This window comes from Chenopodium album, chromosome 15, assembly GCF_948465745.1.
Source record: "Chenopodium album chromosome 15, dcCheAlbu1.1, whole genome shotgun sequence".
NCBI lineage: Eukaryota > Viridiplantae > Streptophyta > Magnoliopsida > Caryophyllales > Amaranthaceae > Chenopodium > Chenopodium album.
Window position 1 is genome coordinate 36,419,467 of NC_137848.1, and position 55,796 is coordinate 36,475,262.

A 55,796-nucleotide genomic window follows, 5' to 3' on the forward strand; every position below is an offset into this window, starting at 1 on the left:
TTTGAGCACGGCCATGCATTTTCTGAATTTTTCCTCTTCAAGGGGGCAAGACACATTCCTAATTAAATAGGTAGACTCAATCTAGTCTTGTGAAACCAAATCTCCCACCCAACTCTTGAAGTAACCAAGAAACACCCTTTATAATCTCCGGTTAGGGGAAGATGTTTGAATGTACCACAGTTAAATCAATCATTGAATGGAATTCATGTTCCACTCATGTCAAAGGAATCCACTAATATATTCGGAAGCTCTATACTTGAACTTCAAAGTAGGTCTATAGTTCGATCATGCATCATTCATGCATATCCATGTGATTAACCGAGCATCACTATGCCCCTATAGCCCATGAAACTGTGCTATCCAATCAATCTTACATGCTAGTCCTTAGTTGAAATAATTTATGTCCACTTTAATGATTTCGAACTAGGAAATTAAATAATATATGGATTTTGTTCACCTATGGGGTTTAATTCACCAGGTCATCAACCTGATGAGCCCATCAATCCATAATTATTTTGGACATTTTATTTAACATTAAAACCATAATTAAATAAGAGAAATAATAATTTCTGATTAAACATAATTGTACAAATGAATGTATTTCTTATGTAATAAGTTTTCTCAAAACATACAACTTAAATTACATCATTAGCCTCAATCCAGTTGTACTAGTATGAGTCTCATGCTTAGGCAGTGGAAGGGGTTTAGTAAGCGGATCAACGATGTTCTCGTCCGTATGAACTTTGCACATCTTGACATCTCCTCTGCCAACGATCTCTCGAATGAGGTGATATTTCCTCTTAACATGTTTGGATTTGAAGTGTGACCTTGACTCCTTTGATTGAGCAATGGTGCCATTGTTGTCACAATACAACTCAATTCCTTTCTAAGCACTTGGTACAATGTCTAACGCTGTGAGGAATTTCTTAATCCAAACTTCCTCCTTAGCTGCTTCAACGGCAGCCAAATACTCTGATTCTGTCATAGAGTTTGCAACAGTGCTTTGCTTCGAACTTTTCCAGCTCACTGCTCCTCCATTCAGACAGAAAATGTACCTTGATTGGGATTTGAAGTGATCTCTGTCAGTTTGAAAACTCGCATCTGTATAGTCCTTAACAACCAACTAATCTTCGCCACCATATACTAGAAACATTCCTCTAGTCCTTCTAAAGTACATAAGGATGTTCTCGGCAGCTGTTCAGTGTGCTTCACCTAGATTTGCCTGAAATCTACTACACATGCTAAGAGCATATTAAACATCCAACCTTGTACAAATTATGGCATACATAATTGTAGACACCCAAATGTGTCTCCCCAAAACCAAACCCGGTGATGAATACCTTTTGCGACAAATGATAATCGAATAAGGTGAAAGCGTGAAAGGTCAGGTGTTGCGGTTAGTTTTTATTAAAAAATCTTTCCTTTTGTTTTCAAAAAACAACTCTATTTTATGAAAACAGCCAATCCAGTTTAGTTTGGTCCACGACAAGGGTCCAATAATAGTGTAGTTGGATGGGGCTTGCAAAGAGCTTTCCAACGATATATTATAAGCCCAATTCCGATGAGTAATGAGGAAGTTATGGCCAAAATACTAAACTGGGCCCAGTTTGATCCTTACATGCGGCCCAATGATCTAGGGGAGGGCCCAATGTTAATTATTATTCCTAAAGATATTAGAATTGATTATTGTCTTCTAGAATTCTTTAGAAGTTTCTCTTTAATCCTAATAGAATTAGAATTAATAATTAGATTTTGATAAGTTTTATTTGGAATAAAATATTATTTTATGAAAAATACGATTTCGGTTTTCATACGGACTTTACAAATCGATTTTGATTCATAAGTGGACTCCGTGTTTGAAAGCACGTAGGAATCTAGGCTGTCGCCAAACGACAGGCCTGTCGCCACGCGACAGACCCTGTCGCTTGGCGACAAGGTTGGTTTTGCAACGACAGCGTGGAGTTTTATTCTTTATAAAATTCTACCTATTTCCGGACTGTTTTCTTATAAATAGGGTCCTAAACCTCCGTTTTTATTCATCAACAATCATCATCTCTCTCTAAAGCTAGAAGCTTTCTCTCTTTATTCTTTTTCTAAACCTTCCCTCTTACAAAATTCCGCATTCACGAGATCTAGATACACCTAGCCGAGTTCGAAGTTGCCTTCGCATTAGACGTGAAAGGTTATAATTTCTGAGGGTTTGGTCCCTAATCTCTATTTCAATTATTTGATTTTATATTTTCCTTGAAATTACTAACGCGTGTATTTTGTTATTAGAAAGAGGCACGAGGCATCAAAGTATGTAATCTTATTGCTCTACTCTTGTAGAAAGCATGTTTAAATTTGTTTAATTCCTAGTATCATGTTAGGATGTCTTTATTGCTTTCTAGTATCATGTTTAGGGTGCCTTTTGCTCTTTTCTAATATCATGTTAGTATCATGTTAGGGCTAAAGCTTTGATTTTTATTGCTTAGTGACATGCTAGGATTTGTTATTAATCTTGTTAATATCATGCCTAGGATCTTGCTATTATATTTAAGCTTTATTATTAACATGATTATAATTGTTATGATTATTGTGATTGTTATCATGTTGCTTGATGCTTATTTATTGTTATTGCTTGATCACACCTTTTATGTATGTTTAAAGGGAATTTGTACTTGTAATCACGCTTAATAAGATAATTAATAATCTTGTTTAAGGCTAATTTGATTATTATTCAAGTGATCGCCAATAATAGTTTTATTTGTGCATTAAATTCAACAAACATAGATAAACAGGTTTAGGGTTAATCTATTGATTGCATGTTAGTCAGAAAGCGCACATGAATACGAGAAGAATAAAGTAGAGGCCTTTTTAGGGCAGGTTCAATCTCTTTTAGGTTGGATTTGTACCTTCATCCCCGAACCCTATTTAGTTCAAGACCTTTTGGAGTTGACGATCTCATGGATCGTTAAGGGGTGTAATCTTCACCTTGTGAACGGTTTACAAGTTCCTAAAACTTGTTGGCGACTCTTTTGCTCTAGCTTCCTTCCCTTTGGACGCCACCATGCTTAAGTGTATGATCACAGTGGAGTTCAATCTTGGGGTTAATGGCTTGAAATATTCCCTACAATAATAGACCCTACTGCGAAAGCAGAAGGTATACTAGCCATACGTCTCATCTCATCTGGCGTTTTGAAGGCACTGAGATTTACTGAGCGTAATGCCATGGGATATGGGGAGAAATCCTCTCTTAGAGTCTTTCATCTCAAACCTGTCAAGAACCTTATCAATATAAGTCTCTTGACTTAGTCCAATCATCCTTCGAGATCTATCTCGATGGATTTTGATTCTCAAAATGTACTCGGCGTCACCCAAGTCTTTCATGGAGAAACAACTCTTTAACCATTCCTTGACTGACTCAAGCATTGGTATGTCATTTCCCATGAGTAGTATGTCATCTACATACAAGACTAAGAAAACCACGCTGATGCCACTAGATTTCTTGTATACACAAGGTTCCTCTTCGCTCTGAGAAAATCAAACTGTTTGACTACCTCATCAAAATGAAGATTCTAACTCCTTGATGCTTGCTTCAATCCATAAATGGATTTCTAAAGCTTGCACACTTTTCTAGGATTTTCTAGATCTTCAAAACCCCCAGTTTGTGTCATATACACTTCCTCCGTCAAGAACCCATTCAAGAAGGCGGTTTTGACATCCATCTGCCAAATTTTATAATTGAAAAATGCAACAATCATTAGAAGGATCCGAATGGACTTAAGCATAGCTACTGGGGAAAAGATTTCATCATAGTTAATACCATGAATCTGTCTGTATCCTTTTGCAACCAGTCTTGCTTTGTGGATGTAGGCATTTCCATCCTTGTCTGTTTTAATCTTATAGACCCACTTGCAACCAATAGGTTTTACCCCATCAAGCAAGTATACCAGGGTCCTCAAAACATTTTCAAACATCGATTCCATTTCGGACTTCATGGCCTCGAGTCATTTATTTGAGTTAGGGCTCGCCAAAGCTTTCTTGTAGGTTGTAGGTTCTTCATTCTCTAATAGGAAGATTTCAGAATCCTCAGTTAACAGAACCTCAACAAACTGTTTGTTTCTGATTCTGGCAGACCTACGTGGGGTAGGAGCAACAACAGAAATGTTCTCTTCAACTCCTTGAAGAATTTCGCAAGAATTAGATTCAAGTGAGACGATAGGAGTCTCGCTAGTTGAATTAGCTTGCTCCGGCACATGATTTGTCGAATTAGTTGAACTATGCGCCCTCGCCTCTGATGTGGTTGATATCCACATCCATTTGTTGTTTGTCTCGAATTTCTTCGAGAACCACTTTACTCCACTTGACTTTGTAGTAACAAATTCTCTTTCTAGAAAGACACCATCGCAAGAAACAAACACTTTGTTATCTGCGCGATTATAGAAGTAATACCCTCTTGTTTCTTTGGGATAACCCATGAAAAAACATTTGTCTGATTTAGGGCCTAGTTTGTCGCCTTGTAAACGTTTTACATAGACTTCACAACCCCAAATCTTGAGATAAGACAACTTTAGAACTTTTCCAGTCCATAATCATATGGTGTCTTCTCAACTGCTTCGGACGGGCTTCTATTCAATATGTTTGCAGCTGTTTCTAATGCATATCCCCATAATGATTGTGCAAATCAGTAAAGCTCATCATGGAGCGAACCATGTCAGGCAAAGTTCAATTCCTCCTTTCTGACACATCATTTAATTGTGGTGTTCCTAGAAGAATTAACTGTGAAAGTATTCCACAATTAATCAGATGATCATCAAACTCTTGAGTTAAATATTCACCACCACGATCAAATCACAGTGCTTTAATTGTCTTCCCAAGCTGGTTTTGTACCTCATTCTGGAATTCCTTGAACTTTTCAAAGGATTCCGACTTATGCTTCATTAAACAGATATAGCCATACCTACTTAAATCATTAGTAAAAGTAATGAAGTAGTTAAAACCACCTCTAGCTTCTGAACTCATTGGTCCACACACATCCGTATGCATGAGGCCCAAAAGGTCACTAGCTCTTTCACCCTTTCCACTAAAAAGTGATCTGGTTATTTTACCTAACAAGCATGACTCACAATTTTCAAATGATTCATAATCAAATGAATTTAGGAGTCCATCCTCTTATATTTTCTGGATGCGTGATTGGTTTATATGACCTAACCTACAATGCCATAGATAGGTTTGCTTTGATTCATCTATTTTGCGCTTTTTCTGATCGATGTTGTACACATGGGTTGCATAATCTAAGACATACAAACCATTTATCAATTTTGCGTTAGCATATAACATATTTTCTTTGGAAATAAAACAACTCTTGTATCTTATTTCAAAAGAAAAACCTTCAGTATCTAAAACAGGAACTGAAATAATGTTCTTGGTAATTCTTTGGAAATAATAACAGTTATTAAGCACCAAAATAAGACCAGACGGAAGCCTCAAGTGATAGTTTCCAATAACAAGTTGTAGACACCCAAATGTGTCTCCCCAAAACCAAACCTAGTGATGAATACTTTTCACGTCATTTGATTATCGAACAAAGTGAAAGTGTGAAAAGTCTAGTGACAGGCTAAAGTCGTATTACCTAATCAAAAGTAATTCCTAAAACCGCTAACTAATAATAGATAGGGAAGTAGGGTCGAATCCACAGGGAAACAAGTTTTTCTATTCCTAATTAATTATTGTAATCTAAATTATTAAATAACCAAAAGTTGTTATTTAAAGGAACTATACTACGAAGAATATGAGGAGGGAGAAATCAAATGATAAAAGACCTAGGGCATAGGTTCACCAATAAATAATATTCCAGGGTAAAACATAACAATCAATCATCAATGCATCAATTAATCAGATCATAAAGGGCTTTCGCTACGTATTACAATCACAGAGTTAATTTACCGTTATTAAATCTCATCTCTCGAATCTCGACCTAACCATTTATAAATTAGTCTGCCTATTGAAACTAAGCCTAAACATCAATTCTCATCTCTCGAATCTCGAATCAATATTGCTAAACTCATACGAATTAAATCTGGCCAAATCTAACCGCAATAATCCCAGGAAAAAGCTCCAAAGATGCAATTTCCTACAAAACTCAACCAAAACTACGAAAACAATAGAAAACACCAATTAGTAATAAAAGTGGCTCTAAAGAGCCAAAAACACTACTAATTACGACCAAGGGACGGGGGTAAAACACTATACATAATAGACATATCAAACTCCCCCAAGCCAAACCTTTGCTTGTCCCTAAGCAAAGAGCTCATCAATGACTACATAAAACATGCCTCACCCCAAATAATCAAAATCAAGAACCAACAATTCAAGGCAAATCTAATAAACATGCTTCACCATCAACCAATCTCATTCATCCAATCACTCATCCTCCCTAACAATTGTGAAGTAGAGCTAACCACAAGAGCATATAGAATTCAAGACTAGTGCTCAGACACTCAACTCTTATTTATGTGGCGAGTAAAAGATATACTCGACCGCTCTCCATCCCAACCCCTTTATGTGAACAATGCCCTTCCAACTCACACTCTCGTGTGTTTAAAAAGACAAGCACTCAACCTAGTAGTCGACTCGGAATATGTCAAATCATTCTTTGCATTGACAAACAACTAATTTCACATCTACACAACTCTACGCACAAGGTCGGAAGGTCTTTAAAGCTTGTAATGTAAGGCTAGGGAAAAAGGGTAGGATATATTTGGGAAAAAGTGAGAGAAAAGCTATGCTTAAGGGAGCCAAATTCCTAGTAAAACCAAGGTCAAAAATAAATAATGACCATAAACCTCCAACACAACTCAACTCTACAACAGTTCACTAAACAACCAATCTAATATTTCATAAATTCTCCAACACTTAACCCAAAAAATATGATATTATAGAACTTGAATGAATAAACAAACTTTAAACTAATTTCTTTTTTTTTCCTTTCTTTTCTTTTAAATAACCCTCACATAGAACACTTGATCATTGAAACATTTTTTTTTTCTCTTTTGCTCTTTTTTTTCTGTTTATCTCACATTGGAATTTAACTTTGAAACACAAATTCTTATTTTTTCCAATCACAAAACCAAAGAACAAATTACTCATCTTATATTCCCACATTGTGCAAATTATATGCACACTACAACTCCCTCACCTCACTAACTAAAAACTCCCCCAAGCCAAGCTTGGGATTAGTAACCAATGGGGCTAAAAAGGCTTGTAATGTGGCTAATAAACAACAAAAAGGCACAAGCAACAACATGGGTAGCAAGAAGGGAACAAATGTATCTAATATCGTCTGAAGGCTACCTAAAAGAATGAACGCCTTTGTCCTCCACATGTGCATAATAATAAGCCATATAAACATTACTCATAGTCACAAGTCAATACTCAGTTTCATTGACATACCAGGAACTATCACACATTCCTAACCAAATCAACTAGTCAAGCACTATATTCACAAGTAGTTGGACAAAATTGACGCATGTTAAGATATCTAAGCAATCAAAATTCAAATCATGATCAACAAATCCACAATGCTCATCGTCATATACCAAGAATCAAAACAATTTTTTCAAGTATGGGGCACAGGGAAGCATGATTCATAATTTATTGGAATGTATTTTTGGATTTTTTTGATTTTTCAATTTTTTTTTTTTGTATTTTTCATATAGGAAAGCAATAAAACTATACTAGAAGGCAATAAAAGAAGGAAACCATACCTCAATCCGAAAACTCCCCCTGGCCAGAATCAAATAATGTCCTCATTGGCTCAGGAATTAGCCTAGCATGGCTAAACGTCATCTTGTTTTAAGAAAGAGACAAGGCAAAGAGGGAAAAGACAAAGAGAAAAAGGAAAGAAAAAGGAAAAAGAAAGATAAATCGGGAAAGGGGGGGTATGGCGCGCTCGGTCCGGCGGCCGTTCGCCGGGTCGGGTGAAAATAAGGACATAAACTCGTTTACCTCGCGCCTGATCGGGCGATTTTGAGTCCTCGGTAAAGTTCTTTCACGCGCCCGGTCGGGCACCATCTCGCCCGATCGGGCGAGATTTGTCGTATACAGACCTCTTCTCCCGCCCGATCGGGCGAAATTAAGGCCACAATCTTTCTTCTTCTCACGCCCAATCGGGCGGGACTTCGCCCGATCGGGCGGATCTTCCGTAGCTTGTACTGGGGGTTCTTTATCATTAATTGCAAGGGGCACCTTCTTAGGCTCAAATTACCTTGGTTCCCCACTCGACTGAGCCACTACTACTCGATCAGGTGGGACTCTCATTAAGGGCTCAATTATCGCAACCTGATCACCTTGCTCCTCGTCCTCATCATCAAAACCAAGCCCTTCACCATATAGAGCTTGTTCTATTGCATCCACTTCTTCCTTCCATGTCTTAGTTTTACCTGTAGAAGATGCAACACAAGATACCGCCACCAAGGGATCTTTAACAAGAGCTTGGGGCTCATTAGAACAATTATTTTCAACCACATCAATGCTTAAACACTTCTCCTCAATCATGGGGCTTTTAGGGGCATTATTTAAATTAAAAAACAATATTGTCATCCCCTACTGATAGTGTCAATTTGCCACCTTGTACATCTATAATTGCTCCCGCGGTATTAAGGAATGGTCTATCCAAAATGATTGGAGTTTGCAAATCCTCGGCCATATCAAGAAAAAAAAGTCAACAGGTATAAAAAAATTGAACGGTCGGCCATTTGCAGAGTAATATTAGTAGATTTTAATTTACCCCTATTTAGCTTTGAACACACAGACAATGGAATGACACTAACACTAGCACCTAGATCACATAATGCATTATCAATCTTCAGATTTCCAATATGACAAGGAATAGAAAAACTACCTGGGTCTTTTAGTTTAGGTGGAGATTTATTTTGTAGTACGGCCCTACATTCTGCGGTAAAAGCGACTGTCTCTACCTCACTAATATATCTTTTTCTAGTCAATATTTCCTTCATGAATTTCGCATATGTAGGAATTTGTGTAATTAATTCTGTGAAAGGAACTGTTACCTGCAAATCTTTCACCATCTCCAGGAACTTACCAAACTGCTTATCCACTTTAGTTTTCAAATGTCGATTGGGGAATGGTAGTTTGATAGTTGGCTTTTGAACATCATTACTCTTATCTTGAATTGCAACCTTCCCTGGAGATTTACCCTGCAATGTAACATCAGAAATATTAGTACAACCTTTTAGCCCTACAGGGCTATTAGCAACATTGTTAGGTTTAATGGAATCAAGATTAGCATTATTCATTAAAACAGGTTCATCATCTCTGGGCATAGGGGGCCCTTCATAGTGTGAACCACTCCTTAGAGTAATTGCGAAAGCTTGATCCATAGACCTGGTTGGCTGTGCTGGCAGGGGTCCCTGTTGACGGGCTTGTAGAGTAGAAGAAATCTGCGCAATTTGATTATCTACTATTTTGTTATGTGTTATGATCGAATAAATTTGAGCATCTCTACTCTCCATGTGCTTTTGCATACTAGCCAGCATCGCTCTAATTTCTGCCAAAGCAAGGTCGGAAGGTAAGGAGGGTTCTTATGGTTGGTTCTTCTGGCTAGCATTGGGGTGGTAGTATTTCTGTTGTGGTTGTGGTTGTGCTTGTTGTGTTTGTTGTTGAGGTGAAGGGTTTTGTATATTGGTGCTCCGGTAGAAAAGGTATGGATGATTCCGGAACCCAGGATTGTAGGTGTTGGAATATGGGTCATTCTGCCTATAAGCTTGAAAGACATTGACTTGCTCCACGGAACTCCTGCAATCTTGCTCCCAATGACCTACAATTCCACAGTCTTCACAGAAAGCCTCATTAGCATTATTATTAATTGCAGAAACATTAGCTATATTTGCAGTACTAAGATTATCTAATTTTTGACAAATAGAGGTTAATTGAGCTTGTAAAAAGGATATAGAGTCGACACTATGTTTCCCTTTGTTAGCAAAGCCTCTAGGATTCCCATATTGGGAGTTGTGGATTGCCATATCTTCGATAACTTGACCTGCATCATCAACATTAAGGTTCATAAACCTCCCACTAGCTGCAGAATCCAATATTGTTCTAGATGAATTTCCAATCCCATTATAAAAGGCTTGGATTAGCTGCCACTATGCCAAATTATGGTGGGGACACTCCCTCTGCAGATCTTTAAATCTTTCCCAAGCCTCATACAAAGTTTCATCTGGCTCTTGGGAAAAGTTTTGAATTGCGCTTCTTAGCAAAGATGTCCTCTCTGATTCTGAATCTGAAGGTACTTCTGAATCACTAAAATCAGTTGGAGAGTCTCGGCGATTATTGTTATCCCCAGAACCCGCCAGTATTTGCCTGTAAAGATTTTTTTTGTCTATGAAAAGAGCGTTCGATCTCAGGGTCGAATGGGATATAACCCGATCTGGAACACCTGGGCATACAAAAAGAACTAGACGACAAATATGAGAACTGTCCCAAAGAACTTACGTTTTCTAGGACGAAAGAAAATAATCTAGACTATAAAAACAATCAGAAATAAAAATAAAACCGTTTCCCCGACAACGGCGCCAAATTTTGACAGGCTAAAGTCGTATCACCTAATCAAAAATAATTCTTAAAACCGCTAACTAATAATAGATAGGGAAGTAGGGTCGAATCCACAGGGAAACAAGTCTTTCTATTCATAATTAGTTATTATAATCTAAATTGTTAAATAACCAAAAGTTGTTATTTAAAGGAACTATACTACGAAGAATATGAGTAGGGAGAAATCAAATGATAAAAGACCTAGGGCATAGGTTCACCAATAAATAATATTCCAGGGTAAAACATAACAATCAATCATCAATGCATCAATTAATCAGATCATAAAGGGCTTTCGCTACGTATTACAATCACAGAGTTAATTTACCGGTATTAAATCTCATCTCTCGAATCTCAACCTAACCATTTATAAATTAGTCTGCCTATTGAAACTAAGCCTAAACATCAATTCTCATCTCTCGAATCTCGAATCAATATTGCTAAACTCATACGAATTAAATCTGGCCAAACATAACCGCAATAATCCCGGGAAAAAGCTTCAAAGATGCAATTTCCTACAAAACTCAACCAAAACTACGAAAACACTAGAAAACACCAATTAGTAATAAAAGTGGCTCTAAAGAGCCAAAAACACTACTAATTACGACCAGGGGACGGGGGTAAAACACTATACATAATAGACATATTATCTAGTGATGTGGATGTTTTTATTAAAATATCTCTCTTTCTGTTTTCGAAAATATTCCTTTTCTTACACTCTGTTTATGAAAATAGCCATTCCAATTTTGTTTGGTCCATGATAAGGGTCCAATAATAGTGTAGTTGGATTGGGCTCGTAAAGAGCTTTCTAACGATATATTATAAGCCCAATTCCGATGAATAATGAGAAAGTTATGGATTAAATTAAATTGGGCCCAAAATGAATTTTATATGCGGCCCAATGATCTAGAGGATGGCCTATTAATTATTATTCCTAAAGTTATTAGGATTGATTTTAATCTTCTAGAATATTTAGAAGGTTCCTTTTAATTCTAATGATATTAGGATTAATAATTATATTTTAAAGAGTTTTATTTAGAATAAAATAGGTGTTTTATGATAAACCTGATTTTAATTTGATAAACACGGAATTTGCTGCTTAATCATATTAAGAAGAGGATTCCGTACAAAAGTGCGTCTTATCTTTTTTAGCGCCAAAGGACAAAGTCTATCGCCTGGCGCTAACATCTGTCGCCTGGCGCTGATGTCTGTCGCCTGGCGACAAATTCCAGTTTTATTCCGTATAGAACTTCAGGTATTTTCTATCGTTTTCGGACTGTTTTCTTATAAATAGGGGTCGTATCTCCTCCGTTTCATCATCAACAATCAAGAATCAACCATCATCTCTTTCTATTTTCTCTCTAAAAGTTAGAAGCTTTCTCTCTCTCTATTCTTTTTCTAAACCTTATTTCTCTCAAAATTCCTCATACATTAGTTCTAGACACACCTAGCCAAGTTCGAAGTTGCCTTCGCCCTATACGTGAAAGGTTTAGTATTTCTGAGGGTTCGGTCCCAAATCTCTATTTTAATTATTTAATTTAATTGTTTTATTTATTATTTTCCTTGAAGTTACTAACACGTGTATTTTGTTATTAGAAAGAGATACGAGGCACCGAAGTAAGTAATTGCTTTAATTGTTATTTTGATATAGAAAGCATGCTTTGATTATTTTGATTCCTAGTATCATGTTTAGGGTAATAACTAATATTTCTAATATCATGCATGTTTCTATGATGCTTCCTATTCTTTCCTAATATCATGTTAATGTCATGTTAGGGATAAAGCCTTGATCTTTAATGTTTAGTGACATGCTAGGGTTTGTTATTTATCTTGTTAGTATCACGCCAGGATCTTGCTAATATTATTATGCTTTGAGATTGAGATTATTATTATGATTGATGATGATTGTTGTTATTGTTGCTTGATATATTATTGTTGTTATTGCTTGATCACGCCCTCTCTTGCAGGTTTAAAGGGAATTTGTACTTGTAATCACGCTTAATAAGATAATTAATAATCTTGTTTAGGTTAATATGGTTATAATTCAAGTGATCGCCAATAATAGTTTTGCTTGTGCATTAAATTCAACCAACATAGATTAAACATGTTTAGGGTTAATCTGTTGATTGTTGTTAGTCAGAAAGCGCACATGAATACAAGAAGAATAAAGTAGAGGCCTATTATTAGGGCAGGTTCAATCTCTTTTAGGTTGTATTTGTACCTTCATCCCCGAACTTCCAGTCATGGTTCCAGACCTATTGGAGTTAACGATCTCCTGGATCGTTAAGGGGTGTAACCTTCACCCTGTGAACAGTTTACAAGTTCCTAAAATTTGTTGCCGACTCTTTTACTCTAGCTTCCTTCCCTTTGGACGCCACCATGCTTAAGTGTATGATCACAGTGGGGCTCAAGTGTGGGGTGCGTGAAATATTCCCTACAGTTTTTGGCGACTCCACTGGGGAGGATTTCTATTTTAATTCCTAAAATTTATTTTGTCAATAATTTAGAATGAGTGGATGAGACTCGAAAAGTTCTAAGTATTTCATGTGCGTAATTTTGATTAACATTGTGGCATGTGCATAAAAAGGTCCGCATTGGAAAGACCATCCAAAATGCATCAAAAACATAGGATTTTTACACGTAGGAAATTAGGGAATATCTTTCACAAATAAAGTCGAAATAACGTCGCAAAAAATGGAAAATTCAAGAACAGAAAGCTGCCGAGGCATGTAGGAATAAGCGCTGAGAAAACAGCGTCATCGCCGAGCGATGGCTCTGTCGCCTGGCGACAGTATTTTTCATCTGGCGACAGACGCTATTGTCTCGTGCTGAATTCTTCCAATACCGAGCCTGAAATTTACCTTCTTGTTTCGACTAGTTTCTAGTACTGTTTGCTCGGGTTAACTCAGGTCTAGGGTTGGTTTAGGTCGGGTCAGATCTGATTCGGGTCACCATTTTCCGTGGTTCAGACGGGTCGGTTAATAATCGGGTTTAGGTTTATATTTCCGGTCGGGTCAGCTTTTGACAACTCTAGTGTTAATCTATATCCAGTAGCAATTAAAGATGGACAACCTTATAAAAAAAAGGAGGATTCGGTCCATAAACAAGGCCCAAAGAGGTCCATACTAGACCAATTAATGATACGTAGAAATTAGTAGGAATAACTATTCTAGTTTATGGAGTTATATCATCTCTCTTCTTTTTCCAATGTGAGACACTCATAAATGAAAAAATATTCACCACATAATGATAGGATATTTTTTAAAAGTTAATGTATTAAGAAAAATTTAAACATCAAGTCATGTGTGTGGCCACATTTGTTTATAAGAATAATACTATTGATTTATATGAGTAACCCCGTTTATAGAGGTAACCTTGTTTTGTTTATGGTACAACTAGCTAGTAACACCCAACTCATTATAAAAGTAACATAAATTGATTAAAAAAAAATAAAGTAATCTCATTTGTTCATTCGAGTAACCTTTTTTTTTAAGGAAAAAAAAAATAACTCTTAAAAGAATAATTCCGTTTGTTTATATGTGTAACCTCATGTTTTCGTTAGATTGACTCTCACCTATACAGTCAATACAAATAACCTCATTTGTCTTATGTTAATTATATGTATGTAAAGTAACCACCCTATGTGGTTGGCCATGCATATTTTAAATTAAAAAAAAATAATAATCTTATAACTTTTAATTAAACATTGAGAAGAATAAGTAGGACATGTTGGAGTTTATGAAAACTATTATAACGTTAAATTTGAAAATAACCAATGCCAATAGGATTTTCTTTTATACGAAGTAAAGAAAGTTAAGATTAAAAAAATGAGGATATGTACATATGTTGTTCATTCATTTCCATATGAAAGTTTAATTTATTTCTGTATGAGAGTTATTGAAGAGAGGTGATCAATTTATTAGGGCAAACGGGTCGTGTTGTGTCGGGTTCGTGTTTGTGTTAATGTTAAACGGGTTGAAAAACCCTTGATCCAAACCTAACCCATTTATTAAAAGGGTTTTGTTGAAAACCCTTGACCCAAACCTAACCCGGTTATTAAACGGGTTACCCGGATAACCTTTTACCCACATAGCATTTAATAAACTAATTAATATTCAATTAAAAAATAAAAAGACATACATCATTAATTCATTAAAGATACTACGAGTACAACAGTTTTATGTTAGTAGTTTTAGTAAAAGATATCACAAGGGTTTAAAGCTAGTAGTTTTAACAATACAACCATACATAAGTTGATAAGAATTGTTCCAGATTAACTGCAAATTAGATTTAATTTATAAACGATGAAAATTATATTTTTTTCGCCAAATTAACCATCAAAAAATTACCAAAATGTGTAAATGGTGTCAAGGTAATTTTGTAGTATTGAATAGAAAATTCAGTTTGTTTTTCTACTTCATTAATAGATTAAGCGTGTCGGGTTCGGATTCACAGGTTTTCGTTCAACCCATTAATATAATCGGGTTATGTGTGTCGGTTTCGGGTTAAAAATTTCAATCCAAACCTAACTCGTTTAATTTCGTGTCGTGCTCGTGTTGACCCACTTATGTAAACGGGTTGAGAATTCTTGTTGACCAAAATCCTCTTAATTATTTTGTGTCGGGTTCACGTCGAGTTATACGAACAATGGATTTCGCACCTACAATTGTATAACATCAAGTTCTTTTTCTAAAATATTTAATCAACTAGGTGAAACCCGTGTGATGCACGATTTTTTCTAAAATAACATCAAGTTCTTTTTCAAATAAAATAATTTACTAATATATATTAATCTAATAAACTTTGTGATTTTCGCATGCTTACTACTTGAATTTTTTATTATAAAATGAATTATTAACTTTGTTTCTCATATTTAGATAAATCCGTAATATAAAAGGATAACATTTTATTTTAAAAAGTATCATATGTGGCTTGTCACACTATGTGATCGGGATTACTTGGTCAGGAGATACTTGGTTGGTCAAGGGTTACTCAGTTAATCGGGGGTTACTTAGACTGTCAGGGGTTACTCGGTCAGTGTTTGGGTATGTCTCATTCGGCCACAAGATATGGCCAGCGACACAAAAAATGCACTAATTTTATCTTTATAATTAATATAAAATTTTTGATCTAAAATAAATTGCAATTCGTTTTTGGGAAATTCTCAATAGTACTCTCCAGTTTTATAAAATTTTTGTGATGAACAAAGTTTTATGAAATTATCTTTAGTACTCACGAATTACCATTTCTAATTCAAATGGTGACAATAATGATATAAATATGCAATTATAAGCAAACCATAGTTAATTAAAGGCATAATGACTAATATAACCCTATTCAGTAAATAAATTTTTTTTTTTAAAAAAACCAGCCACCCTAACCCAACGTTGGCCCCCCTCCCCTGCCAGCCGCAACCGGCAATCCCCTCCCTCCCTTCCCCAAGCGTTGGTGACCCTCTCCTTCCTTTCCCTTGGCGCCAGCGTTCTCCTTCCTCGATTCCCTCAGATTTCCAACCCGATTCCCTCTCCTTCCATTCTCCCAATTAGCCGCCGTGAACCGAACTCCATCGATTCCTTCTCCTTCCCCCGATTCCCATCCTAGCCGCCCCGAGCTGAACTCCATCGCTGCTCTTGGTAATGCCAAGATTGGTTTACTTTCTCCTTATTCTTCACCTGGGTATTTGGATAATTAAATTTGGTGGGGGGGGGGGGATAAATTCTTCAAATGCTATACTTTTGGGTTCAATCCGCATCAATCAAGGTTTCTTAAGGTTTTATTTTTATGGGTGGTGAGGTCGTTCCTGGCGCCGGGTCGTGGGTAAGTAGGGGTTGGGCTGGTTGGGGGAGGGGGTAGTACTCAGTGGATTTTTTTTCTTTCAAATAGGGGTATTTTAGACATTTCTTTTTTACCTTCCTTTTAAAACATTAACGATGGTTAATATTAATTAAAATGCTTAACTAATGTTACCACTTAATTAGTTTTACAAATTATAGATTACCAAAGATAATTTGATATTTTAGTGTTCACCATTGAGAAAAAAAGAAAACTGGAGAGTACAATTGAGAATTTCTCAAAATATTAAGGAAATTTTGACTTTTACCACCTCCAAAAAACAACTTAATTGATTTTACCACCTCCATAAAAAAAAGATTTATTTTACCTCCAACAAAATTTCCAAAAATTCGATTTTACCACCAACTAACGGATTCCGTCCATGAATCCGTTAGTAGGGCCCACCTTTTTGACGTTTCTTTTTCATCTTCCCCGATCTTCCGTGCACCACCACAGTGCCACCACCGCCCTCTCCCCAACCCAGCACTGCCCTCCCCGAACCAACCACCGGCGTCGCACCACCAGCCCCTACCCACCTGAACCCTCCCCCTCCCTTTCGCGCAACCTTGTCGCCCCCGAAAACAACGAAACCCAAAACCCTCGTTCCCCAAAACGGCCGTGAATCTGACCACAAATGGCCGAAATCGGCCGATTTTGGGGCTTAGTAGCCTTAACCGGCCGATTTCGGCCTTTTAAGGCCGGATTCGTGGCCATTTAGGGGGGACGAGGGTTTTGGGTTTGGTGGTTTTTGGGGGTGATATGGTTGCGGGAAAGGGAGGGGGAGGGTTCAGGTGGGTTGGGGCTGGTGGTGCGATGTGGGTGGTGGTTTCGAGGAGGGCTGTGGTGAGTTGGGGGGAAGGCGGCGGTGGCGCGATGGTGGTGGCTGGGGTAGTTTTAGGTTTTTTAATTTTTTTTTTGTTTTTTTTAATTTTTTTTTAAAATTTGCCCAATAATATGGCGACACGTGTGCAAGGTAGGCCCCACTAACGGATTTATGGACGGAATCCGTTAGTTGGAGGTGATTGGTGGTAAAAACCAACTTTTATATAATTGATTAAAAAAAAAATTAAGAACAACAAGCAATGTAGACATTGTAAATTATTGATATTTTACCCTTCAAATTTGTAAATCAATTCAACTAAAATTTATTGTTCCAAAGAGAAAATTACCACTAAAAAACTTTTTTTTATTTATTAAGATCAGAAAATTTTCTAAATTACTTGAATTTTCATTCGTTAATCTATAAAAATAGATTTTTTATTTTGTACTAAAAACGAATTCCAACTCAATTTAAAATTTGTCAACAAACTACAAAAATAGAGATACTCTATATTATCGTGCCGCATACTCTTATCTATTATAATTCGATAACGTAAAGTGATTATTTTTTTTAACGAGAACGTAAACAAATATTTATATGTATACAAAACCTATAAACAAATACTCCATCCGTTTTTAAATACTTGCTCCACTTTTCTTTTTCGGCCGTTTTTAAATACTTGTTCCATTTCCTTATTTGGAAAGCTTTTACAACATTAAATTAATTTCTCTCACCTAGTAGACCCACCATGATCATATTTAATTATTTTCATATTATCTCTCCTCCAAAACTCTCCACTGCTTTTGTTTTTTTACAATTTTTTATTCTTCCACCTACCCCACTACCTCCATATTTTATTACTTTCTCCAATTTCTCCTAAAACTCCACGTATAGAGAAATGGAGCAAGTATTTAAAAACGGAGAGAGTACATGGTTGGAGTAATTTATAAAAAAATATTCTTATTTGATTATCTGAGCGTTGCTCGGGCAAAGAACTAGTACACTTAATAAATTAGAGATTTTTTTTTTTTTAGACAATTATAATCTAAACATAAATTTTCTCTATATTAAAATAATTGACACGTTAAACTTTTTTTCACTATTTACATAGTAACTTTGACCATGGATTTTTAATAAGGCGAATAAATTTAATTACTTCTTCCGTTACATATTAGTTGCAAGTTTGGAATTATATCTCACAAATAATACCCAAAATTGCAATTAATATGTAATGGAGGAAGTATGAAATATGTTGTTAATTAGATTAATACAAAATTTTGTAATATATATCAACCTTTTAATTATTTTACTAATATTTAATTATATATATTTAATTTCAAATTAATTAATTGACATGTATACCAAGTTTTACTGTATCAATTAATCTCGCCGGATAGAGAATTAGAGACGAGGATATTTAGTTGACGTTAAAAAACGCAGCCAAGTTGAGCAATAACACAACAACTTGGACAGTACTCGTCAGACTTGCACATCCTTTTACCCAATAAATCAATTCCGTATTAATTTATGTATTTCCTCATTTGTTTTATTTACTCTTATCAATAATTATTATTGCCTCCTCTAGGCTCTAGTAGTCACTTCTATCTTCGGTTATCAGCAGTCATCTGCTTTCTCTATAAATAACCAAACCTCTGCACCTTTTATCCCCCTCTTTCTCTTCATATCTACTTCAGCAAACCCAACCTTAAAAAAAGTAGTTGAATGTTGAAGAATAGGTGTTGAACATAATGTGTGGTGGCGCTATTATCTCCGACCTTATCGCCGCCAAGCGCGGCCGTAATCTTACCACTCACGATCTCTGGTCCGAGCTCGATGCCGACCTTCTTACATCTTTTCCTCCTAAATCCAACTCATCGTCCTCTTCTCAACTATCGCTTTCGCTTACCCCTCAACGAGGTAAGGTTTTTTTTTTTTTTTTTTTTTTTTTGTAACATAAAATTAAAATCTCAAAAAACAAAAGTATGAAAGTAATTAGAGGATTATAATGAGCGATAGTAGATAATAAAGATAGATTTTCTCAAAAAAAAAAAAAAAAAAAAAAAAAAAAAAAAAAAAAGGAATGAATAGTGTGTGAGTTTCATTATAAAATTATGTGTTGATGGATGTTATTTTATGTCTTTGTTATACGGATTTAATTTTCTATCCTATTTCTATTTTGGTTTAATTTTGTGTTAAGAAATTCAAACATTTGTCGATAATTATTACTCGTATTTTATTATTTTTTCTCCTATTTTATATGATTGATTTCATATGAGACTAACAAAGTAAAACAGAAGGCTTAATATATAAACCATTATACAATATAAGTGTGATGTTATTAGTTTCATGTAAGCATTAAATTCTATTTTTATAAAATGCTATACTGTATAAATTTGAGAATTTGTATCAAAAAATCACATAAATTTGATTAATTAATGATCCCATATAATTTTGAGAATTTGTAAGAAAAGTACACATAGATTGGTGTTATATATTAATGTTAACTAGCCTTCTAACCCGTGTAATGCACGGGTTATTCATATAAAATTGTATTGAGAGATAATAAGTGAGGAAATATCAGTAAGTCATTATAAGGTATAATATGTAATCGGAAACATGATTAAAGAAATTAAAATTTTAGAACTTTAATCGAAAAAAAGGCTTAAATAAAAGGTGGAAGGGCTAAAATTAAAGAGAGAATAGGAAATGGTTGAATTAAAGGGGAGAGATGAAGATGAAGAGATGAAGTGTAAGTTTAATGAAAGAATTAAAAAAAATGGTGTAATAAAAAATTAATAGTGTAAGATGACATGTGGCACTATGGTTAGAGAAGTGTAATATAATGGATGGGGACATGTGTTTTTCTTAGTTTCTTGGTTATAGTTTTTAAATACTAAGTATAGATATAGATTACATTTAATATTGAACAAGTTTTTAGTCTCCGGCGATACCCTAATTATTTCCATGATAAAATTTTTATTAATTTTTAATTTGTATTGAATAACATGTAATATGATAATAGCTTAGTGGCTAACACATTAGACTCTAAACCTAAAATTATGGGTCCAAATCTTGTAAGAACCATATTTTTAAACATGGAGTAATAATCGGATTAAATAAGAAGTGCACCTAGTGACATCTAAATTTGTTAAGGAATACCTTTTAATATATAATATAGATTTTTTAACTCGTATATATAGTATTTAAAATATTTTTCTATTTAAGTACCCTTAAAATAATTCATTCTAGGTGCAAATTACACAAGAATTTAAGTTAAATAAAAATATTGTAAGTGTTAATTATTTTTTTGGCGCAAAAAATACATTATTTCAACATCATGTCGACACAACTTTGGACAACCGAGATAAATTGAATATTAATTGATAAACAGTAAATACCATTGAGTTGATAAGATAAATAAAATACATTATCATTATTTGTTGTTTGTTTTTTTGTACAACAAACAAAAAGAGAGCACCTTAATATGTTTGCTTCTTGTTCATGCATTGATGCATGAACTTCAATTCGTGTCAGAAGATAGCAGAATTAAGGAATCAACAAAATATTTGATCAACTAATATAACTTATATAAATAAATGAAGTCATATTATAGAAATGGACAGATTTAATTTATTAATATGAATCTAATATGTTATAAACTTATAATATGATATAAGATGTTGTCATGTTGGTAATAACTTTGTCTTGAATTCGTTAGGTTCGCCGTATGACGGGGTGAAAGCTCATCAAGAGGATGTCAACCCAGCAGAGCAAGTCGCAAACCCGAGTCAGACTCGGCGAACTCGGAAGAATGTATACAGAGGTATAAGGCGGCGTCCGTGGGGTAAATGGGCGGCCGAGATTCGAGACCCGCGGAAAGGCGTTCGGGTCTGGCTCGGCACCTTCAACTCCCCTGAGGAAGCTGCCCGTGCCTATGATGCTGCCGCGAAGAAAATTCGCGGCGACAAGGCCAAGCTCAACTTCCCAGACACCCCACCACCACCACCATCTCCAATGCCGACGGCACCGTTGGAGGAGATCTTCCAACCTGCAGCAAAGAAGCAGTGCATATCGGATTTCACCGAGTCATCAACCCTTAGCAATGAGTCGGCTCAGCTAAGTAGCGAGTCGACTCAGATGCCAATGATGAGTATGGGATTATACGGAGATGGGGTGGACTATCTTACTTCAGAAGAGGGTTTTGTGAATGGGGTGAATAATAATGAGCTGAGTCAGCAAATATTAGACCTTGAATCGTTACTTGGGCTGGACCACGGGGCTGAACTCGCTGAATCGGTCTCAGCGAGATTGCCCTGGGTCATGGACGAGTTCCCTATGATTAATGGTTATGATCAACACAATGATAAATTTGTGTTTTGATTTAGATGGTACTGTACTTTTATTTATGTCATGTATAAACGTTAATGTAATGTTTTAAAACCTTTTAGTTTGGTACTTTCTAGTTTGGGCTGTACATAAAGTTAGTATTATCTTGTGATAGTTGCTACTTTGCCCAAATTACAGTAATGCTCCTTTATTCAGAATTAATTATCACGTTAGTACTTAGTAATTAAGATTATACTATTATTAACGGGATCTTACATTCTGGACTATTCAGGGGAATGTATAAAATATGAACTCTTAATTGAAGTTAGCGTTAGTGCTAAATAAAAAAAAAAATGAAATCTGCATGTTTCAGTAATTCTGTTTGGAGTAATTGCATGCATGTGTAAATATATGTACTCCGTATTACGGAGAATAGGGTGCAGTTATCAATTTGTGTTTGGTTTTGTTTTGAGTTAATTGTAGCAAGGGGTTTTTGTCAGTTCGTCCACCTGTCCACGCTATGATTGTTGGCCAACATAACTTACAAGTCTTATCTTTATTTATTTATTTATTTACTATTTATTACTTCGAAAATTAATTTTACAAATAAAAATAGAAAATAAAATGTAAAGTATTATCAATTTGAGGTTTTTCAGTGCCTATAGGTTACTAGTAGGGTGTTATTGATTTTGTCAGGGTTACTTGTATGTGTTACTTGTATTTTAGGGTTACTTGTAGGTGTTACTTATGTTTTGAGTAACCCCTACAAGTAATCCCAAACCAAACTCCCATATCAAACCAGTAACATCCTACAATTAATCCCTAATCAAAACCAGTAACACCCTACAAGTAACTCTAAAATACAACACCCTAATCAAAACCAATAACATTATATAAGTAACCCCAGAATACAAGTTACACCTGTAAGTAACACCTTACAAGAAACCCATGTCGCACCATGTGGCCAGCCGTATACAAAAATTTGTATAATCCAATTCTGTCCTAACATTCTTACTTAATTTAATCTCTGCACCTTGTGAAATATTCACATAATCCACTCTCACCATATACCATTATTAGTTGTATATACAAATAATAATAATAATAATAATAATAATAATAATAATAAAAACATAAATACAGTACTAATCTTAATATATATGGAGTATTTGTTTCCGGAATAGATTTATCAACTAAAAACGGAAGGGGTAACTTGCATCTTTACTCCCTACCCAATATTTGTTCACGAGAGTCACAACTTACAAAGTTAAATTACGAGACTACAACTATCAGAAACGCTCTAAGTACTATAAAGTGCATAATCATCTCCGGCATTTGCTCCAAGTAATTTCGATGCAGTGCGAAATCAACATCACTACGATCATAACGTACAAGAAATAAACATTAGCTAAGATCACGAATTAACATATACGTGATAGTACTTAATTGACAATTGACATACAACTGAATTTACACAATTTGCGCAATTGCTCAATTTGATATTAATAGAACTTCCTTTAATCAGGTTGTTAGAAAAGGAGACAAAATTGGTGACCCAACTTATAAAAAATAAGGAAATAAACAAATCATTTATATCAGCTTATGTAAAGATGCATGAACCAAATGATTGAAATATTTGTAGTGGAGCTTTCAATATCAGCCACTAGTCCGTATATTACGATAATTCGTCATGTATTAGTACTCAATCATTGATTTATATTATTGATTAATTTTCTTCCTATCTTTTATTTTGTAATTGAAAGAGATCATTTTTTTTGGGCATATAGTCGTTGGTTGTTAGATTCTTAATAAGCATGTGTCAATAAAATAAAATTATTAAACATGTTAACGTTTTCAATCCTATAGTTGTGGTTTGGTGAAAATTCTAAAAAAATTCACATGGACATGCTGTTTGATTACATTTGAAAGATTAACAAAGGAATAAAATGTATGTTTCTAAAATTATAATTCATCTATTTTTTAATACTCGTGATACTTATGTTTACATAGTTATAAAATGAATTGTGGGTAACATATGTAAACGAATAAATTATTGTACAAATGGAGTTAAAAAGAGATATATGATGTTTGTGGGAGAGTGCACAATAAAGAATTAATTCATATCGTATTATCAAAAGAATTAAACAATAATAATTAGTGTAAATGTGTGTGTGGGAAAGGGTAGTAAAGATCCAATGTGAAATTAGATTGTGTTACAAATTGTAAGTATTCAATTTTGGACAAAGTGTCCTTCGATTAATTAAGGCACTATTCTTTTTCCCTCTTGAAAAAACCACATATAAAATATAATATAAATAAATAAAAGGGTTAGCTTGATTTCCAACTTTTAACTAGAGAGGAGATACAACAATGGGTATGATCCGTATGAAGTTAAATAAAGGGTTACAATACCAATCATTACATACTTCATACAAATGTCGTTGCTACCAAGCTCCTGGCTTAGGTTTTCAAATATGTAAATAACAGAAGCTATTACGACTCTACAATGAAACTCTAATGTAGCGGAGATTTACAAGCTGACAAAAAGGGCTATTGCATAAGAGGATGTCATGTAGCTGATAGCATCCTCTGCACAATTCAGTTTACATGCTGGATGCTTGAGGCAATAGTATGGCTGAATCACTTGTACTAAAATTTCGTAGTTGAATGGAACAGAAGAATCAACACTTTGCCTCCGCAAACCACTACAGCAAATTCAACTACCTGGAGCAACATGGAATTACAAGCTGGCTAATTTAAAGACAAACTTGCATCCATAGTAGCTTCTGATTCGTTTAAACTTCAGCTTGGCAGTGGTTGCTCATCTTGTAGTTTTAGTCTTAGGTGAGCTCACAATTCTGGTCCATTTGAGGTGAATCCAGATAGATTGATTTATCCTAATTAGCTGCTCTGCTAGTTGATGTATATTATGCTGTAACACTATTACACAAAAAAGAGCATAAGCCACATGCTAATGAAGGGTATGAATTTAAAAAAAAAAAAAAAAAAAAAAAAAAAAAAAAAAAAAAAAATATTAAGTGGATACCTGAAATATGTATATAGTATACACATGATCACAAGCCATACCGCCTTAGAACTTTACTCAAAGTTGGCATCACGTTGTAGGCCTGGTAGGACCTTCTCAAGTCGATAATAGAACCCACCTACAACACAATAGTAGCTACAAATTAAAACTTGTGGAAATATCCAAAAATGTAATGATGTATGAAAAATTGCGAAGTACACTACTAATTAATACAGATTATACTATTCAAAAAAAAAAAAAAAAAAAAAATTATACAGAATATGGAATTTCCAAACAAAATGGCTACAAAGTAGAAGATGTACTAAAGTAAGTCAGTTAGAATTTAGCTGACAGAAGAACATTAGCCAATCCAAAAAATTAACACGAGAGAGAGAGAGAGAGGCACAACAGGAAATTTCGAATGCTATATTTCTTGGAAAATGATAGTTTTCATCATCCTGTAAAATTGTGTGATTTTCACATTTTAGTCCTATAAATCAATATAGGCCAATTGTGTGATTTTGTTCTGCATGATTCACAGGTGTTCAACAAGCAACATAGACATCATGATGCTGTTAGGAGTCTTAGAACATTAATGCATTTGTAAATCCTAATCTCACAACAAGCACATCCATCAGAAGTAAAAGAAAATGATATGTATCAAACTTACAATGATAAGAACTGATGTGAATCCAATAGCATAACTCTCATTGATGCGTCGCAAATGATGATCAAGGATACTTGAGCCAGTGGCTAAGATACTCAACAACATGCCTCCTATAAAATTCAAAATATGAGATGATACATGCGAAAAGAGAGGATTACTAAACAAGAACACTGATAACTTACCCCAAAAACGTGTTGATGCTTGAATCTTGGTCAAATATTCAATAGTTGCCTTTCCTGGTTTTATGTTTGGAATTCTAGCACCAATCTTGTTCAAGTACTCAGCAATTTCCTTTGGCATGTTTGCCTAGAGGATTTTCAGTAAAAATGTTTACAGATGCAGCTTATTAAACATATGCACACTCTTTCTCACACCCAGCAATTAGTAATATGTAGGAAATGACAAACTGCACAAGCAAGTCCTTCCATCCTACATAATACCTTAACAATTCATTTTGGTTTGTTTCTAATGGTTCTTTACACTTCCAATTTATTCTATTTTTGGCAAACCTCTTTCACTACATTACCCCTCTCTTACCCCAAGTATTCATCAGTTCATCTTTTCTTACACTCACCCACTTTTTTAACATTCTATCTCACTTTAACCATCTTTTTCGTACACCTACCCATCCACTCAAATAAATTCTTAAAATTTGTGCAAATTATTAAAATTTAGATCAAATGGAAACGGCCTAACGCAATAACAGGAACATGTTTGATAGAAATTTTGGAACATGAGTAGCGAGAAAGCACAAGATCACAAGTCCAGAAATTAAAAATAAGTTGGTAAACTTACAATATCAAATATATTGAAAACAAAAACAAAGAACGCATAAATTGTGTAATAAACCCAGGGTGCTGCACCAATTGATGTTTCAGGGTTCAATATCTCTTTCACATGTTCCCAGAATCGTGAGCCGATCAGACTGCAAATAACACTTAATGTTAAAGAACTAATCTGTACGCAATAGATCTTACAAGAACTGATGAAAAAAAGGAGCCAGTAAGGCACTATATATATATTTATATATATATATATATATATATAGAGAGAGAGAGAGAGAGAGAGAGAGGGTCAAGTAAGTAGGGTGCTAATAAAGAGGTGTGCATTTTTTAAACTAAAGCTTCCACTGTTCCTTTTTAATCAATACATTTTGACTTTTGACACTATCACAAATTTTGCTTTGATTAGCTTTTGTGATTCATAGGGATAATAAAGCAGTCATGTGGGATCTTATTTGAATCTTCTCAATGTATATTTTACTAATATCAACTTTTGATTATTTTTACTTTATCGCTAATAAGAGATATTAATCATTAATAAGGGGACGTTTGGTGAGGGTTAATAATCAAAGGGAAAGGGAATGAACTGGCCTCATTCCTTTTGTTGTTGTTTGTTTGTCACTTTTAATCATTCCCTTTACCCATTTTTATTTTTGAGCTCACCCAAAATCACTTTACATTGATTCCCCACCCCCCCCCCCCCCCCAAGACTTTTCCATTCCCTTTCCTCAGCCACCGTTACACCACCATGCCCACAACAGCCACCACCCTTCTACCCTACCCCCACCGCACAACCACCACCCAGCCACCTCGCCGCCCCTTCCACGACCATCGCCGCCCCTCCTCGGCCACTCGTCGACCCCCAGTAAGCTCGCACCTCCCTCGAAAACCTTCCCCCACCCCTCGTCGAAACTCGTTGCCCCTATCCGTTCCTCCCCAACCCCTCGCCGGAGGTCGTCGCACCTCCTCCATCCCTCCCCTCCCCAGAAAATCATCCCCCCACCAACGAGCAAAGTTCGAATTGAAGAAAAACAAGCGGAGGGTTTTTGTGTTTCGATTCCACGAAGTTCTAATCGAAGAAAAACGAAAATTTGTTGGATTTCTTAATGGGAGTTTTTTGGGATTTGAGATGATGTATAATTAGGGTTTATGAGCTTTGAAATTGACGGCAATGGCGGGTTAAGAAGAAAAGGAAAGGTGAAAGGGATTAGGGGAAGGTTTTCCGGGGAGGGAAGGGGTGGGGGAGGTGCGACGGGCTCCGGGGGATTTCCATAGGGAGGTGGGGTAGCTTTGAATCCCTTTGTTCATTCCATTCCGTTTACCCCGTGCGAACCAAACGGCCGTGAAGTGTGTTGGCAAACATGATAAAAAAGTGTCAACTAAAAAAGAACGGAGAAAGTACATATATATAAATGAATGCATATCTTTGGAACTGGAAAAGCAAATTTAGATTGTGCGTCTTTTCTAATAGATTATGCATCATGTGAATACAAAGATGCCAAGGAAGGTTAATGGAATAAAAACTACACTTAAGGGTGGTTTTTATTATCTTTAATAAAATTCTGTAAAGCAAGCATGGATGGTTGTGAACATAAGTAAATGCTAGATGTAATTCTAACTGATAATTTATATAGTTATCAACAAAGTACTGGTTTTGGGAAAGTGATGGATAGAGCCGATCATGAATTGAGGCAGTGTAACTGGGCAAGCTATGAACAGGCCATAACCTTAAAAAACAGCCTGATTATTGGATTGGGACAAATGTTCTGGCCATAATCATTGCTTGAAGCCTAGAAGGCTAGAATAGATCGGACCTGACCAAATTTGATTAGCTCTAGTGCCAGGACATCGATATCTAGGTTTTTGCGTACCAAGAAATGGTAAAGCTGGTGCCTTACACGAAGCCATTGTTGTAATTTACAAGACCAAAACATGTGGATACTCTATGTGGATGAACATACGACTCACATTGATATGTGTGTATTTTTATTTTTCAACGAAAACTTAGGGAGCCCTTCTTTCAAGTCAGATACATACATACGTTAACATACACATCACAATGAACTAGATATATAAAAACAGGGCAGAGATTATGACCTTGCAAGTATACTAGGAAATGCCAAGAGATATGATGTGGTGAGAACAGGCTGCATTCCAGATGGATTTATATTGAACGGAATGTATGGCTCCACCTCGGTAACAGGAGATGCATCTCTGTGCAAGAAATAAGATTAATTGTAAAGCTTCAAATAAAAACAGGCATATAGTATAGACAGTTAGACACCATTCATTTTTGTTTAACACTTTACCTATATTTGAACATTCCTCTACAGAGAAACTACTAACTTTATGTCAAATTACATCCTTATTTCGTCAAAATATGCTCAAATCCGTTTTTCCTAAAATGACTATTACAGTAAATAAAAGTAATACAGCTATGATGATTTCGTAAAGGATATAATCTGAGGAGCAATGAAATCTCGGTCTACAATATTAAGTCCGCATATTTGCTTGAACTTTATTTTATCAAGGGGGCAAATGCAGTTATTGCCTTTTTTTCTTCTACTTTTTCTTTTCTCCCTTTTCACTTGGAAATAAGCTGATTGTATATGGTATTTGTCTTACAATCTATTGGAGACCACCAAATCAACTCCCTATAACAGAAACAGAAGTTACCTGGCTGTGGAAGCAAGCTTGAAACCATAGTACTGCAGCTTGACTTTCCTACAGCCTTGAGTCACAACAACTGCCCACATGGTCACAGCCGTAAATATACCTAGTAAAGCAAGTGCATAAGGCGACCAATTTAAAGCGCTTCCTGCAAAACAGCAAAGAAAAGAGCTTCAGTTTCACCACATACACTTCATATTATGCCTACATTGCCAAATTCGTAGCATTAATATAATTAGTTGATTAGGCAGCATAATCCTTCTTCAAGAACAGTGTGAAATCAAGCAAATTATGTCAAGAGAGAGTAGACTTTTGCATCAGAGTATAAAATTTTCTATAATTTTTCATACCTGAAAACTGAGACAGCATCTTGTATAGTGTACTTGTGTAGCTGGTCAATATTCCAACACAGATAACCAGAGAAGATCCTTGACCTGAATATAGTCATAAGTCGAAACTGAATAACTGTTTGGGTAAATCTTGAATCAACTCGATCACTAATTGCTTATCATAAAATTTCAATTGATGGGAACCAAATGGTCAAAGCATTACTAAATAGTAAACTTCTAGAGGACGTCCCTGACTGAGCATAATTAAAATAATGTGCCTTCTTATGAGCCCATCAAAATTCATTTGATCACCTAGCACTTTGGATCAGCCTCTTGGCAAGTCAAGTTTTGTAACATTTGTGACTTAAATTGAAGACTATAAATGGGCTTTATAACAATTTCTATTGCTTTTTAGAGAGACACAGTTTTTCCAAGCTCTTAAAGTATGGGTTTACATGTTGGCCTTGGTGGGCCATTAATCATCTTAATTAGTTAAATTATGTGTATGGCCTGAATTCTAAAGCCTTGGATTTTTTTATTAGGCCAAGGGTTCAGACGATAAATTAGTTTATTTTCTATAGCTTTTAGGATTCCTAAGTCTTGTAAGTGTCAATGCTTTATTATTTAAGCCCCTTCTTAAATAACCACCAGGGTCCACCACAGATGAGCACAATTGCTGCAAAAAATTTACACTCATTCTCAACTTTGATAAAGAATTCTAGAAGACAACTGCTAATAAAGAATCATCGATTGTAACTACAGCTACTACTCATTCTCAAACTTGCTTTTCTTAAAGGTTAGGACATGGAAATTAGGAATTCAAAGATGGTAGATATACATCAAAGTTGTGCAAAAAAATTCTAAATGAATAGGTCAAAATCAAATAAATTTTAAATTGAAGAATAATTGACTAAAAGCATACCAAAACCAGCTTCTGAAATCTTATCACAAATCCATGTCATTGTCATAGCACCGCAGACCAGCAAGAGAGATGTTATCATCACATGCTTAACCCTGGAAAGATTATGAATAAGAATAAGCCATTTTAATGTGACACTAATTGTTATACACCATAAACATATTAACAAAAACTCGTGTAATTCTCAGTTATGCCTCACCAACCAGCTTACGTACAAACTTCAGCCTTAGAAGGGTTAAGGGGATCAAATAAAAACTAGCCTTTTTTTAGACTAAACTAAAATGCAAAAGGGCAACGATACCCAAAAAAGAGTAAATGTTCCTGTGCAAATGAAGTTTTTTTTTTTTCCAACAAATTATTTAGAAAAAGGGACATTCAAGTACTAGCGCAATACAATATTCAATTTTAACATACAAGGTACCATTGTGTATAATCTTACGACTTTTATTATTCAAATAAGTTTAACAATTCAATAAATGCTAATGACCAATATCTAGAAATTAATTTTAAATGGAAGTGTAAGGATCAATATTGAGTACCTATGACTGGCAGCATAGATGGAATACTGAAGTGAATGACAGGCAACTATCACAGCTTCCAATATGGCAAAGCCAAGAGAGGTCCACCATCTGTCATTTAATTAGGATAATCACAAAAGCTTTAGCAGTTAATTATCACTATATCTTAACAATAAAATACCAACCAAAGTCATATTAAGGACTAACTGTGCACACACACATATAACCCTTGATCTTCTCATGGCCATCTAAGCCTTCTTTGCGCAGCTTAACCAAGGCAGGAACAACATAACAAAGTATCTGCATAGAGTACGCACGCCTCACATCACTATGAATATGAAACAAAAATAGATGGAAAACTAACAGGATTAAGAATTGCAGCCACAGAAGAAAAAAAAAATTGATAAGAGCAAGAGCTAATGAACCACTCGATCATTCCTTTTGAAGCAAAAATAATGAGTCCAGGAAGTAGACCAACAGGTCAAAATTCACATCATAATGAGCATGTATAAGAATGAAAGAATATACAAAAAGGTCCAGGACAGATGATCAAAAATTAATCAGGACTGAAACAAAAACATAAGTGGAAGAAGTTCACATTTACATCATAAACAACTGCTCCACCAATAGAATATCCAACAACTCAAAAAGTGTTTAGCTGCTAAAAAGAAAAATATCAGTGGGTGAAACTCGTCAGACACAAAATGTAGCAGCCCTCTAACCAATCATGAGCAAGTAAAACACCCATAGAGTAGTAATTAGAATGAGTTACCTCTACTTACCTCCTTTTCATCTTTATACATTTCACGGCTAATTTATCATAATTAGTACTTCCTCCATTCTTTAATATTGCAACATAAGATAAAAAGAAACAAAGACATGCAAATTTACAAATTTGTCCACGTGGTTGCAAGTACTAACTAAAAGCAACACGTATTAATAAGTAATGGTATTATTGAGTATTTTATTGAGTATTAGCAGTGTGAAAAGGGATGTTTGATTTCCTAAAATGGATATGTTGCAAATATTTGTAAAACATTAGAAGAGGTAAAACTTGCAATGTTAAAGGAACATATGAAATAGGTTTTGTGCATTAGTAGCTTATTTTCAGTAATATAATATGTAATTTTTATTTGTTTATTTTTTGGCTAGATTGATTTACTCCCTCCATTACAAAATAAAAGCCCCATTGAGATGGGCAAATTGTTTAAATTATTAAAAAAAATATGCAAAGTGGATATATTTATCAATTAAACATTCTGATAAAGTTAAAGTGAGAGAGAGAGAAATAATAGAATATGTAGGTGAGGGACCATTAGGGAATAGATAGATAATAAATAATGGTGAAAGATTTCTAAATTGGAAATAGGCCATTTATTTTGGAATGAGTGCTTATGGGAACTGGTCAACTGGCGCATTTCTTAACTTTTGATTTTTATCATTTTATTTAATTATTGTTATTCTTAAATTTTTCATCGCCAACACCACTTACCATCAGCAACTACAATAACTTTTTACCTCCAACCACACCAAAGCAGCCCCTATTCCGGATCTTGCCACCACCTACAATCAAAAAATGACAGCAACACCTTGTTCTGCACTACAATAGCAATGTCAACAATGCAAAGGCAGCAGCATCATCCCATCATCATCACGCTATTTCAGCACTGAAACAAAAGGTCGTTTTTGCTCTGAGTTTCATCTCCTTTTCCAGAGACTTCACACCATGTGGGGAATTCAAGTGCCCCACAATCACCACTCTGAGAGATGGGGTGATTCACCCTGCTTAGGTTAGGGTTTGGGAAAAAAAAACCCAACCATGATTAATTTGGGTGTTAGAGTTCAAATTTGGGGTTTAATTAGGCTAATCAATTGATTAATGGCATAAGTACTATTTGCTTGCATTTTTGTTGATCTCTTGAGTGCTTGTTACATTAAATTATTAATTACCTAGTCATTTTAGATAGGAGACCAAGGTTGACGTCATTTATTGACTTGCTTGATTTCTCATGAGTAAGGAGTTAAGTGTGGATTTATGGATTGACATTGAGCTAATTACTTCTTTATACTTCCTCCGTTCTTTATAAGTTGACGCGTTTCATTTTGGCGCGTATATCAAGGAAGGAAGTAAGACATATGTAAAATACTAAATTCCCCTCCACTTTACTACCTCACATTATCATGACCCCACCGTTTTTTCGTACTCCTACACCTAATGTCGTCATCATCTTCATTAATTATTGGAGTTTCTTTATCTCTCTTCTTCTTTTACAAGAACACTCACTGCACTAAATTCCCAGGATTCGTATTGATTAACTATTCAAAATAATTAAAAAAATCTCAATCAATTAAATTAATCTATAAACTTCACAGTTTTAACATCAATAAAACATTGATTTTAATTGTTAAAATGAAACCCCATTTACAGAGGAGAGAGAAAAAAAAAAGATTATACAGAAACTCAAGACTCAACAATGGCTACCACTTTTATTCAAGCAAGTCCTTTGGTTTTCTTTTTCCTCAAATATTTCCATAATATTTCAATTGTTAATAACTGTATAAAAATTGGAACTTTTTTTATGAATGATTTTTGGCTTCTTTAAATTCAAGACTAGTGGCTTCATATAATGAGTGGCAAAGGTGGAGCCGTGGAAATCGAGATGAATTTGTAGTGAGTTATTTTTTCCATAAATTTGCTAATGATTGAGGGCGATGATGTTTTAAACGTAGTAAATTTCTTACATAGTTGCTGTTTGATAATTCTGAAGAGATAAAAAACATAGGGAGTAATGAATTGATGAAAGAAGTATAGAGGAGAAAGAGCGAGTATGGAGGAGAGGGGGAGGGGGACTGTTTATTTCATTTGGGACAGAGGAAAGAGATGGGTACGAAGGAGAGAGGAAAGAGAAGGGTCTATTATCAGCATTGGGGGTAAGAGAAAGGAGGGTATAATTGTCATCTTACAATACAAAACTTAAAAAGGAAACGTGTCAACTAAAAACAAACTTCCTAAAAAGGAATACGTGTCAATTAAAAAAAAAAAAACGGAGGAAGTATATTTGAGGGCATGAGAGTGTCCTAATTATGTGAATCAAGTAGTTATGTTTCTATGGCTATTTTAAAGCCAATCATCTCAATTAATTGCTTATCCACCTTTACCCTTTATTCTACTCCTTCATGGGCCAATTTACGAATTGGCTATGCTTAGCCCCTTTCTTTAATCCTGTTTACCTTGTCTTTGTCATATTTGTTAGCTTAGTTTACTCTTTTCCATTCACTTCCTAACTCATAAATGACTGCTCCAACTTGCCTTCATCTTATGTTATTATTCGATATAAATTTATTAATTTATGGAAGAATGACCCTCGCATATTACTTTCATTATTTTATAAATTAGTTAGATTTTGTTTGATTAGGGATAGTTTACCAATGACCAATTTGTCTTTCGGCTAGAGATGGTGGGATAGGAATGGAAGTTAAACAAAGAGGTTAGAAAACCAAAATGGAGAAAAGGAGCCAAGTCGATAAAATCCAAATGTCTAAAGAAATATATCTAGCTCTTGTATCAAGATAATAGTGTATTTTTATGATTTATGTAGGTAGTTATTTAAGAATAGAAAATAAAAGGTTATATTAAAATATATTGGAGCTTCATTTTATATTTTAGGGGGGGAGGGGCTCTCTAATCTCTTTAAGGTGATAATAGTATATTTTAAGGTGTCTTTCTCTCCCTGATTATTTTAGTTTTGTCCCTAAAAATCCCCCATCTCAGTTGACTCTCTCTCCTAAATTACCCTCCACTTTATTTTCCTAATCCGTCTCTCTCTCTCCTAAATTACCCTCCACTTTATTTTCCTAATCCATCTTCCTCTCCCTAATTGTTTTAGTTATGTCCATGGAAACAAAACTCGGCCATTCCATTAGGGAACGGGCTTTGTAACGAGTTTCGGAGAGACCGAATCGAAAAACCCCGTTTTATAACGGCGAGTCAAAAATCGCACCTAACGCAGTACATCTCCCATTCCATAAGGGTGGAACGACGTTCTGGAACCGTTATAAGCATTTGACGGCCGTTAAATTTCATAAATTCATACTATCCTTTATATGCTTTTGCGATTTCATGGCTTCAAGCTTTTGGAGTTTCATAAATGGTGGAGGAGGTCGAAGATGGGTCACGGTCAAACATACAGACTATTCATTCAACAGAGTGACGAGGTTTTCTTGGTCTCTACTTAGTAGAGTCCACTTGATCTCTACCCACCAACCTTTCTTAGCGATATTCGACCAACCTTTTTGGCAATATTCGTTTGGTATTAATTTTAATGTCGTTGGTATTCTTCTTTGATACCAACGAACTTCTAACTGGTATTTCTTTTGATACCAACGAACCTTTATATAGTACTATATATATTAATATCGATTAATGTCCACTTGTTTCTCAATTAATGACTTTTAACGGTACTAGTTATCACAACTCTACTACTTATATATCGAAATAAACTATTTTAACAGACCCACCATGCTTCGCAATAATAATTCTTTAACTATAGAGTTTTGACCAATACCTGAACTTAGTCGACAATGAAACCTTCGGCCATAGAATAAAAATGCGGTATCGGTCACGATCGCGGAAACGATCGCGGTGTCACGGTATCGAAAATGATGTGTTGATCGCGGACCGTGTTGCGGTCATCGCGGTAGAATTTTTATTTTAGAGTTATCAAAGAAAAAATATTTTTAGATAATTTATTTGAATTTTTAAATAGATTTTTGCTTATTCAATATACTTAGATTAAATAAAAGTAGTATAGTAGTATAGTGCGGAGTTCATAGTAATTAAATAGTGGAGTAACAACTCTCAAGAAAAAAATAAAAGTAAAAAGGAGAGGATGTGTGGTCAAAAAGTAAAATATATTAAATATATTAAATAAAACTAAAGTGGAGAGCATCCACACAGCTGTGCACCTCCTTTTAATTAATAACAACTGTCTCGCTTAAAAATTGCATCGTTCTTATCAGCCTCAAGCCCTCAGATTTCACTTTCTTCTTCTCTCTCTATTTCTCTATCACGTGCGGTTGCTACACGCAGGAAACAATGGAGTTTGCCACAAAAATCCGACCACCACTCACGGATTCAAGGTTTTTTTGGGCGTTTCAACTCTATAGCGGCCGTATCGACTGAAAATGCGGAGTTTTTTAAAACTCCGTTACAAAACGGTAAATCTCGTAATAGTAGGCTCCAAATCCGTTATGTCTCGGCCGCATCGTGACTTAACGGCCGAGTTTTTATTCTATGCCTCCGGCGTTCCGGGCTTCCGGCTTTACCAAGGTAGCTAACCCCAGCCCTGTCTTCCTTAAATCAAGGACAACACAAATCTATTTCGTTTCCTACCTAAAACCGTAATCTCTAATTAAACAATTATTACTGTGTTTATGATGGAACTTCTTAAATAGAAAGATAACCCATTTAATTTCCCTAGAGATAAGGTTCAAGGAGATAACGTCCCCTTCTTGAACAAAACTTTTATTTAATTTCAAAAGATTACAACACTCATATATTACAACAAACAAATTGAAAGCTTAAACAAACATAAGCTGAACTAGAGTTTCTCCGGTTCAAAAGAGATGGAGAACCAATCTGTCTCTTAAGGTGAGTATTTTTCCCTAGAGAACTCTGTAATGCTTTCACAGGAATTCTCTAGCTAACTCTTCCAACTCTGCCTTCACTTTTTGCTATACCATCCTTTATATAGCAAAGGATCCTTATCTTCCACCAACACTCATGACTAAGCAAGTTTATAAAAACCACTGCTTTTTACAAAGATATTTTACAAAAGACAAAAACGTGGCTACAGTAGCTCACATGATTATTTTCGTGGGGTCAGAAATCCATTATGTCGTCCATCATCATCTCTTATAGGCCACCTTCACTATCTTTGTTGTCTTCATAATGAACATACATAGGATTCTCTTCTTCTATGCCAAGGTATATAACACATTTGGCTGCGTATGATTCATCCCATGTCATGAAAACTTCAAACAGAAACTCATGGCCTTGAAATGACAGAAACTTCCCACTTTCAACATCTTCTAAATATTTGTAGATTGACTTAGTATTGTTTATGCCATCTACTAAATATTCTTTCATCTCGTTTGGTGCCACAATTATTGTAATACCAACATGAAATATAACAGGAGGATTTTTGGTTCTCTTTATAAAATCATTGAGATATTGTGATATGTAGAAAAATCCCAACTCTCTTGCTTCAGTAGGATTTTTAACAAGTCTTTTGACGAACTAGTAAGGGATCTTAACAAGTAAATCCCATCTTCCTAAACATTATCAAATAATGTGATGGGCTGACTTTTTCTTCTACAACTTCAATATTGCTTGTAGCTGAAAATCTTCTTTTTTTGTCATCACAATACTTTCGAACCTTATTGAATGCGTACTGTTGGAACTTTGTAAGCTTTGGAATGAATGAGTCATTAGGAGTAGAGAATTCATGAAAGGCATGTACCATTCCATAATCCCAAGCTTTGTAATGTATCCTAATGAATGGAGCATCCAGATTAAGAAGATATGGATTGATGCGTAATGATGCAACTTTAGTGTTTTTAGGAAACTTTACTCGTTCTCCCCATAGGTCTTAAAAATCAAAGAATCGACTGGATCTTGTTACTACTAGCTCGTAGTATGCTTTGAAATCATTATCTCTTATTGTATTAAGTATTATATTTTGTATATTAGGGATGAGTTGAAATAACATAATTGATACTTCAAACATACCTTTGGACTGCTGGATGGCAACCCTTGATTAAACCATCTCGTGATCGTTGTTTTGCTGAAATGATGAAGCCTTGCATTAAGGGCCAAGTGGCGGGTGAAACCCGCTCCATTGCTTTTTTTCGTTTCATCAACGAGAGTTTTCCTCTTTGCATCCATCTTTTAAAGTTGGTGTGTAGGAGGTTTTTGCGTTGTCTTAAGCTTCTTGGACAACATTAGCGAATTCCCTAGTAAATCTCTCTGCCAAAGAATTCTTTAGTCCCTGAACATGTTCAACGGTAAATGAAAATTGATTAAGCCATGATTGCCAACGCGGGAGTCTCCCTTGCGCTTACATATTGGACAAATTCTTTTAAACCAAACTAAGTATGCCTTTGCAATTTGTTCTTATAAAGAATTGTTTAGGGGCTAAGAAGATAAAAAATTTCTCGATCTCTCTAATGACTGCAAGGATTTCCTTTTACGTTGTATGATAATTTAACTTCAGCTGAACTACTGTATGTGTAAAGTCTTTCTCCTTCTTTGATTTTTAACACAGCACTCTAATGCTCATTACTAGCAATTGTTTCAAGAACTAAATCATTTTCACTAGTAGACAGTGTTAGTACAAGAAGATCTTTACACATAGTTTTTAAATCTTGAACAATTTTGGAATCACTTTCCTTCCAATTCCAAGTTATTTCTTTCTTTAGTTTTTGTTGTAATGATTTCCTTAACAGAGCAAGATTTTCTATGAAATCAGAAGCATAGGTTAAACATCCTAGAAATCTTTCTAGTTGTTTTCTATCTTCAACTTTATCTGGGAATTTTTCAATCTTTTCCAGAATATGTTTTCGCGATATAATTTGTCCTGTCTTAATCTCTAATCCTAGAAACTTAATTTCTTATTTAGCATAAACGCATTTATCTTTTCCAATGATTATATCATGCTTGAGTTACAACTTTAAGATCATTCTTATGTTTTAAATCTTTTGAGAATCGACTAGATTATTATCATATTCGTTAAAATACTAGTAATTTTGTATCAAAGCCATGCGAATAAAAGTTAAGCTAAGTTGTTAACTAAATATAACTAAGTAAAACTGGAGAATACTAGGCCTTGTACTAAGTGTAAAAAACCTGATTTTAAGCATTATTAGCATATTCGTGAAAATACTAGTAATTTTGGCCCAATCCTTAATTATATAGTAGATCAAATTGGTGAATTAAGATCACAAGTTGATAACATACATGCTTATTGCATTAATATTGAAAATAAGATATCAATAACTACAACCGATAATAGTAAAAAAGTTAGCGAACTAAAAGAATAAGTTAAACAAGTACAACTTGCTTTAATAAACGAAGTTAGACATCAATCTATGAGAGAAGTATCACCTAATAAGGAAGAAATTGTTCCTTATAAATATAAATATCCTTTTCAAAATTTAGATAAAAACAAAAAGTTTACGGTATCGCTCCCTAAAAAAACCTATTAGTAACCAAGAAAAGAACAAAGGAACTAAAGATGAGTCATCATCTTTAGCAGAAAACACTTGAAGAATTACAAACCTTATTCGATAAGGAAGAAGACTCTAATAAGCTAAACGAAATCATGAACTTAATTTCTGAAAAAGGGGATTGCTTCTGATAATGAAAATAATTATGTTACTTTAGAGGAAAACTCTCATTGATGAAACGGAAAAAGCAATGGAGCGGGTTTCACCATCCAATTAGGCCTTAATGCAAGGCTTGATCATTTGAGCAAAACAACGATCACAAGATGGTTATATCAAGGGTTGCCATTATGATGTTTGAAGTAACAATCATGTTATTTAAAATATAATACAAAATATAATACTTAATAAAATAAAAGATAATGATTCCAGAGGAATGTACGAGTAGTAGTAAGAAGATCCAGTCGATTCTTTGATGTTCGAGACCTATGGGGATACATTACGCATCAATCCATATCCTCTTAATCTGGATGCTCCATTAATTAGGTTACATATCAAAGCTTGGGATTATAGAATGGTACATGCCTTTTATGAATTCTCTACTCCTTATGACTCATTCTTTCCAAAGCTTACAAAGTTCCAACAGTACGCAATCAATAAGGTTCGAAAGTATTGTAATGACAAAAAAGAAGATTTTCAACTAGAAGCAACGGTGCAGTGTGCAAATATTGAAGTTGTAGAAGGAAAAGTCAGTTCACCACATTTATTTGATAATGTTTGTTAAAAAAAATGCTACTGAAGCAAGAGCGTTGGGATTTTTCCTACATATCACAATATCTCAATGATTTTATAAAGAGAACTAAAAATCCTCCTGTCATATTTCATGTTCGTAATAAAACAATTGTGCCACCAAACGAGATGAAAGAATATTTAGTAGATGGCATAAACAATACTAAGTCAATCTACAAATATTTAGAATTTGTTGAAAGTGGGAAGATTATGTCATTTCAAGGCCATGAGTATGTGTTTGAAACTTTCATGACATGGGATGAATCATATGCAACCAAATGTGTTATAGACCTTAAAAGAAGAGAATCCTATGTATGTTCAATATGAAGACAACAAAGATAATGAAGGTGGCCTACAAGAGATGATGATGGACGAGATAATGGATTCCTGACCCCAAGAAAATAATCATGCAAGCTACTGTAGCCACGATTTTATCTTTTGTAAAATATCTTTGTAAAAAGTAATGGTTCTTATGAACTAGCTGAGTCACGAGTTTCGGTATAAGATAAGGATCCTTTGCTATGTAAAGGACGGTAGAGCAACAAGTAAAGACAGAGTTGGAAGAGTTAGCTAGAGAATTCCTCTGAAAGCTTAGAGAGCCCTCTAGAGAAAAATACACACCTTATGAGACAGATTGGTTCTCCATCTCTTTTAAAGTACAGAAAACTCTAGTTCAACTTAAATGTGTTTAAGCTTTCAATTTGTTTGTTGTAATATATGAGTGTTGTAATCTTTTCAAGTTAAATAAAAGTTTTGTTCAAGAAGGAAACATTATCCCCTTGAACCTTATATATCAAATGGATTATCTTTCTGTTTAAGAAGTTCCATCATAAACACATTAAGAATTGTTTGATTAGAGATTACGGTCTTAAGGTAGGAAACGAAATAAATCTGTGATGTGTTTGATCTAAGGAAGGGTTAGCTACCTTGGTAAAGCCGAAAGCTCATAGCATCGCGGAGGTTCCATGTCTACTAAGTTCATGGTATTGGTCAAAACTCTCTAGTTAAAAAAGCATGGTGGCTGTTAAACTGTTAAAATAGTTTATTTCGATATATAAGTAGTAGAGTTGTGATAACTTGTACTGTTAAAAGTCATTAATCGAGAAACAAGTGGACATTAATTGATATTAATATATATAGTATTATATAAAGGTTTATTGTTATCAAAAGAAATACCAATTAGAAGTTCGTTGGTATCAAAGAAGAATATCAACTAGGCTTTTCTTGGTTATTGGTGGTACACCAACGACATTAAAAACAATACCAAACGAATATCGCCAAAAAAGGTAAAGGTTGGTCGAATACCGCCAAAAAAGGTTGGTCGGTAGAGACCAAGAAAACCTCACTCAAGATTAGGTTAGGCACTGACATACTGACATTTTGGGAAAAATTGCGTATTTGCCCAAGAAAAGTGTCTAAATGTCATATCAAATGTCTGAGAATCTAACCATAGACACTTGCAGCGAAATGTAGAGTTGGAGTGACATCTGACAAGTATGACTAATTCCAAAGTTTTTAACAGCCTATTGACTAGGAAAATGTCAATATTGATTCAAGCAGCAAAATAAATGAAGCTAATTACTGCTGTAAAGGTCAGCCTTTGACTAGAGCTTTAATCCATTGTTTATATAAGATGATAAATTTCACAAGTGGAAAAAGAGGGGAATAAAAAGGTATTATGGCTTAATTTTCAGCTTTCACCAACTTGCATTCACTGCCAAACTACATTTCTAGAATCACAAATACATTCACAAAAAGCATATGATGTTCTAATTTTGTAGTACACCATGCATGTCTCACCTGATATATAGGCAAACTCATCATGTATATGGAGGTGATAGAGTTTCTATATCTATATCATTAGAATGTCTTGAACTGCGAGGATCAGGATCAGATAATATTGATAATCTTTCTCTTTTTTTGATAAATCTATTGAGAAAGGTTGGATTTGTCTTAACAATGTATGTTAGTAAATAAGGATCGGCATTTAGCAAGGTATGTAATGCATCATCATACATTAATATGCTTTCACAGATACTAGTTTTGATCAAGTGACGGATTTCAGCCAGAGCTGCTCACTGATATTCTTTATTGCTAAAACAAAAAATGGAACTTAGAATTTTTGTTTGCATTGTCTAATTATCACCTTATCTACACCAACTAGAAGATGAAAGTTCCCTGTTTTAATCAACTTCAACAATCCTAGTATTCTACGGTCATTATGAACTTTCATCATATATCAGTAATATTACCATGTCAGCATATTAAAACATTAAGCAGCAGAAAACTGGTAAGAAGAACTGCAAACCAGGAAAAATCATGTGTTCATGCATAGTTCAGGATAACCAACCTGCATAAGAATAGATGCTGCTATCTGCGGGCTAATTCCTAACTGGAAAAGAGACATCTTAAGTTCTGGACCGTAATCACCAAGGTCATCTGGAAAAAAACACAGTTAGTCCCCACAAATTCTTTTATGATCAGCACTGCTGATTTTGCAAGCCTAGAGAAATTATAATTCATTCATCCACAGCGATACTATAGTCATTTGCCAGCAATACTTCTCAAAAGCAAAGCCTGGAGTAAAGTCAGGAGAAACAAAAGCCAAATTTTATCTCAAAATCAGCAGTGCTGACTGCTGAGTACGGATCCACATCAGAACTTTCATATTCTATCAATTAAGAGACAGCATAGAATTTCTTACTAAAGATCTCAATTGCTACTTCGTAACTACAATGTAAACAATGTATTCACCGTGTTTTGCAATGAAGACTCTTAGAGTCATAGGCATTCTTAGTTTCAAAAAAGAACAAATTACAGTTACAAAAACAGAGTTAAAACATTAGAAATTGTTACTAAAATGGCAGTTAAGACCTTTTATCAGATACTTCGAGAACTTATTCGGTGAAAGCTATAGCATATCAGAATTTAAAGAATATATAAAGAAAGTGTTAACCAATTCACATACCAGCAGCTCCGGAAACAAAGCTCAGGTAGGCTTGAGGTATCAGTCGTCTATCAAAACCAGGCACAGGGATAAAATATCCAACACGGCTAATAACTAGCAAAGCAGCAGTAACAAACAACCTACGCCGAATCTCACTCTTGAAAAACGATTCAGCTGCTTCATTGATGACTGATCCAAACCGTAAAAAGTTCAGAAACCTATTCTTAAATGTTTTCTTTTCGGGAGGTAAACCATCCCCGTCATTATCGATATAATTCAATGGAGTTGAAAATTCTGCATCGTCAAACTCTGACAATGGTAATTCTTGTGAAAAAGGATGTATAGACATAGCCTCTACATACTGAAACCTTCGAGAAGATCGCAACAACAAGTTTCTATTCAGTTTAGAGATACAAGGAACACTCAGAGAGATAGCAAGTCTTTGGACATGTCTTTGAACACGTAGTAAGCAAACATGATTAGTAGTATGGGAGGTAATTCGCCGTAATTTAAGACTAGGAACAACGTATACACCTGTACAATGGAGATAGAATTGAGATCAGTTGCATACTACATCTTTATCTTTATCATATAAATAATAATAAAAAATAAAAAATAAATATAAAAAAAAAAAAAAAAAAATCTAAGGGTTTGTCCAAATTATGGATTAACAATAATGCCCTTCTTCCCTATTTTAAACAACCAAGTTAGGCGATAGTTAAGAGGAATAAAAACTTTATTGACTTCATTTCTCTATTGCATATATGACGATACACGGAGATTTACATGCAGACATGCTATAATCTACTTCCTTAGTTGCAACACACACTTTATCACGGTATTTAAGAAAAGTGGACCTTACATGATATAACACACTTAAAATGGGTTTAAGAGGAAGTTAAGAGTATAATCAAGTGGGCCATGAGCTTTCTATAAAGATAATAGTACAATTTCTATCATAAAATCCTTCATTTTATAGTGTGTTGCAACTATTATGACATTTCCATTTTAGAGAAGTGTTGCAACTATAAAGAACGGAGGAAGTATACTTTAATATGAATCCAAAACCCTTCAGATTGTATATGAATGCATGTCTTAAGGAATGGGGTTATATATTGATTACTAATATTAATTAATCTGATAAAAAATAATTATAATTGCAATACACAAATTGGGCATTTGACATATTTCAATATCATGTGCTTGTATTTTACACATATTCCACACGCTTATATTTTTTTGGAACAATATTGCAAATGTTATATTGCCTTATGTTAATTTAAAGTACAAAGAATATTAAAATAGAAAAATGGAAATTAAAAATCCAACCTTTGCACTTTCTTCTCTAAAATATTCAACCTTCATCTAATCCCACAAATATCCAACCTTTATAACCCACCTTCACCAACAGATCTATTAGTTGTTGATGATCAGTCTTTGTAAGTTCTATGCCCCGTGTCAGTATTAATAGGTCAATTATTTTTTTAAATATTAAAAAATAAAAATAATTAAAACAAAAAAAAAAAAATTCAGAAAACCCAGCCCCACCCTATCACCCCATCCCCACTACCCACCGAGCATCGGAACCCAACAACCCCGTTACCCTCTCCACCGGAAAACCCACACCACTCCTCTTGCACTGTAGCAACACACACTACAGCTCCTTGCTCGCCAAACAACCGCACGCACAACCAAACAACCAGCTTGAGCACCCATCTTCACCTCATCACCAATTCGCCACCCGCAATCACCAATTCACCACTCGTAATCACCAATTCGCCACCCATAATTACCAAACAACCACCATCACCACCAACCTAAACTTCGAATTACGCTTCAATTTGAATACAAGGATGGTGAGTTCACGAGGGTGGTGGTTCAAGGGGGAGGGGGAAGGGGAAGGGCTGACGAGACGGGAGGAGGGGCGCTGAACGGCGGGAGGATTAGAGTGGGTCGGGGGCTAGGGGTGTATTTTCAGTGAATGGATGGTGAATTGGTGGTGAATCGAACAAGGTTGGAATAGGGGCGAATTCGTGTTGTGTCGGCTGTCGTAGGTGTGTACTGGTCGCGGCGGAACTGCCGGAGGAGAATTGTTTGTGTGTGTAAGCTGGTTGTTGTTGATGAGTTTTGGAGGCTGGAGGCAAGCAAGGGCTCCAGCGGCTGTGATGGAAGTAGGTGACTGGTTGATGACGGTGACAGCAATTGGCTGTTGTGGTGGGTTGTTGTGTGGTGGCGGAATTGGTGGCGAGACTAGCTACTGTGTTGTTTCTGTTTCTGTTTTTGAGGAGAGAGGAGAGAGAAAGAGGAGTGAGAAGGGAAATTGAGAGAATTAAAAAAATAAATAAATAAATCTTTTTTAACCGATTAAAGCTCAAATGGATCTGTTAGTGAAGGTGGAGTATAAAGGTTGGATTTTTGTGGGATTAAATGAAGGTTGGATTTTTTAAGAGAAGAAAGTGCAAAGATTGGATTTTTAATTTCCATTTTTCCTATTAAAATTATCTATTTTACAAAATTCTATAACATTATTCTGAAATAGATAATCTAGAATAGGCAAAATCAATCATAAGAATCATAAGATTGTCATTCATTTTTTTTATACATTAGTCTCTATTATATAAGCCAAATCTTAAAGTGTTTTTTATTCACCAACAATGCCTAAAACGCCCTTACTTTGTTGTACTCTCATACTTTTTAAAATTTTTAACATTTCAAAGTTAGGAAAAAATGAGTTGTCATACATGTGAAACATGTATCATGTATTCACGTACATTTAGAACTGGTTTTCTTAAAGCAAACAAGCAAATAAATAGAAAACATACAAAAATAATAAAATAAAATAAACTTCAATAAGCTATTTATTCATCTTCTAACACTTGATTGTAAGGCATGCTTCTATATATATATATCATGCTACAAATTCTATGCAATTTGATTCCATAATCATGCACTATCAAATTCCTGCAAATCTTATAGTTCGCCATTCAGCCTCATTATTACCATCATGGAATGTCTTTCAATTACAAAGGTATGCTTTCATTAAGTATTGGAAGCATGTCTTGAAACAACACTATAGTACGTATCGAACCATTATTCGGGATTAATGGGCATAGTGTCGCGACAAAGCTACATTATAAAACTTCGGCATATAAGTAGAGATGGCCATAGAATTTAGTGAGCGTGTGAGAAGTCGGCTATTTGCATGGGAAAGAATAAGCCAACACACTTTACTCAAGATTTTCCTTCCTTCAATATAGAGAAGTTAAGATATTTTCATAACTAGTCGGCCAGGGAAATTCGTCTACTACCTCTATTACATATTATTTGCAGCTTTGGAAAGCCACACGGACTCCTACGCAAAATTTATATATGGATGCATGTGATGAGAAGAAAGACAAAGAGAAATAACAACCTAAAAAGGAAAGAAAACATTTGTTGCAAATAATATGTAGCATCCATTTTTGGCAAAAGTTGCAAATAATATGAAATAAAGGGACTCCTTCCTATCAGAGGGGTTTTAACATTAGAATATATTATGTACTACCTCCATTTTGCAACTGTAGCGACGCAAAACAAGGAAAATTAAAAATGGGGATCATATAGGTGGGTACTTTTGTATTAAGGAGGAGAGAGAGATTGAGAGTAAGAGATTTATTCAACAAAATTGGGTCCACAAAGTAGAGTTATGGATGATAAAAAATGAATAAAAAGTTGTCATAAAAAAATAAAGTAAAAGTGAGTAGAACTAACGGATGAAAACGGAAAGTAAGTAAGACTTAGGAAAACAGAGGTAGTACAAGAAAGCATAACAGAGTAAAAGAGAGTTAAGTCTCTCATTGCAATTCGATCATACGTGTGCATATCATTAGAGAAACTCAAATTGTGGTTCCACAGTTGTGACTAATTTGAACCAGCTAGAAGATTCACACATCAAAAGTTAATTCATGTTTTGTGCATCAGATTCAAGCTAATTATATACATGACATCCTTTATTAGTATGATATTTCCCTGAATTGATTTCATTAAACCTAACATTAACCCCCTAATTTCTTTATATGCAGCAAAGAGTTTTTAGCACTCCTAGCCTATCATACGGGTTTTTGCCTCTCAAGATTGCTTTTCTTTTATTAAGGCTTTCGTTCCAGTCACTCTGTCTTCCATTACGTTAGTAGGTTGATAGGTGAACATAGATAGGTTGCTCGGTAAGGAGTCAACCAAGCCAGTTCTTTTCAAGCCTTAGAACCGGTGAGATAAATGCAATGAACCACCACCAATCACCCTGACTTACAGCGCAGAAGGAGACCAAGGCAGCAGCAGTAGGAATTATCCTTTTACATTTGCCAATAAAAGTAAAAGGAAAGAGCAACAAGAACCAATCCCAAGATAATGAAATTAGGGAGAGCAAATAATAAAGGGAGGGGCAAGGGACCCTACAAGCGTAAAACCCCCACAAAAATTCATATATACAACACATAGTACTGCTTTCAGACCCTCATAAAAAGGATGTCTACGCTGCCATCAATAGTTCTAGAAAATACAACATGCCCAATCTTTCACCAAATTAGAGTAGAGAACTACGCTCTTTCCTGTACTAATAGGAAAAACACACACACACACATATGCAAGAAAGAGATCATAAACCTGATCATGTTTATCTTGCTAATCTAACATAATGGAGGTACCAATGCACGAGGAAGAAACAAGCAAAGAAATAAAATAGAATTACCTATTGTGGCAGGAGTTTTGGTTCTTTTTTAGTCTTTACTAAAAAGGGGATTCATTTCATATATGATAATTCAATCGCCCAAACTATCTGCCCTCTTACATAGCATCAAGTAAATTAATGTAGGTGGTGCCCAGTACATATCGTATTATTCAGTATGAAACAAGACCCCAAAATATTTCCTAGACCTTCCATAATCCATATATTTCCCAAGACTAGAATTGAAGGGTAAAGCTATATATTTAGCAATTTTCATGCAAGTATATTGTAAATTATCGATTAAGATCTCTAAATCATCACCCACATCAACTAAAAAATTCATCATGCAATGTATGTGTAAAAAACACTACATGGGTGCACAACACTACATTCAATACTAACTTCAAAAAATCATAACACAACATGTTCATATAGAAAAATAAAACACTTCAATGATAGTTCGTCAAACCCAATATTTTTTTATATAGAATTCCATTCTTAAAATAGTATTAATTTGATAATTTCCCAAAGTTTCCACTCAAACGAGCTATAATTTAACTTACGAGTTGTATAGGTAGGTAGGAACCATTCAAACTTAAGACAACCTCATCAGAGCAAGGTAGAGCCGAATAGACATATACAAAAGCCTTTAAATTTTGGTCGTCTTTACCCCAAAAATGTGGTAAAGCTACGCTAAACTTTCCGTCACACATAAAAATACATTACAATTCCAGTCTTTTCTTAACTCATATAAGTTTCCAGCTTATTTAGACAATCAAAGAGAAAGAACAACAAAATAAAAGCAAGACATAACCCCCCTAAACATAAGCTGTAGGGAGACATGTAAAGGCTACTATAATCAAAAAAAAAAAAAAATATGTGAAACTAAGGAGCTTATATGCAAAAGAACAACACTAGCAGCAGCATAATTAATCACAACATTATTTTCAATAAATGGCTCTTGTAATAGAAATTATAATGGATGATCACTAAATTCAAGAGATTGTCTGATGTACACACATTGTTTAACAGTTTTTTGTCTCAGCTCATTACAAGTTTAACAACTCTACACTCTAAAAACACATATATGACAAGGCCGGCTAAGGGAACTTACATAATTGACTTTGAGTTAATTAGTGGGAAAAAAAATAAGTAGCTATATGTTACTCCCTCAATTTTTTAAAATGCAACACTCTCTATCCTCAATCATCTAAATTAAAGTACGCAAAAATTTGACTAACATCTACACTTGGTGTTAGAACAAAATTATACACAGCAGATTGAAGTTTCGGAGCAATTTAGCATGGATCGTCCTTTATCAATATCCACTGTGATACATCTCTAGTTCTGCGATGCGATACCAACTACTCTATTAGTTATCACAACGTATCCCAATATACATATAGAATAATCAGAATTACAATGATTTCCATAACCATATAAAAAATGAGCTATAATTCTACATGTCCATGGTTCCTAACTTCTGGTTCATAACTAGCTAGGCCCCAGCATATCATTTACAATATAGGCCTTCCAAATCCCCAAGTTAAAAACTAATATAATGCAAAGGAAAAAAAACCAATTCAGAAATTTTGAACTAAACCCCTCTGCCCCAACCCAGATAATGTTTGCTAATTATTCAATGCCCGGATATCCTAACAATATAAATTGAACTCTAATAATGTAACACAGAAGTTTAAAAAACATAATTAGGTGTTGAATAGAGATAGAAAACGAACCAGGGCTTGTAATCACTACCGCCATTGTTACAGAGGAATGCACAACAAATTTGCTTAGCCCGAAATTGCTTAATACTGTCGCAAATAATCACATATCAATGAAACTTTACAATCGTAGAAAACAATAAAAAAAGAAATAGAGAAATTAATCGGAAAATATAATGAAACCAAAACCCTAGAATTTGGAGCAAAAAATTTCATTCTACTTAACTGATAATGAATAATATATATATATATATATATATATATATATATATATATATATATATATATATATATTATATATATATATATATATATATATATAGGAGGGATCTGGTAAGAACCCCTCTTTATATAAGAACCCTAATTATATAAGAATCAATCTCAACCGTAGGATTAGATTGAGATGAATGACTAATATTAATGGATAGCAAATAATGGCATTCTTGTAATTATCAAAATCTTTCACCTTTAAATTTCTCTCTCTTCAAACCCAACCCAACCTCTCTATTTTCTCTCTCCTAAACCTACTGTATTCTCTCTCTTCAAAACACTAAAATTGCTCCAAATCAACCAGAAATCAACGATTCTCTTCAATATTTCTGCTTAATTTCAAGATTGTTGTTCATAAACTTGCATATAACCAAGTTGCATTAAACAATTTTAGAAAAAATTTCACAAAAATAAAACCCTAGATTTCGTAAAATTGATTTAAAGTGAAATACAAACTGACATTGGCAAAGAACAACGAAATGCTACGAAAATTAGTCACGAAATGCAAAGGTAAGTAATAATCTACTAATTTCGACGAATTTTAAGTACATTTTTTTTTTTGCCTATTTTAGGTTGATTTTTGATATTCTTTAGTATTCAAATTGTTGCAACATGTTTGATTTTGTTTATTTTATTCAATTTCGATGTTAATTTTGTAAAATTTTGTTGGTTGATATAATCATGCAAGTTATTATGTATTTTTTTTTTCTTCTGCAATTTTCTTACGAATTTTCAGCAATTTTGTTCAGACTTTTCATTGAATTTCATCGGTTTTGTCTAAAATTGATCCCTTATTTAATTAACATTTTGGTATTTGCTCTTTATAATAAAATCATGTCTATCTTTTCTAGACGTAAGGCTCTATTTAATTTGAAGAGCAGCTTAATGAAATTATGTTGTTTTGTTAGAGCTAAATGCTAACGTGTTATACTTTGATAGTGTCAAAAGTTAATATTTTCTTGATATTTGTCAGAAATAATATTGAGAATTATAGTAATCTCAAGTACATTTTGAGTTGCTAAAAAGAGTTAATGGATTGGATTACTTTGACAAAGAATATCAATATGATTGTGCTCGAAATCATTATTGGATTGCTTATGTTCAAAAGAATCATAACTAGTTGTGCAAGGTGATCAAGGACATGTAATTGTGTAATCACTACGTATTTCTCATGAAAAATTCTTTTGAAAATAGTCATGGTAATGGTCTAATGGATATCCACTTCTAATAAAATATTTCTCTTCATACATTTTCATTACCAGTAATTGCCCTTAGAAGAAATTCATTCTCATGGACTTTAATGTGGGCTATTATATGAAGAAAAAAAATAGAACATATGCATAAAAAAAAATAGAACATATGTTAAGAACAAAGGTTTAGAATATAGGGAAAAACATTAGAACATAGGAAAAAAAAAATTAGAACATATGCAAAAAATTTAGAACATATGCAAAAAATTTAGAACATAGGTTTAGAATATGGAAAAATATAATTTTAGAATATAGGAAGAAATTTACACATAAGTGTAGAACATAAAAAGAAAAATTAGAACATATATAGGCATAAAATATTTACAACAAAGAATAATTAAATTTTAGAACATAGGGAAAAAAATTTAAAACATAGGCAGAATAAATTTAGAACATAGGAAAAAAATTAGAACATATAGATATAGAACATAGGAAAAAAAAATTTAGAACATAGACAGTGAAAATTTAGAACATAAAAAAAATGTTAGAACATAGGTAGAAAAATTTAGAACATAGGCGGTGAAAATTTAGAACATAAAAAAAAAAAAAAAAAAAAAAAAAAAAAAAAAAAAGTTAGAACATAGGTAGAAAAATTTAAGAATATAGAAAAAAATTTAGAACATAGGCAGTGAAAATTTAGAACATAGGCAAAAGAAATTTAAACATAGGTAAAAGAGTATTTAGGAAAAAAAAAAAAAAAAAAAAAAAAACTTTAGAACATAGGTAGAAAAAATTTAGAACATAGGAAAAAAACTTTAGAACATAAGTAGACTAAATTTAGAACATGGAGAAAAATAAATTAGAACATAAGTGGACTAAATTTAAAACATAGAGAAAAAAAAATTTTGAACATTAAAAAAGAATTTTCTGTAATATGTTCTTTATTTAGCATTCATATTTGCTATAGACTAGGAAATTTGATTATAGACTTGCAATAATAATAACAGATAAATAGAGGAAAACTTGAAGGATTTTTGATTAATAAGATTACAACGGCTACAATGAGAAAATATCAGAGCTACTACTCTTGAGGACTACTACAACTACGTACTACTACACTACTATTAACTTGTCCAACAACATGAAGCTATTGTTGCATTGCTAATCCTTTATATATCAAGCTTTATAAATGACACACTGTTTTTTGTTTTCATTATGTTTACTTGAAATGCAATTTTTTGCTAATATAAAAAAATTGAAAAAAAAAGTAGATTATATTAGAGCATAAGAAAAAGTTTAGAACATAAGCAGAAAATTTTAGAACATAGGGAAAAAAAGATTAGAACATAAGTAGAAAAAAAATTAGAACATAAGAAAAAAATCAAAACATGGGAAAAGTTTTAAAACATAAGTAGAAAAATTTAGAACATAGGGAAAAAAAATTAATTCTAGAACTTAAGAAAAGGTTTAGAACATAGTAAAAATAATTTAGAATATAAAAGAAAATTTAGAACATAAGTTTAGAACACAAGGTGAAAATTTAGAGCATATGAAAATAATTTAGAACATATATTTAGAACATACAGAAAATTTAGAATATAGATGAAAAAATTTAGAACATATGAAAAAATTTAGAACATAGATAAAAAATGTCGAACATGAAAAAAAGTTTAGAACATAGTCAAAAAGTTTAGAATATAAGGTGAAAATATTTAGAACATAGGGTGAAAAAATTTAGAACTAACATAGGAAAAAAGTTTAGAATATAGAGTGAGAAAATTTAGTACATAGGAAAAATGTTTAGAACATAAGGTGAAAAATTTAGAACATAGGAAAAAAGTTTAGAACATATGGTGAAAAATTTTAGAACATAGGAAAAAGGTTTAGAACATAGTGTGAATAAATTTTGAACATAGATAGAAAAATTTTTAACTTAAAGTGAAAAAATTTAGATTATAGATAGAAAAAATTTAGAACATAGGGTGAAAATTTTCAGAATATACAGAAAATTCAGAGCATATACAAAAAAAATTTAGAGTAATGGATGAAAAAGTTTAGATGATAGGAAAATAATTTAGAACATATAAAAGAGCATAGGCAGAAAAAATTAAAGTATTAGCATAAAAAACTTTTGAAAAATTAAAGTATTAGCAAAAAACTTTTGAACATTTACGGTAAATTTTAGAAGAATAAAAAAAAGAAAAAAAAAAAGAAGAACATATGCTAAAACCTATTAGCTCAATTGGTATAGCACTATGCAAATGCATAGAGGATGTAGGTTCGATTCTTACATAGGTTATCTCTATAAAAAAACTTTCGAAAGTAAACCATAATAACTTAAAAGTAAAACATGAAAATAAATCAAATTAGCACTAAGGTATACGAACAAAAAATTAGCTTGAAATGATTAACGACTATAAAAAAAAATTGTCACAACTATACTCTCATACAAACTCTCGTCTCCACATTATACAAATGAACCTACGTGGGATTTGAACCCACATCTTTTATGCATTGGCACAATGCTCTACCTGTTGAGCTAGTAGGCTAACGTGTAATTTTTTTATTTTTAAGAAAAAATTAAGAAGGCAATATTATTGCAACTCAAAATCCACCAAAGTTTGAATACTTTGGGGGAAAGTGTTCATACAAATTAACTCCGAACTCCCGTTTGTGTCCCATTTTCAAACAAGATGAGCAACGGTATTGTCTGCTCTCCTAAAATGAGTAAAAGATTTAACATTAACATGCTTGTTGATGGCTTGAACAACCTCCAACGTATCTGACATCCATACATTGCTGTAACCAAATCTTTAGAACATAGTAAGATAACTTTAGAATATAGATTGAAAACTTTAGAACATATAAAGAAACTTTAGAACACGTGTATAGAATGCACCATTGCTTTGTTCTTAATAATTTTTCTCTTCTCATCACACTTACTGAGCAAGTAAAAACCAACAATTTCTTTTCATGTAATTGAATTATCTTCTCCTCCGCACAGAAACATGCATCATTAGCAACTCGGCTAGTCTCCTACTCATACTTAATTTGCAGGAATAAAAAATGGGACCCAACAATCTAGCTATCATCCTACATGGTTAAATTTTCTATTCAAACAAAGGAAGAACGAAGAGTGTTCAACCTTAGCATCAACAATACATCCTTGCATAAACTTTAGTTGAAGATAACCACTTAGTCCAATGAAAGAGATTAAGAAAAGGACAATACATGAAAGTATCTAATTTGGAAGGAAACCAATTAGCAAACCTGATAAAGCTCAAGAAAAATATTGAACAAGTAAACCCAATGCGTCTCTTACTAAAGCACGCATATCCTTACCAAGATGTTGCAACAATGCACTACATAAAACTTCACCAACTTTAATAGCCTTGACATATATTTTCTTTTCTTTTTAACTATAAAGGACATAGGTCCATAGAGTAATCCTCGAAAAATTGCTAACAATTAAGGTTAAATAAAGCCATAACCCATGACTATATCAAGATATTTCCCCAATCTGTATAAACTACTATATCTAGATAAGTCAATGAATAAGTCAATATTGAGAGATGTTAAAAACTCTTGCAGTCAGTATTTTATTAACAATGTTAACTTAGACTATTTCTCTAATCCCATACACCAAGAAAATTAAGTCCTTAGAAGTGACAATTTCAATTCACAAATGTTAACATATGCAACTAATTATACATATTCAAATCTGTAAAATATTATGTGCAGTCACTTGAAAGGATATATGCAACTAAGGACTCTCTTGGACTATAGTTTACAAAAAAAAAAATCAAGTTTTGTGAGAACAGGTTACTAGCATATGACTGTCCTCTAGTGACTCAAAGACACAGTTCTAAGTTCTAACTATACTCCAATATTCTTTCAAATCAAAGCTTAAGTAGTCAAGACTATTTCCATTAGTAGCACATCATTATCTCTCTGATGCAAGACATACTAGGAACCAAGTTTGCAAATTCTAACAAAACTCACATAGAGAAGATACAAGTTAATGTACTACCTCCGTTAATTTTTATGTGCAACTTTGGAATATTTTATATCTCACAAATAATACCCCAAAGTTGCACATAAAAATTAACAGAGGTAGTAATATTTATAGGGAATAAATGAAGGTACAACTTTGAGGAGTTTTAAGACTATTATCATTAGAAAAACAATCTTATTGTTCAATTATTCACAACACTAAATACAATACAACATGAATAAACTTTAGAACATTTGCATAATAGTTTAGAACATGTGCACAAATATTTAGAACATGATCCAATTATAGTTCAAAAACATATGAAATGAAGTGTCAAACATTTAACCATTAACATTAATTTCCTAAAAAAAAACCATTGACATTAATTACAAGCTAGAAATTAACCTGATTGAAGAACATTGATGAAGAAGATGGCTGCATTAGATTAACTTTAGGATCCAAAATAAGATATGATAAACTTGAAATTCAAAATACACCCACAATCAATAAAATGCAGAAAAATTAGACCCAAAATTCAATAAAATGCAGCGAAATTAATAATTCAATAATAATGCAACAAAATCATTAAAACATCATCAAATAAATAGAATCAATGAGTTCGTTCATTAGCAATCAAAACTGAAAAGAAAAAAAAACAATCAGAATACATGAAGAATAACACAAAGAACGACTGAAAACAAAAATTCGAAACGAATAATCGTACAAAATAATACAAACATTGACCAAAAATCGTAAGCCATAAAACAGCAAAAAATGTAACAATAATCGCACAGATATCGACCAAAAAATCGCTTAAAAATCGCATAAATTCGATCTCAAAAATCGCATAAAATAGATTAAAAAACAAAAAAAAAAACAAAAAAAAAACCGAAAAACAACATTCTAAATCAACACATAAATTCAGTAAAAGAAATAATAGAATCATAAGAATTGAAAACAAACCTTAATTTCTTAAAGTAAACCCTAATTTCTTGAAGAAATTTGCAGCCAAAATTATGAGAGAAGAGAGAGAATTGTATGATATATCAATGCTACAGAGAAAGAACCGTGAAGGAAAAAGAAAGGGGAAAGTGTGCTATTGAAATTACAAAAGTGCCATTATAAATCTATTAGTTTTGGGCGGTTAGATCTTTTTAATCACACGGTCCAGATTTATTCTTATATAAGTTGGGTTCTTATATAGAGGAGCACTACTACAAAACATAAAAAAGAGACCCCTAATTAAAGAGCCGTTGCTTTAGCCAACAGGTCTGTTTCATGAAAGAGATCCTTTATTACATATAACGGGTCTTACCTTTTTCAATTAAAAAAAAAGATAAGAGACCCGTCATTAAACTAACGGATCCCTTACATTTTTTTCACGGGCTCCCTCACACCTCTATATCTTCTAGTATGTTTTTTTTTTATACAATGCACATTTATTTTTCCAATACTACTCTTTTCATATTCCTTTTC

General features: G+C 33.9%; 2 protein-coding genes across 2 annotated transcripts; one reads left to right on the top strand and one right to left on the bottom strand.

Moving 5' to 3' along the window:
- Positions 1-18,852: 18,852 nt before the first annotated feature.
- On the top strand, positions 18,853-21,921 carry EBP (ethylene-responsive element binding protein). Its single transcript, XM_081639182.1, has 2 exons — positions 18,853-19,162; positions 20,964-21,921. Exons 1-2 carry the CDS (start codon positions 18,994-18,996, stop codon positions 21,623-21,625), a joined length of 831 nt encoding a protein of 276 aa, XP_081495308.1. The 5' UTR covers positions 18,853-18,993; the 3' UTR covers positions 21,626-21,921.
- Positions 21,922-23,872: 1,951 nt separating this feature from the next.
- On the bottom strand, positions 23,873-49,078 carry LOC145583114 (preprotein translocase subunit SCY2, chloroplastic-like). Its single transcript, XM_081640267.1, has 14 exons — positions 48,882-49,078; positions 42,462-42,974; positions 41,844-41,932; positions 30,702-30,781; positions 30,503-30,592; positions 29,967-30,058; positions 29,066-29,149; positions 28,722-28,863; positions 28,143-28,259; positions 26,059-26,188; positions 25,446-25,569; positions 25,267-25,373; positions 24,618-24,735; positions 23,873-24,511 (listed from the first exon to the last, which is right to left on the bottom strand). The coding sequence occupies exons 1-13, from the start codon at positions 48,904-48,906 to the stop codon at positions 24,646-24,648; spliced, it is 1,683 nt and encodes a 560-aa protein (XP_081496393.1). The 5' UTR covers positions 48,907-49,078; the 3' UTR covers positions 23,873-24,511; positions 24,618-24,645.
- Positions 49,079-55,796: the final 6,718 nt, after the last annotated feature.

Bases quoted from the DNA above. Each gene is read 5' to 3' on its own strand.
- EBP (XM_081639182.1), top strand. From the start codon at position 18,994: ATGTGTGGTGGCGCTATTATCTCCGACCTTATCGCCGCCAAGCGCGGC. The intron at 19,163-20,963 runs GTAAGGTTTTTT...TGAATTCGTTAG, and splicing joins TTCGCTTACCCCTCAACGAG to GTTCGCCGTATGACGGGGTG.
- LOC145583114 (XM_081640267.1), bottom strand. From the start codon at position 48,906: ATGGCGGTAGTGATTACAAGCCCTG. The intron at 28,260-28,721 runs GTAACTTCTGTT...TTTCTTGCACAG, and splicing joins AAGCTTGCTTCCACAGCCAG to AGATGCATCTCCTGTTACCG. The intron at 24,736-25,266 runs GTAAGTTTGATA...ATTGTGTTGTAG, and splicing joins TCACATCAGTTCTTATCATT to GTGGGTTCTATTATCGACTT.